Source organism: Chlorocebus sabaeus, chromosome 5 (assembly GCF_047675955.1).
Source record: "Chlorocebus sabaeus isolate Y175 chromosome 5, mChlSab1.0.hap1, whole genome shotgun sequence".
Taxonomy (NCBI): domain Eukaryota; kingdom Metazoa; phylum Chordata; class Mammalia; order Primates; family Cercopithecidae; genus Chlorocebus; species Chlorocebus sabaeus.
The window spans coordinates 41419551-41491639 of NC_132908.1; positions in this window are offsets into that span (position 1 = coordinate 41419551).

A 72089-nucleotide genomic window follows, 5' to 3' on the forward strand; every position below is an offset into this window, starting at 1 on the left:
CAGATTCCACAAACACAGTGTTAACAGACTGATCCATGAAAAGATACGTGTAAAGTGGTGAGATGAAATAACACATCACAAATAAGTTTCTCATAAAACTTCTTTATGGTTTTCATCTGATGATAATTCCTTTGTCACCATAGGCTTCAATTCATGCCCAAACATCCTATTGCAGATTCCACGAAAAAAATGTTATCAAACTGCTCAATGAAAAGAATGGCACAGCTCTGTAGGATGAATTCACACATCACAAAGCAGTTTCTCAGAAAGCTTCTTTTTAATTTTTATCTGAGGATATTGCCTTTTTCAGTTTCAGCCACAATGCACTCCAAATTTCCCTTTACTAGTTCCATGAAAACAGTGTTAGTAAACGTTTGTTCTAGTTTTCACCTGAGTGTTTTTCCTTAGTCACCAAAAGTTTCAATGCGACTGAAAATATTCCTTCTTAGTTTTCTCAAAAACAGTACTACTAAACTGATACATGAAAACAATTGTGTAACTCTGTGAGATGAATTAACACATCACAAAGCGGTTTCTCAGAAAATTTCTTTCTAGTTTTTATATGAAGATATTTTCTTTGTCACTGTAAGCTTCAATGCTCTCTGAAATATCCCATGGCAGATTCCAAGAAAACAGTGTTAGTAGACTGCAAAATGAAAAGTATAGTGTATCACTGTGAGGTGAATTCACACATCACAAAGCAGTCTCTCAGGAAGCTTCTTCTTAGTTTTTATCTGAGTATATTTCGTTTCTTAACATAGACTTCAATTCACTCCCAAATATCCCTTTGCAGGAACAACAAAAGCAGTGTTAGCAAACTGTTATATGAAAAGAAAGGTGTAACACTGTGAAATGAATTCCCATATCACCAGGAAGTTTCTCAGAAAGTTTATTTATAGTTATTATTTCAGGATATTTCCTTTGTCACCACAGGCTTCAATGCGATCAAAAATATCCCTTCTCAGATTCTCCAAAAACAGGGCTACCAAACTCATCCATGAAAAGTATCCTGTAACTCTGTGAGCTGAACTAATGCATCACAAAGCAGCCTCCCAGAAAACTTCCTTCTAGTTTTTTTAATGAGGATATTTGCTTTGTCATGATAAGCTTCAATGCACTCCATAATATCCCATTGCAGGTTCCACAAAAGCAGTGTTAGCAAACTGCTCCATGAAAAGAAAGGCATAATCTGAGAGATGAATTCATACATCACAAAGCAGTTTCTCAGAGGGCTTCTCACAAGTTTTTATATGTGGATATTTCCTTTGTCACCATAATGTTCAATGTGGTCCAAAATATCCCTTCTCAGATTCCCCAAAAACAGTGATACAGAACTGCTCCATGAAAAGAATCGTGTGATGCTGTGAGATAAATTAACACATCTCAAAGCTTTTTCTCAGAAAGCTTCTTTCTAGTTTTCACATGAGGATATTTTCTTTGTCACCAAAGGCCAAAATGCAATTCAAAATATCCCTTCTCAGATTCCCCAACAACAGTGTTAACAAACTGCTGTATGAAAAGGATCGTGTAACTCTGTGGCATGAATTCGCACATCACAAAGCAGTTTCTCCAAAAACTTCTTTCTAGTTTTTGTCTGAAGATATTTCCTTTGTCACCATTAGCTCCAATGCACTCCAAAGTATCCCATTGCAGATTCCAAGAGAACAGTGTTAGCAAACTGCTTAATGAAAAGAACAGTGTAACTCAGTGAGATGAATTCACATATCACTTAGAGTTTCTCAGAACACATCTTTCTAGTTTTTATGAGAGGATATTTCCTTTGTCACCCTAGGCTTCGTTGTGATGCAAAATATCCCTTCTCAGATTCCCCCATAACAGTGCTACCATACCAAAAGCTTCAATGTGCTCTAAAATATTCTATTGCAAATTCCATGGAAACGGAAATAGTGTTAGCAAACTGCTCCTTGAAAAGGGTGTTGTAACTGAGTGTGATGAATTCACATATCACAAAGCAGTTTTCAGAAAGTTTCTTTCTAGTTTTCATCTGAGGATATTTCCTTTTTCACCACAGGTCTCAACTAGCTCACAAATATCACATTGTAGATTCCACGAAAGCAGAGTTAACAAACTGCTCCATGAAAAGAAAGGTGTTACCCTGTGAGATGAATTCACACATCCCAAAGCAGTTTCTCAGAAAGCTGCTTTTCAGTTTTTGTCTGAGGATATTTTCTTTGTCCCCATAGGCTTCAATGCAATCCAAAATGTCCCTTCTCAGATTCCACAAAAAATGTGCCAAGAAAATGATGCTTGAAAAGAATCTGGTAACTCTGAGATGAATTAACACATCATAAAGTGGTTTCTTAGAAAGCTTATTTCTAGTTTTTATCTGAGGATATTTGCTTTTTCACCATGTACCTCATTGCAGTCTGGAAATCCTATTGCAGGTTCCACGAGAAAAGTGTTAGCAAATTTCTCAATGAAAAGATTGGTGTAGCTCTGGTAGGTGAATACACATCACAAATAAATTTCTCAGAAAGCTTCTTTATAGTTTTTACCTGAGGTTATTTCCTTTGTAACTAAAGGCTTCAATGCAATCTAAAATATCTCTTCTCTGATTCCCCAAAACCAGTGCTACAAAATTACTCAATGAAAGAATCATGTAACTCTGTGAGATGAATTCACAAATCACAAAGCAGTTTCTCAGAAAGCTTCTTTGTAGTTTTTGTATGAAGTAATTTCCTTTTTCACTGTAGGCCTCAATGCGCTTGCAAATATCCCTTTGCAGATTACACAAAAGCAGTGTTAGCAAACTGCTCCCTGAAAAGAAAAGTGTAAATATGTGAGATGAATTCACACATTACATGCAGTTTCTCAGAAACTTTTTTAATGGTTTTTGCCTGAGGATATTTCCTTTGTCACCATAGTTTCAAAGCGCTCCCAAATATCCTATTGCAAATTCCACGAAAACAGTGTTAGCAAACTGTTCCACGCAAAGTATCCAGTAACTCTGTGAAATGAATACACACATCACAAAGCAGTTTCTCAGAAAGCTTCTTTCTAGTTTTTAGGTGAGGATATTTCCTTTGTCACCATAGGCTTCAATGGCATCCAAAGTATTCCTTCTCAGATTTCCCAAAAACAGTGCTACCAAAGTGTTCCATGTAAAGAATGGTGTACCTCTGTAGGATGAATTCAGTCCTCATGAAGCTGTTTCTCTGAAAGCTTCTTTCTAGTTTTTATCTGAAGATATTACCTTTTTCACCACATTCCTCAATGCGTTCCAGAATATCCTGTTGCAGATTCCACAAGAAAAGTGTTAGCAGACTTTTCAATGAAAAAGATAGTGTAACTCTGTTAGATGAATTCACACATCACAAAGCAGTTTCTCAGAAAATTTCTCTTTTATTTTTGTCTGAGGATATTTCCTTTGTCACCATAGGCTTCAATGTGATCCAAAATACCCCTTCTCAGATACCCCCAAGCCAGAGCTACCAAACTGTTCCTAGAAAAACATCATGTAGCTCTGTGAGATGAATTGGCACACCACAAAGCAGTTTGTCAAAAAGCTTCTTTCTAGTTTTTGTCTGAGGATATTTCCTTTTTCACCATTGACCTCAATGCACTCTAAATATCCCTTCTCACACACCACAAAAACACTGATGCCAAAGTGCTCTCTCAACAGAAATGTAGAGCTCTACGAGATGAATGCACACATCACAAAGGAGTTTCTCCAAAAGCTTCTCTTCAGTTGTTACCTGAAAAAAATTTCTTTCTTCACCTCAGGCCCCTATGAGCTCCAAATTATCTCTCTGCAGATTACACAAAAACAGTGCTAACAAACAGCTCCATGAAAAGAATGATATAATTCTGTGAGATAAATTGACCCATCACAAAACAATTTCTCAGGAAGCTTCTGTGTAGTTTTCATCTGAGGATATTTCCTTTTCCAACCTAGGCTTCATTGTGCTCCAAAATTTCCTGTCTCTGACACCACAAAAAGAGTGATGCCAAAGTACTATCTCAACAGAAACGTTTAGTTCTAGGAGACAAATGCACACCTCACAAAGGAGTTTCACCAAAAGGTTCTCTCCAATTTTTACCTGATAATTTTCTTTTTTCACATTAGGCCTCTATGTGCTCCCAAATATCCCACTGCAGATTCCACAAAAATAGTGCTATCAACCTGCAAAATTAAAAGAATGGTTTAACTCTGTGAGATGAATTCACCCATCAAAAAGTAGTTTCTCAGGAAAAAAAAAATAGTTTCTAATTTTTTTCTGAGGATATATCCTATTCCACCATATTTTTCAATGCGCTCCCAAATATCTCTTCTAAGACACCACAAAAGAATGAAGCCAATGTGCTCCCTCAACAGAAACGTTTAGCTCTATGAGATTAATGCACATATCACAAAAGAGTTTCTCAGAAAGCTTCTCTGCAGTTTTTACCTGAAGATATTTCCTTTTTTACTATTGGACTCAATGCGTGTTCAAATAACCCTTTGCAGATTCCACAAAACAGTGTTACCAAACTGCTCAATGAAAAGAAAAGTGTAAGTCTCTGAGATGAATTCACCCATCACAAAGCAGTTTCTAAGAAAGGTTCTTTCTAGTTCAAATCTGAGGATATTTCCGTTTTCACTATAGGCTTCAGTGTGATCCCAAAAATGTCTTCTCAGATACCACAAAAACAGTGATGCCAAACTGCTCAATCAACAAGAAGGTTAAACTTCATGAGATGAATGGACCCATCAAAAACTGTTTCTTGTAAAACTTTTCTCCAGTTTTTATCTGAAGTTATTTCATTTTTCACCATAGGCCTCTAAGAGCTCCCAAATATCGCTTTGCAGATTCCATGAAAACAGTGCTACCAAACTGCTCAAAGAAAACAAAGGTGTAACCCTGTGTGATGAATTCACCCATCACAAAGTAATTTCTCAGAAAGCTTCTTTCTAGTTTTTATCTGAGGATATTTCCTTTTCCACCATCTGCTTCTTTCTAGTTTAAATTTGAGGATATATCCTTTTTCAACATCGAAGATTCCATAAAAACAGTGAGATCAGGCCGGGTGTGGCGACTCAAGCCTGTAATCCTAGAACTTTGGGAGGATGAGATGGGTGGATCATGAAGTCAGGAGATCGAGACCATGCTGACTAACCTGGTGAAACCCTGTCTCCACTAAAAAATGCAAAAAACTAGCCAGGTGAGGTGATGGGCACCTATATTCCCAGCTACTCGGGAGGCTGAGGCAGAAGAATTGCATAAACTCGGGAGGCAGAGCTTGTAGTGGGCTGAGATCCAGCAATTGCACTCCAGCCTGGGTGACAAAGCGACACTCTGCCTCAAAACAAAGTAAAGTGAGATCAAAGTGCTCCATGAAAAGAATCATGTAACTCTCTGAGAGCAACTAAAAATCACAAAGCAGTTCCTAAGAAAGCTTCTTTTTAGTTTTTGTCAGAGGATATTTCCTTTGTCACCCTAAGCTTCAATGTGCTCAAAAATATCCCATTGCCGATTCCAAGATAACAATGTTAGCAATCTGCTCAATGAAAACAACAGTGTAACTCTGTGAGATGAATTCAGCCGTCACAAAGCAATTTCTCAGAAAGCTTCTTTTTGGTTTTTATCTAAGGATATTTCAATTTTCACCATAGGCTTCAATGCACTTCCAAATATCCTACTGCAGATTCCAAGAAAACATTGTTAGCAAACTGCTGAATGAAAAAACAGTGTAACTCTGTGAGATGAATTCACACATCAAAAAGCAGTTTCTCAGAAAGCTTCCTTTTAGATTTTATCTGAGGATATTTGCTTTGTCACCATAGGCTTCAATGCGATCAAAAATATCCTTTCTAAGATTCCCCAAAAACTGTGCTACCAAACTGCTCCATGAAAAGAATTGTGTAACTTGGAGAGATGAATTAACACATCACAACGTTGTTTCTCAGAAAGCTTCTTTCTAGTTTTTACGTGAGGATATTTCCTTTTCCACCATAGGCTTCAATGTGCTCCCAATTATCTCTTCTGAGACATCACAAGAAACATTTTTGCCAAAGTGCTCCCTCAAAAGGAACATTTATCTCTATGTAATGAATACACGTAGGACAAAGGTGTTTTGCCCAAAGATTCTCTCCAGTTGTTACCTAAAGAATTTTATTTTATCAACTTAGGCCTTTAAGCACTCCCAAATATCCCTCTGCAGATTCCACAAAAACAGTGCTAGTAAACTGCTCCAAGAAAAGAATGATGTAACTCTGTGAGATCAATTGACCAATCACAAAGCAGTTTCCCAGGAAGCTTCTTTCTAGTTTTTGTCTGAGGATATTTACTTTGTCACCATAAGCTTCAATGTGCTCCGAAATATCCCATTTCACATTCCAAGAAAACAGTGTTCGTAAACTGCTCAATGAAAAGAACAGTGTAACTCTGTGAGATCAATTTACACATCACAAAGCAATCTCTCAGAAAGCTTCTTTTTGGTTTATTATCTGAGGATATTTCCTTTGTCACCATAGGATTCAATGTACTCCCAAATATCCTGTTGCAGATTCCACGAAAACAGGGTTATCAAACTACTCAATTTAAAGGACGGTGTAGGTCTGTTAGATGAATTCACACATCATGAAGAACTTTCTCAGAAAGCTTCTTTCAAGTTTTTATCTGAGGATATTTACTTTGTAATCACAGGCTTCAATGTGATCCGAAGTATCCCTTATCAGATTCCCCAAAAACAATGCAACCAAATGGCTACATGAAAAGAATCGTGTAACTCCATGAGATGAATTAACACATCACGAAGCAATTTCTCAGAAAGCATCTTTCTACTTTTATATGAGGATACTTCGTTTGTCAGCATAAGCTTCTGCGTACTCCAAAATACCCCATTGCATATTCCAAGAAAATAGTGTTAACAAACTGCTAAGTGGAAAGAACAGTGCAACAATGTGAGATGAATTCACACATCACAAAGTAGTTTCTCATAGAGCTTCTTTCTAGTTTTTATCTGAGGATATTTCCTTTTTCACCATAGGCCTCAATGCACTCCCATATATGGCTTTGTAGATTTCACGAAAACAGTGTATGTAGACTGCTCCAGGAAAAGAAATGCATAACTCTGTGAGATGAATTCTCACATCACAAACAAGTTTCTCAGAACATCTCTTTAATTTTTATCTGAGGGTATTTCATTTGTCACCATAGACTTCAATGCGATCCAAAATATCCTTTCTCAGATTAACCAATAACATTGTCACCAAATTGCTAAATGAAAAGAAAGGTGTACCTCTGTGAAATGAATTCAAAAAATCACAAAGAAGTTTCTAGGGAAGCTTCTTTATAGTTTTTTTTTTTTTTTTTTTTTGAGGATATTTACTTTGTCATCATAGGCTTCAATGTGATGTAAAATATTACTTCTGAGATTCCAGAAAAACAGTGCTACCAACCTGCTGCACCAAAAGATCATGTAACTCTGTGAGATGAATTCACAAATCACAGATCGGTTTCTCGGAAAGCTTCATTCTAGTTCTGTTCTGAGGCTATTTCCTTTGTCACCCTAAGCTTCAAATAGTTTGAAAATATCCCATTGCAGATTCCAAATAAAAGGAACAATGTAACTCTGTGAAATGAATTCACACATCACACAGTAGTCCCTCAGAATGGATACTTTTGGTATTTATCTGAGGATATTTCCTTTGACAACATAGGCTTCAAAGCACTCCGAAATATCCTATTGCAGATTACAGGAAAACATTGTTAGCATACTGCTAAATGAAAAGAATACGGTAAATCTGTGAAATGAATTCACACATCACAGAGCATTTCTCAGAAAGTTTATTTCCGGTTTTTATCTGAGGATATTTCCTTTTTCATCACAGGCTTCAAAGTTGTCCCAAATATCCCTTTGCAGATTCCATGAAAACAGTGTTAGCAAACTGCTCCATGAAAAGAAAGGTGTAAATCTGTGAGATGAATTCACACATCACAAAAGACTTTCTCGGAATGTTTCTTTCTAGTTTTTGTCTGATGATATTTCCTATGTCACTGTATGCTTCAATGCAATTCCAAATATCCCTTCTCAGATTCCTCAACAACAGTGCTACAGCACAGCTCCATGAAAAGAAAGCTTTAACTCTGTGAGATGAGTTCACACATCACAAAGCAGTTTCTCAGAAAGCTTCTCTCTACTTTTTATCTGAGGCTATTTCCTTAGTCACCACAGGCTTCATGGAATCCAAAATATCCCTTCTCAGTTTCCCCAAAAACAGTGCTACCAAACTGCTACATGAAAAGAATCATGTGACTCTGTGAGATGAATTAACACATCAGTAAGCAGTTTCTCAGAATGCTTCTTTCTAGTTTTTATTTGTCAATATGTCCTTTGTTAACATAAGCTTCAAGGCACTCTGAAATATCACATTGCATATTCTAAGAAAACAGTCTTAGCAAACTGCTCAATGAAGAGGACAGTGTAACATTGTGAGACAAAGTTACACATCACAAAGCAGTTTCTCAGAAACCTTCTTTTTGCTTTTTATCTGAGGATATTTCCCTATTCACCATATGTGTCACGTGCTCCCAAATATCCGTTTGCAGATTCCATGAAAAGAGTGTAAGCAAGAGTTAACAAATTGCTCCATGAAAAGAAAGGTGTAACTCTCTGAGATGAATTCACACATCACAAAGAAGTTCCTCAGAAAGCTTCTTCCCAGTTATTATCTGAGCATATTTCCTTTGTCACTATAGGCTTCAATGCGATCCAAAATATCCTATCTCAGATTCCCCAAAAACAGTGCTACCAAACAGATCCATGAAAAGAACCGTTTAACTGTGTGAGATGAATTAGTACATAAAAAAGCAGTTTCTCACAAAATCTCTTTCTCATTTTAATCTGAGGATATTTCCTTTTTCACTATAGGCTTCAATGTATTCCCTAACATCCATTAGCAGATTCCACGAAAAGAGTGTTAGGAAACAGTTCCAGGAAGAGAAAGGTGTAACTGTGTGAGATGAATTCAGAGATCACAAAAACTTTTTCAAAAAGCTTCTTTCTAGTGTTTATCTGAGGATATTTCTTTTATCACTGTAGGCTTCAATGCAATTAAAAATATCCTTTTTCAGGTTCACCAAAAACAGTGCTACCACACTGCTTCATGAAAACAGTGGTGTAATTCTGTGAGATGAAAATGCACATTAAAAGTTGTTTCTCAGTAACCTTCTCTCTGTTTTTATGTGAGGATATTTCCTTTTTCACCATAATCCTCAATGCCCTCCTGAATATCCCATTGCAGATTAAACGAAAAAAGTGTTAGCAAACTTCTCATTGAAAAGGCCAGTCTAAACCTGTGAGATGACTTCACACATCAGAAAGCAATTTCACAAAAATCTTCCTTATTGATTTTTATCTGAGGATATTTCCATTGTCACCAAAGGCTTCAATGCATTCCAAAGTATCCTATTACAGATTCCATGAAACCAGTGTTATCAGACTGCTCAATGAAAAGAACACTCTAACTTTGTGAGATGAATTCACACATCACAGAACAGTATCTCCAAAAGCTTCTTTCTATTTATTATTTGAGGATATTTCCTTTTTCACCATAGTCTTCAATACACTCCCAAATACGCCTTTGCAGATTCTATAAAAACAATGTTACCAAACCGCTGAATGAACAGAACGTTATAACTCTGTGAAATGAATTCACACATCACAAATCAGTTTCACAGAAAGCTTCTTTCTCGTTTTTATAGGCGGTTATTTCCTTTGTCACCATAAGATTCAATGCGCTCCAAAATATCTCATTGCAGATTCCAAGAAATCAGTGACAGCAAACTCCTCAATGAGAAGAACAGTGTAACTCTCTGAGATGAATTCACTGATCATAAAGCAGCTTCTCAGAAAGTTTCTTTCTAGTTATTATCTGAGGATATATCCTTAGTTACCATAAGCTTCAATGCAATTCAAAATATCCTTTCCCAGATTCCCCAAAAATAGTGCTGGAAAACTGTCCCATGAAAAGAAAATTATATCTCAATTGGTGAATTCACACATCAAAAATAGTTTCTCAGAAAGCTTCTTGCTAGTTTTCATCTGAGGACATTTCCTTAGTCACTGCAGACATCAATGTGATCCAAAATATCCCTTAACGGATTACTCAAAAACAGTGCTACCAAACTGCTCCATGAAATGAATCATGAAGTCTGTGAGATGAATTAGCACATCAGAAAGCCATTTCTCCAAATGATTCTTTCTAGTTTTTTTTATGAGGATATTTCCTTTGTCACCATAAGCTACAATGCACTCAGAAATATCCCATTGTAGATTTCAAGAAAACAGTGTTAACACACTGCTCAATGAAAAGATCAGTGTAATTCTGTGAGATGAATTGACACATCACAAACAGTTTCTCAGAAAGCTTCTTTCTAGTTTTTATGTGAGGATATTTCCTTTTTCACCATAGGCCTCAAACCGCTCAAAAATATCTCTTTGCAGATTCCAAAAAAAACAGTATTAGCACACTGCTACATGAAAAGAAAGGTACAACTCTGTGAGCTAAATTCACAAATCACAAAGCAGTTTCTCAAAAAGCTTCTTTTTGGTTTTTGTCTGAGGATATTTCCTTTGTCACCATAGGCTTCAATGTGCTCCCAAATATCCTATTGCAGATTCCACGAAAACAGTGTTATCAAACTGCTCAATGAAAACAACAGCGTAACTCTGTGAGATGAATTCACACATGACTTAGTTTCTCAGAAATCTTCTTTCTAGTTTTTAATTGAGGATTATTTCCTTTCTCCCCATAAGATTCAAAGCACACCCAAATATCCTATTGCAGATTCCATGGAAACAGTGTTATCAAACTGCGCAATGAAAACAAAAGTGTAACTCTGTGAGATGAATTCACACATGATGTAGTTTCTCAGAAATCTTCTTTCTAGGTTTTAATTGATGATATTTCCCTTGTCATCATAGGCTTCAATGTGACCCAAATATCGTTTCTCAGATTCCCCCAAAAGAGTGCGACCAAACTGTTTCATGAAAAGAATGATGTAACTCTGTGAGATGAATTCTCATATCATCAAGATGTTTCTCTGGAAACTTCTTTCTAGTTTTTATCTGAGAATATTTTCTTTGCCACCATTTTAATCAATGCATTCCCCAATATCCCATAGCAGATTAAACGCAATAAGTGCTGACAAACTTTTCAATGAAAAGAATGCGATAAATCTGTGAGATGAATTCACACATCACAAAGCAGTTTCACAGAAAGCTTCTTTTTGGACTTTTATCTGCGGATATTTCCTTTGGCTTCAATGCACACTGAAATATACTATTGCGGATTTCACAAAAACAGTGTTATCAAAGTGCTCAATGAAAAGAGTGCTGAAACTCGGTAAGATGACTTCACACACCACAAAGCTGTTTTTCAGAACACTTCTTTCTAGTTTTTTCTGAGGATATTCCCTTTGTCACCATAGGCTTAAACGCAATCCAAAATATCCCTTCTCAGATTCCCCAAAAAGAGTGCTACCAAACTGCTCCATGAAAACAATCCTGTAATCGTGTAACTCTGTGAGATGAATTCACACATCACAAAACTGATTCTCAGAAAGCTTCTTTCTAGTTTTTATATGAGGGTATTTCCTTTGTCACCATAAGCTTCAAAGCACTCTGAAATAGCCCATTGCTGATTCCAAGAAAACAGTGTTAGCAAACTGCTCAATGAATAGAAAGGTATAATTCTGTGTGATGAATTGACACATCACAAAGCAGTTTCTCAGAAAGCTTCTTTCTAGTTTTTAACTGAGGATATGTAGTTTTTCACCATAGGCCTAAAAGTGCTCAAAATACCCCTTTGCAGATTCCACGAAACGAGTGTTTGCCAACTGCTCCAGGAAAAGAAAGGTGTAACTCTGTGAGTTGAATTCACGCATCATAACGAACTTTCTCAGAAATATTCTTTCTAGTGTTCATCTGAGGATATTAGCCTTTCCACCATATTTCTCAATGCGATTCAAACTATCCCTTCTCAGATTTCCTGAAAACAGCGCTACCAAACTGCTCCATGAAAAGAATCATGTAACTGTGTGAGATAGATTAAAACATCACAAAGCAGTTTGTGAGAAAGCTTCTTTCTAGTTTTTATCTGAGGATATTTCCTTTGCCACCATAAGCTACAATGTTCTCTGAAATATCCCATTGCAGATTCTAAGAAAGCATTATTACCCAACTGCTGAATGAAAAGAACACTGTAATTCTGGGAGACAAAATCACACATCACATAGCATTTCACAGAAAGCTTCTTTTTGGTTTTCATCTGAGGATATTTTCTCTGTTACCGTATGCTTCAATGTGCTCCCAAATATACCATTGCAGATTCCATGAAAACAGTGATATCAGACTACTCAATGAAAAGAACAGTGTAACCCTGTGAGATAAATTCACACATCACAAAGAATTTTCTCAGAAAGATTCCTTCTTCTTTTTATCTGAGGATATTTACTGTGTCACCATAGGCTTCAATGTGATAAAAAAATAAATATGCCTCCCAAATACCCATAAACAGTGCTACCAAATTGCTCGATGAAAAGAATATTGTAACTCTGTGAGATGAATTTACACATCAGAAATCATTTCCCCAGATAGATTCTTTCTAGTTTTTATATGAGGGTATTTCCTCTGTCACCTTAAGCTTCAATGCGCTCAGAAATATTCCTTTGCAGATTCCACAAAAACATTTTTAGCAAACTGACCAATGAAAAGAAAGGTGTAGCTCTGTGAGTTGCATTCACAAATCACCAAGCAGTTTCTCAGAAAGCTTCTTTCTAGTTTTTGTCTAAGGATATTTCCTATAAGACTATAAACTTCAATGTGCTCTGAAATATCCCATTGCAGATTCCTCGAACACAGTGTTAGCAAACTGCTCCAAGAAAAGAATCGTGTAACTCTTTGAGATGAATTCACACATCACAAAGTGATTTCCTAGAAAGCTTCTTTCTAGTTTTTATCGGATTATGTTTCCTTTGTCACCATAGTATTCAATGCATATCAAAATATCCTTCTCAGATTCCTCAAAAACACAGCTACCAAAAGTGCTCCATGAAAAGAATCGTGTAAATCTGTGAGATGAATTCACACATCACAAAGTGATTTCCTAGAAAGCTTCTTTCTAGTTTTTATCGGATTATGTTTCCTTTGTCACCATAGGATTCAACGCATTTCAAAATATCTTTCTCAGATTCCTCAAAAACTCTGCTACCAAAAATGCTCCATGAAAAGAATCGTGTAAATCTGTGAGATGAATTCACAAAACACAAAGCAGTTTCTCAGAAATCTTTTTTCTAGTTTTTGTCTGAGGATATTTTGTTTGTCACCATAAGCTTCAATGCACTCTGAAATACCACATTGCAGAATGCAAGAAAACAGTGTTAGCAAACTGTTCAGAGAAATGAACACTGTAAATCTGTGAGATGACTTTACACATCACAAAGCAGTTTCTCAGAAAGCTTCCTTTTGGTTTTTATCTGAGGGTATTTCCTTTTTCACCCTAGGCCTCATTGCACTCCCAAATATCCCATTGGAGGTTCCACAAAAACAGTGTTAGCAAACTGCTCAATGAAAAGTATGGTGTATCTCTGTGAGATGAATTCACACATCACAAAGCAGTTTCTCAGAAAGCTTCTTTCTGGTTTTTATCTGTGGATACTTCCTTTTTCAATGTAGGCCTCAATTTGCTCCCAAATATCCCTTTGCAGATTCTGTGAAAACAGTGTTAGAAAACTGCTCAATGAAAAGAACAGTGTATCTATGTGAGGTGATTTCACACATCACAAAGCAGTTTCTTAGAAAGCTTCTTTATAGTTTTTATCTGAGGATATTTTTTTTCACCATAGGCCTCAAGCACTCTGAAATATCCCTTTGCAGATTCCATGAAAACAGTGTAACAAACTGTGCCATCATAAGAAAGGTGTATCTCTGAGAGATGAATTCACACATCACAAAGAACTTTCTCAGAAAGTTTCTATCTTGCTTTTAGCTGAGAATATTTCCTTTGTCACCATAGACTTCAATGCAATCCAATATATCCCTTCTCAGATTCCCCAAAAACAGTGCTACCAAACTGATCCATGAAAAGAATCATGTAACTCTGTGAGATGAACTTAAAAATCACAACATGGCTTCTCAGAATGCTTCATTCTAGTTTTTATATGAGGATGTTTCCATTGTCACCATAAGCTTCAATACATTCCGAAATATCCCATTGAAGATTCCAAGAAAACTGAGTTATCAAACTAATCAATGAAAAGAAGATTGTAAATCCATGACATGGACTCACACATCACAAAGCAGTTTCTCAGAAAGCTTCTTTGTAGTTTTTTTCTCAGGATATTTCCTTATTCTCCATATTCCTCAAAGTGCTCTCAAGTATCCCTTTGCAGATTCAATGAAAACAGTGTTTCCAAACTTCTCCATGAAAAGAATGGTGTAACTCTGTGAGATGAATTCACGCATCACAAAGAAGTTTCTCAGAAAGCTTCTTTTTAGTTTTTATCTGAGGATATTTCCTTTTTGCATCTAGGAATCATTGCGCTCTGAAATGTCCCATTCCACATTGCACGAAAACAGTGTTTGCAAATTGCTCCATGCAAAGAAAGGTGTAAACTGTCACATAAATTCACATATAACAAAGAACTTTCTCAGAAAGCTTCTTTATATTTTTAAACTAAGGATATTTCCTTTGCCACCATAGGCTTCAATGCACTATTAGATATCACTTCTCAGACACCACAAAGACAGTGATGACAGAGTGCTCCCTCAACAGAATCGTTTACCTCTATGAGATGAATGCACACATCACAAAGGAGTTCCTTTGAAAGCTTCTTTCTCATTTCCATCTGAGGATAATTCCTTTTTCACCATATTCCTCAATGCACTCCTGAATATCCCATTGCAGTTTATACGAAAAAAGTATCAGCAAACTTCTCAATGAAAAGAACAGTGTTACTCTGTGAGATGAATTCCCTTTGTCATGATAGGCTTCAACACGATCCAAAATATCCCTTCTCAAATTCCCCAAAACAGTGCTACCTAACTTCTCCATGTAAAGGATGGTGTAACTCTGTGAGATTAATTCACACATCACACAGCCATTTAACAGAAAGATTCTTTTTGGCTTTCATCTGAAGATATTTCCTTTATCACATGAGGCTTCAATGCAGCCAAAAATATCCCCTCTCAGACTCCACAAAACAGTGCTACTAAACTGCTCCATGAAAAGAATGGTGTATCTCTGTGAGATGAATTCACACATCACAAAGTTGTTTCTCAGAAAGCTTCTTTCTAGTTTTTAATCGAGGATATTTCCTTATTCACCATATTCCTCAATGCGTGCTGCAATATTGCGTCCCAGATTCCAAGACAAAACTGTTAGCAAACTTCCCAATGAAAGAACTGTGTAACTCTGTGAGATGAATTCATGCATCACAAAGAAGTTTCTCAGAAAGTTTCTTTCTAGATTTTATCTGAGGATCATTCCTTTGTCACCACAGGCTTCAATGCAATGTAAAATACCCCTTCTCAGATTCCCCAAGAACAGTGTTACCAAACTGCTCCATTAAAAGAATCATGTAAATCTGTGAGATGAATTCACAAATCACAAAGCAACATCTCAGAAAAGTTTCCTACCAGTTTTTTTCTGAGGATATTTCCTTTTTCATCATTGTGCTTATGAACAGCCCTCTGCAGATTCCACAAAAATAATGTTAGCAAACTGCATCAAGAAAAGAAATGTGTAAATCTGTGAGATGAATTCTCACACACAAAGTAGTTTCTCAGAAAGCTTCTTTTGGCTTATAGGCTGAGGATATTTAATTTGTCACCAGAGGCTTCAATGTGCTCTCAAATATCATATTACAGATTCCACAAAAATAGTGTTATCAAACTGCTCAATGAAAACAACAGTGTAACTCTGTGAGATGAATTCACAGAAACCTTCTTTCTCAAAAAGTGTCTTTCTAGTTTTTATCTGAGAATATTTCCTTTGTCACCATAGGCTTCAATGCGATACAAATTATCCCTTCTCAGATTCCCCAAAGACAGTGCTATGAAACTGATCCATGAAAAGTATCATGTAAAACTGTGAGATGAATTAACACCACAATAAGCAGTTTCTCAATATGCTTCTTTCTGGTTTTTATATAAGAATATTTTCTTTGTCACTGTAAGCTTCAATGCACTCGGAAATATGCCATTACAGAATCAAAGAAAAGAGTGTTAGCAAACTGGTAAATGAAAAGAAGAGTGTAATTCTGTGAGATGAATTCACACATCACAAAGCAGTTTCTCAGAAAGCTTCTTTCTAGTTTTTATCTGAGGATATTTCTTTATTCACGATAGGCCTCAGCGGGCTCAGAAATATCCCTGGGCAGATTACAAGAAGACAGTGCTTGCAAACTGCTTCATGAAAAGAAAGGTGTAACTCTGTGAGATGAATTCAGACATCACAAAGGACTTTTGCAGAAAGTATCTTTCTAGATTTTATCTGAGGATAGTTCCCTGTCACCACAAGTTTCAATGTGATCCAAAATATCCCTTCTCAGATGTACCAAAAACAGTGCTACCAAATGGCTTCATGAAAAGAATCATGTAAATTTTGAGGAGAGTTAACACATCAGAATGCAGCTCTTCAGAAAGCTGCTTTCCAGTTTTTATATGAAGATATTTACTTTGTCACCACAAGCTTCAATGCACTCGGAAATATCAGATTGCAGATTAAAACAAAACAGTGTAAGCAAACTGCTCAATGCAAAGAACACTGTAACTCTGTGAGATGAATTTACACATCACAAAGCAGTTTCTCAGAAATCTTCTTTCTAGTTTTATCTGAGGATATTTCCTTTTTCACCATATTCCTCAATGCGCTTCCGAACATCCCACTTCAGACTAAACGAAAAAAGTGTTAGCAAACTTCTCAATGAAAAGAACAGTGTTACCTGGTGAGATGAAATCACACATCACAAAACAGTTTCACCAAAAGCTTCCTGTAGGTTTTTATCTGAGGATATATCCTTTGTCAAAATAGGCTTCAATTCACTCCTAAATTCCCTATTGCAGATTCCACAAAAACAGTGCTATCAAACTGCTCAATGAAAAGAACAGTGTAACACTGTAAGATGAATTCACACACCACAAAGTTGTTTCTCAGAAAACATCCTTCTAGTTTTTACATGAGGATATTTGCTTTTTCACTGTAGACCTCAATTTGCTCCAGAATATCCCATTGCAGATTCCATGAAAACAGTGTAAGCAAACTGCTCAGTGAAAAGAAAGGTATAACTTTCTGAGGTGAATTCACACATCACAAAGAATTTTCTCAGAAAGCATCTTTCTAGTTTTTATCCGAGGATATTTCCTTTTTCACCTTAGGCCTCAATGTGCTCTGAAATATCCCTTTGCAGTTTCCACGAAAACAGTGTTAGCAAACTGCTCAATGAACAGAAAATTTTAACTGTTTGAAATGAATTCACACATCACAAAGCAGTTTCTCAGAATGTTTCTTTCTAGTTTTTATCTTAGGATATTTCCATGGTCATCATACACTACAATGCAGTTCAAAATATTCCTTCTCAGATTCCCCAAAAAGAGTGCTACAAAATTGTTCCATGAAAGGAAAGGTGTAACACTGTGAGATGAATTCACACATCACAAAGAAGTTTCTCCAAAAGCTTCTTTCCAGTTCTTATCTGAGGATATTTCGTTAGAAAATATAGGTTTCAATGTGATCCAAAATATCCCTTCATGATTCAAAAAAAAAGTGCTACCAAACTGCTCGATGAAAAGAATTGTGAACTCTGTGAGTTGAATTAACACACCACAAAAAAGTTCCTCAGAATGCTTCTTTCTTGTTTTTATATGAGGATATTTCCTTTGTCACCATAAACTTGAATGTGCTGTGAAATGTCCCATTACAGATTTCAAGAATACGGTGTTAGCAAACTGCTCAATGAAAATAACAGTGTTACTCTGTGAGATGAATTCTCACAACAAAAAATGGTTGCTCAGAAACTTTCTTTCTAGTTTTTATCTGAGGATATTTAACTTTTCATTATATGCTTCAATGCACTCCAAAATATCCCTTTGCAGATACCATGAAAACAGTGTTAGCAATGTGCTCCATGAAAAGAAAGGTGTAACTCTGGGAGATGAATTCACACATCACAAAGAACTTTCTCAGAAACCTTCTTTCTAGCTTTTATCTGAGGATATTTCCTTTGTCACCATATTCTCCAATGCCATCCAAAGTATCTCCTTTCAGATTACGCAAAAACAGTGAGACAAAACTGATCTATGAAAACAATCATATAACTCCATGAGATAAATTGACATATCATATAGCAGTTTCTCAGAAACTTCTTTCTCGTTTTTATCTGAGGATATTTCCTTTTCCACCATAGGCCTCAATGCACTCTCAAATATCCCTTTGCAGATTACATGAAAAGATTGACAGAAAACTGCTCCATGAATAGAAAAGCATAACCTTTTGAGTTGAATTCACATATCACAATGAAATTACTCAGAAAACTTTTTTCCAGTTTTTATCTGAAGATAATTCGTTGGTCACAATAGGCTTCAATACAATTCAAAGTATCCCTTCTCAGATCCCCAAAAGCAGTGCTACCAAACTGCTCCATGAAAAGAATGGTGTAACTCTGTGGGTTGAATTCACATATCACAAAGCAGTTTCTCAGAAAGCTTCTTCCTAGTTTTTATCTGAGGATATTGTCTTCTTCACCATAGAGCTCAATGAGCTCCCAAATATCCCTCTGCAGATTCCAGGAAAACAGTGATAGCAAAGTGCTCCAAGAAAAGAAAGGTGTAATTCTGTGACATGAATTAACACATCACAACATGGTTTCTCAGAAAGCTTCTTTCCAGTTTTTATGTGAGGATATTCCCTTTGTCTCCGTAGGCTTCAATGTGATCAAAATTATCACTTCTCAGTGTCCAAAACATAATTCTCAGTGTCCAAAAACACTGCAAGGATACTGATCCCTGAAAAGAATTGTGTAACACTGTGGGATGAATTAACACATCAAAAAGCAGTTTCTCAGAGAGCTTCTTTCTAGTTTTTGTGTGATATTATTTAATTTGTCACCCTAAGCATGAATGCGGTCCGAAATATCCCATTGTAGAGTCCAAGAAAACAGTGTTGGCAATCTGCTCAATGAAAAGAACAGTGTAACTTTGTGAAATGAATTCACACATCAAAAAGGAGTCTCTCAGAAAACGTCTTTCAAGTTTTTATCTGAGGATGTTTCCTTTTTTACTATAGGCCTTAGTGCACTCCCAAATATCCAATTGCAGATTCCACGAAAATGGTGTTAGCAAATTGCTCCATGAAAGTAAAGGTGTAAATCTGTGAAATGAATTCAAACTTCTCAAAGAGCATTCTCAGAAAACTTCTTTCTAGTTTTTAACTGAGGTAATTTACTTTGACATCATAGGCTTCAATGTGATCTAAAATATCTCTTCTCAGATTCCCCAAAAACAGTGCTACTAAACTGAACCATGAAAGGAATCATGTAACTCTGTGAGATGAATTAAAACATCACAACGTGGTTTCACAGAAAGCTTCTTTCTAGTTTTTATCTCAGGATAATTCGTTTGTCACCATAAGTTTCAATGTGCTTCAAAATATCCCACTGCAGATTCCAAGAAAACAGTGTTAGCAAGCTGTTCAATGAAAAGAACAGTGTAACTCTCTAAGATGAATTCACACATCACAAAGCAATTTCTCAGAAAGCTTCTTTCTAGTTTTTATCTGAGGCTATTTCCATTTTTACCATAGGCCTCAATGCGTTCCCAAATATCCCTTCGCAGATTCCATGAAAACAGTGTTAGCAAACTGCTCCATGAAAGAATGGTGTAACTCGGTGAGATTAATTCACACATCACCGAAAACTTTCTCAGAAAACATCTTTCCATTTTTTAAACAAGGATATTTCCTTAGTCACCATACACTTCGATGCAATCCGAAATATCCCTTCTCAGATCCCCCAAAAGCAGTGCTACCAAACTGATCCGTGAAAAGAACTGAGTAACTGTCTCAGATGAATTCACACATCACAAAGCAGTTTCTCAGAAAGCTTCTTTTGCTTTTTGTCTGAGGATATTTCGTTTGTCACCCTTTGATTCAACCCATTGCCAAATATCCTAATGCAGATTCCATGAAAACTGTGTTTGCAAGCTACTCCAAGAAATGAATCTTGTAAATCTGTGAGATGAATTCACAAATCACAAAGCAGTTTCTCAGGAAGCTTCTTTCCAGGTTTAATCTGAGGATATTTAGATTTTCACCATAGGCTTCAGTGGGCTCCCAAATATCCCTTGCAGTTTCACATGAAAAGAGTGCTAGCAAACGGCTCCTTGAAAAGAAAGGTGTAACTCTGTGAGATGAATTCACACATCACAAAGACATTTCTGAGGACACTTCTTTCTAGTTTTTGTCTTAGGGTATTTCCTTTGGAAACATAGGCTTCATGCAATCTCAAATATCCCTCCTCAGATTCCCGAAAAACCGTTTTACAAAACTGCTCCATGAAAAGAATCATGCAACTCTGTGAGATGAATTCATACATCACAAATTAGTTTCTCAGGAAGTTTCTTTCTAGTTTTTATCTGAGGATATTTCCTATTTCATCATAGGGCTCAATGCACTCCCAAATATCCCTTTGCAGATTCCATGAAAAGAGTGTTAGCAAACTGCTCAGTAAAAACAGCAGTGTTACATTGGGGGATGAATTCACACATCACAAAGCAGTTTCAGAAAACTTCTTTCCAGTTTTTAACTGAGGATATTTACTTTTTCACCGTAGGCCTCAATGCACTTCCAAATATCCTTTTGCAGGTTCCAGACAAGCAGTTTTAGCAAACGGCTCCATGAAAAGGAGTTGTAACTCTGTGAGATGAATTCACTCATCACAAAGTGCTTTCTCAGAATGCTTCTTTCTAGTTTTCATCTGAGGGTATTTCCTTTTTCAACATAGATATCACTGTGATCCGAAATATCCCTTCACAGATTCCCGTCAAATAGTTTTACGAAACTGCTCCATGAAAAGAATCGTGCAACTCTGTGAGATGAATTAACACATCACAAAGTGGTTTCTCAGAAAGCCCCCTTTCTAATTTATATCTGAAAATATTTCCTTTTTTACTGTAGGCCTCAATGTACTCCCAAATATTACTTTGCAGATTCTATGAAAACAGTGGTAGCAAACTGTTCAATGAAAAGAACAGTGTATCTCTCTGAGATGAATTTACACATCACAAAGAGGTTTCTAAGAAAGCTTCTTTCCAGTGTTTATCTGAGGATACTTAATTTTTCACCACAGGCTTCAATGCAACCCCAAATATCCCCTTGCAGGTTACACGAAAACAGTGTTAACAAACTGCTCTATTGAAAGAAAGGTGTAACCATTTGAGATGAATTCACACATCACAAAGAGCTTTCTCAGAAAACTTCTTTCTAGTTTTCATCTGAGGAGTTTTCCTTTTTCACCATAGGCCTCAGTGCGCTCCAAACCATCCCTTTATAGGTTCCACAAAACCAGTGTTAGCAAACTGCTCCATGAAAAGGAAGTTGTAACTACGTGAGATGAGTTCACGTATCATGAAGAACTTTCTCAGAAAGCTTCTTTCCAGTTTTTCTCTAAGGATAATTTCTTTTCACCATAGACTTCAATTATATCCCAAATATCCCTTCTTAGATTCCCCCAAAATGTTCTAACAAACTGATATATTAAAAGAATCGGGGGCGGAGCAAGATGGGGGGCGGGGCAAGATGGCCAAAGGAACAGCTCCAGTCTCTAACTCCCAGCGCGAGCGACACAGAATACCGGTGATTTCTGCATTTTCAACTGAGGTACTGGGTTCATCTCACTAGGGAGTGCCGGACAATCGGTGCTGGTCAGCTGCTGCAGCCTGACCAGGTAGAGCTGAAGCAGGGTGAGGCATCACCTCACCTGGGAAGCACAAGGGGAAAGGGAATCCCTTTTCCTAGCCAGGGGAACTGAGACACACAACACTTGGAAAATCGGGTAACTCACACCCCAATACTGCGCTTTAAGCAAACAGGCACAACAGGAGATTATATCCCACACCTGGCTGGGAGGGTCCCACACCCACGGAGTCTCCCTCATTGCTAGCACAGCAGTTTGCGATCTCGCGGCAAGCCAGCAGCAAGGCTGGGGGAGGGGCGCCCGCCATTGTTGAGGCTTCAGTAGGTAAACAAAGCTGCTGGGAAGCTCGAATTGGGTAGAGCATACAGCAGTTCTAGGAAACCTGCCTGTCTCTGTAGACTCCACCTCTGGGGTCAGGGTACAGTAAACAAAAGCAGCAGAAACCTCTGCAGACGCAAACGACTCTGTCTGACAGCTTTGAAGAGAGCAGTGGATCTCCCAACACGGAGGTTGAGATCTGAGAAGGGGCAGACTGCCTGCTCAAGTGGGTCCCTGACCCCTGAGTAGCCTAACTGGGAGACATCCCCCACTAGGGGCAGTCTGACACCCCACACCTCACAGGGTGGAGTACACCCCTGAGAGGAAGCCTCCAAAGCAAGAATCAGACAGGTACACTTGCGGTTCAGCAATATTCTATCTTCTGCAGTATCTGCTGCTGACACCCAGGCAAACAGGGTCTGGAGTGGACTTCAAGCAATCTACAACAGACCTACAGCCGAGGGTCCTGACTGTTAGAAGGAAAACTATAAAACAGGAAGGACACCTACATCAAACCCCATCACTACGTCACCATCATCGTCAAAGACCAGAGGCAGATAAAACCACAAAGATGGGGAAAAAGCAGGGCAGAAAAGCTGGAAATTAAAAAAATAAGAGCACATCTCCCCCGGCAAAGGAGCGCAGCTCATCGCCAGCAACGGATCAAAGCTGGACGGAGAATGACTTTGACGAGATGAGAGATGAAGGCTTCAGTCCATCAAACTTCTCAGAGCTAAAGGAGGAATTACGTACCCAGCGCAAAGAAACTAAAAATCTTGAAAAAAAAGTGGAAGAATTGACGACTAGAGTAATTAATACAGAGAAGGTCATAAACGAAATGAAAGAGATGAAAACCATGACACGAGAAATACGTGACAAATGCACAAGCTTCACTAACTGACTTGATCAACTGGAAGAAAGAATGTCAGCGATTGAAGATCAAATGAACGAAATGAAGTGAGAAGAGAAACCAAAAGAAAAAAGAGGAAAAAGAAATGAACAAAGCCTGCAAGAAGTATGGGATTATGTAAAAAGACCAAATCTACGCCTGATTGGGGTGCCTGAAAGTGAGGGGGAAAATGGAACCAAGTTGGAAAACACTCTTCAGGATATCATCCAGGAGAACTTCCCCAACCTAGTAGGGCAGGCCAACATTCAAATCCAGGAAATACAGAGAATGCCACAAAGATACTCTTCGAGAAGAGCAACCCCAAGACACATAATTGCCAGATTCACCAAAGTTGAAATGAAGGAAAAAATCTTAAGGGCAGCCAGAGAGAAAGGTCGGGTTACTCACAAAGGGAAGCCCATCAGAGTAACAGCAGATCTCTCGGCAGAAACTCCACAAGCCAGAAGAGAGTTGGGGCCAATATTCAACATTCTTAAAGAAAAGAATTTCAAACACAGAATTTCATATCCAGCCCAACTAAGTTTCATAAGTGAAGGAGAAATAAAATCCTTTACAGATAAGCAAATGCTTAGAGATTTTGTCACCACTAGGCCTGCCTTACAAGAGACCCTGAAGGAAGCACTAAACATGGAAAGGAACAACCGGTACCAGCCATTGCAAAAACATGCCAAAATGTAAAGACCATTTAGGCTAGGAAGAAACTGCATCAACTAACGAGCAAAATAACCAGTTAATATCATAATGGCAGGATCAAGTTCACACATAAGAATCTTAACCTTAAATGTAAATGGACTAAATGCTCCAATTAAAAGACACAGACTGGCAAACTGGATAAAGAGTCAAGACCCATCAGTCTGCTGTATTCAGGAGACCCATCTCACAGGCAGAGACACACATAGGCTCAAAATAAAGGGATGGAGGAAGATTTACCAAGAAAATGGAGAACAAAAAAAAGCAGGGGTTGCAATACTAGTCTCTGATAAAACAGACTTTAAACCATCAAAGATCAAAAGAGACAAAGAAGGCCATTACATAATGCTAAAAGGATCAATTCAACAGGAAGAGCTAACTATCCTAAATATATAAGGACCCAATACAGGAGCACCCAGATTCATAAAGCAAGTACTTAGAGTCTTACCAAGAGACTTAGACTCCCATACAATAATAATGGGAGACTTCAACACTCCACTGTCAACATTAGACAGATCAACGAGACAGAAAGTTAACAAGGATATCCAGGAATTGAACTCATCTCTGCAGCAAGCAGACCTAATAGACATCTATAGAACTCTCCACCCCAAATCAACAGAATATACGTTTTTCTCAGCACCACATCGCACTTATTCCAAAATTGACCACGTAATTGGAAGTAAAGCACTCCTCAGCAAATGTACAAGAACAGCAATTATAACAAACTGTCTCTCAGACCACAGTGCAATCAAACTAGAACTCAGGACTAAGAAACTCAATCAAAACCACTCAACTACATGGAAACTGAACAACCTACTCCTGAATGACTACTGGGTACATAACGAAATGAAGGCAGAAATAAAGATGTTCTTTGAAACCAATGAGAACAAAGATACAACATACCAGAATCTCTGGGACACATTTAAAGCAGTGTGTAGAGGGAAATTTATAGCACTAAATGCCCACAAAAGAAAGCAGGAAAGATCTAAAATTGACACTATAACATCACAATTAAAAGAACTAGAGAAGCAAGAGCAAACGCATTCAAAAGCTAGCAGAAGGCAAGAAATAACTAAGATCAGAGCCGCACTGAAGGAGATAGAGACACAAAACACCCTCCAAAAAATCAATGATTCCAGGAGTTGGTTTTTAGAAAAGATCAACAAAATTGATAGACCGCTAGCAAGACTAATAAAGAAGAAAAGAGAGAAGAATCAAATAGACGCAATAAAAAATGATAAAGGGGATATCACCATCGACCCCACAGAAATACAAACTACCATCATAGGATACTATAAACACCTCTACGCAAATAAACTGGAAAATCTAGAAGAAATGGATAATTTCCTGGACACTTACACTCTTCCAAGACTAAACCAGGAAGAAGTTGAATCCCTGAATAGACCAGTAACAGGCTCTGAAATTGAGGCAATAATTAATATCCTACCAACCAAAAAAAGTCCAGGACCAGATTGATACACAGCTGAATTCTACCACAGGTACAAGGAAGAGCTGGTACCATTCATTCTGAAACTATTCCAATCAACAGAAAAAGAGGGAATCCTCCCTAACTCATTTTATGAGGCCAACATCATCCTGATACCAAAGCCTGGCAGAGACAAAACAAAAACAGAGAACTTTAGACCAATATCCCTGATGAACATCGATGCAAAAATCCTCAATAAAATACTAGCAAACCGGATTCAGCAGCATATCAAAAAGCTTATACACCATGATCAAGTGGGCTTCATCCCTGGGATGTAAGGCTGGTTCAACATTCGCAAATCAATAAACATAATCCAGCATATAAACAGAACCAAACACAAGAACCACATCATTATCTCAATAGATGCAGAAAAGGCTTTTGACAAAATTCAACAGCCCTTCATGCTAAAAATGCTCAGTAAATTCGGTATTGATGGAACGTACCTCAAAATCATAAGAGCAATTTATGACAAACCCACAGCCAATATCATACTGAATGGGCAAAAACTGGAAAAATTCCCTTTGAAAACTGGCACAAGACAGGTATGCCCTCTCTCACCACTCCTATTCAACATAGTGTTGGAAGTTCTGGCTAGGGCAATCAGGCAAGAGAAAGAAATCAAGGGGATCACTTAGGAAAAGAAGTAGTCAAATTGTCCCTGTTTGCAGATGACATGATTGTATATTTAGAAAACCCCATTGTCTCAGCCCAAAATCTCCTTAAGCTGATAAGCAACTTCAGCAAAGTCTCAGGATACAAAATTAGCATGCAAAAATCACAAGCATTCGTATACAACAGTAACAGACAGAGAGCCAAATCATGAATGAACTTCCATTCACAATTGCTTCAAAGAGAATAAAATATCTAGGAATCCAACTTACAAGGCATGTAAAGGACCTCTTCAAGGAGAACTACAAACCACTGCTCAGTGAAATCAAAGAGGACACAAACAAATGGAAGAACATACCATGCTCATGGATAGGAAGAATCGATATCATGAAAACGGCCATACTGCCCAAGGTTATTTATAGATTCAATGCCATCCCCATCAAGCTACCAACGAGTTTCTTCACAGAATTGGAAAAAACTGCTTTCAAGTTCATATGGAACCAAAAAAGAGCCCGCATCTCCAAGACAATCCTAAGTCAAAAGAACAAAGCTGGAGGCATCACGCTACCTGACTTCAAACTATACTACAAGGCTACAGTAACCAAAACAGCATGGTTCTGGTACCAAAACAGAGATATAGACCAATGGAACAGAACAGAGTCCTCAGAAATAATACCACACATCTACAGCCATCTGATCTTTGATAAACCTGAGAGAAACAAGAAGTGGGGAAAGGATTCCCTATTTAATAAATGGTGCTGGGAAAATTGGTTAGCCATAAGTAGAAAGCTGAAACTGGATCCTTTCCTTACTCCTTATACAAAAATTAATTCAAGATGGATTAGAGACTTAAATGTTAGACCTAATACCATAAAAATCCTAGAGGAAAACCTAGGTAGTACCATTCAGGACATAGGCATGGGCAAGGACTTCATGTCTAAAACACCAAAAGCAACGGCAGCAAAAGCCAAAATTGACAAATGGGATCTCATTAAACTAAAGAGCTTCTGCACAGCAAAAGAGACTACCATCAGAGTGAACAGGCAACCTACAGAATGGGAGAATATTTTTGCAATCTACTCATCTGACAAAGGCCTAATATCCAGAACCTACAAAGAACTCAAACAAATTTACAAGAAAAAAACAAACAACCCCGTCAAAAAGTGGGCAAAGGATATGAACAGACATTTTTCAAAAGAAGATATTCATACAGCCAACAGACACATGAAAAAATGCTCATCATCACTGGCCATCAGAGAAATGCAAATCAAAACCACAATGAGATACCATCTCACACCAGGTAGAATGGCGATCATTCAAAAGTCAGGAAACAACAGGTGCTGGAGAGGATGTGGAGAAATAGGAACACTTTTACACTGTTGGTGGGATTGTAAACTAGTTCAACCATTATGGAAAACAGTATGGCGATTCCTCAAGGGTCTAGAACTAGATGTACCATATGACCCAGCCATCCCGTTACTGGGTATATTCCCAAAGGATTCTAAATCATGATGCTATAAAGACACATGCACACGTATGTTTATTGCGGCACTATTCACAATAGCAAAGACTTATAATCAACCCAAAAGTCCATCAGTGACAGACTGGATTAAGAAAATGTGGCACATATACACCATGGAATACTATGAAGCCATAAGAAAGGATGAGTTCGTGTCCTTTGTAGGGACATGGATGCAGCTGGAAACCATCATTCTTAGCAAACTATCACAAGAACAGAAAACCAAACACCGCATGTTCTCACTCATAGGTGGGAACTGAACAAGGAGATCACTTGGACTCAGGAAGGAGAACATCACAAACCAGGGCCTATCATGGGAGGGGATACGGGGGAGGGATTGCATTGGGAATTATACCTGATGTAAATGACGAGTTGATGGGTGCTGACGAGTTGATGTGTGCAACACAGCAACATGGCACAAGTATACATATGTAACAAAGCTGCACATTATGCACATGTACCCTAGAACTTAAAGTATAATAATAATGAAAAAAAGAATCGTGTAGCTCTGTGAAATGTATTCACAAATCAGAAAGTAGTTTCTCAGAAAGCTTCTTTCTAGTTTTTATCTAAGGATATTTCCTTTGTCACCATAAGATTCATTGCACACCAGAATATCCCATTGCAGATTTCAAGAAAACAGCATTAACAAACTGTTCAATGAAAAGAACAGTGTAACTCGGTGAGATGAATTCACACATCCCAAAGCAGTTTTTCAAACCTTCATTCTAGTTTGTATCTGAGAATATGCCCTTTTTCACTGTAGGCCTCAATGTGCTCCCAAATATTCCTTTGCAGATTCCATGAAAACAGTGTTAGATAACTGCTCCATGAAAATATAGGTGTAACTCTGTGAGATGAATTCACACATCAGAAAGAACCTTCTCAGAAAGCTTCTTTCTTCTTTTTATCTGAGGATATTTCCTTTGTCACTGTAGATTTCAAAGCGATCCAAAACATCCCTTCTCAGATTGTCAAAAACAGTGTTACCAAACTGCTCCATGAAAAGAATCCAGTAAATCCGTGACAAGAATTTGCACATCAGAAAGCGTTTCCTCAGAAAATGTCTTTCTAGTTTTTATATGCGGGTATTTCCTTTATCACCTTAAGCTTCAATGTGCACTGAAACGTAACATTGCAGATTCCACGAAAACCATGTTAGCAAACTGCTCAAAGAAATGAACTGTGTAACACTGAGTTGAATTTACACATCACAAAGCAGTTCATCAGAAAGCTTCTTTCTAGTTTTTATGTGAGGATATTCCCTTTTTCACTATATGTTTCAATGTGCTCCCAGATATCCCTTTGTAGATTCCATGAAAACAGTGTTAGCAAACTACTCAGTGAAAGGAGCATTGTAACATGGTGAGACGAATTAACACACCACAAAGCAGTTTATCAGAAATTTTCTTTCTAATTTTTATTTGAGGATATGTAGTTTTTCAAAATAGGCCTCAATGCGCTTCTCAATATCCATTTGTTGTTTCCACGAAAACAGTATTAGCAAATGGCTCCATGAAAAGAAAGACTTAAGTCTTTGAGAGAAATTGCACCATCACAAAGAACTTTTTCAGAATGCTTCTTTGTAGTTTTTATCTGATTTTATTTCCTTTATCAAGATAGACTCCAATGAGATCCAAAATATGCCTTCTCAGATTCCCCAAAAACAGTGCTACCAAACTCCTAAATGAAAAGAATCGTTTAACTTTGTGAGATGAATTAACACATCACAAAGTGGTTTCTCAGAAAGAGTCTTTCTAGTTCTTATATGAGGATATTTCCTTTATTACCTAAATTTTCAATGCACTCCAAAATGTCCCTTTGCAGATTTCACGAAAACAATATTAGCAAACTGCTCAATGAAAAGAACAGTGTAACTCTGTGAGATGAATTCACACTTCACATAGGAGCTTCTCAGGAAGCTTCTTTCTACTTATTATTTGAGGATATTTCCTTTATGTGCTCCCATATATCCCTTTGCAGATACCACAAAAACAGTGTTAGCAAACTGCTCAATGAAAAGAATAGTGCAACTGTGTTCAAAGAATTCACACATCACAAAGCAGTTTCTCAGAAAGTTTCTAGTTTTTAACTGAGGACATTTCCTTTTTAACTATAGACCTCAATGTGCTCCCAAATATCATTTTGCAGATTCCATGAAAGCAGTGTTAGCAAACTGCTCAATGAAAATAACAGTGTAACACTGTGAGATGAATTCACACATCACAAAGCAATTTATCCAAAAGCTTCTCTCTAGTTTTTATCTGAGGATATTTCCTTTTCAACTATAGGCCTCAATGTGCTCCCATATGTCCCTTTGCAGATTACATGAAAACAGTGTTAGCAAACTGCTCAATGGAAAGAAAGGTATAACTCTGTGTGATGAATTCATACTTCACAAAGAACTTTCTCAGCAAGCTATCACAAGAACAAAGAACCAAACAACACATGTTCTCACTCATAGGTGAAAATTGAACTATGAGGTCACTTGCACACTGGAAGGGGAACATCACTGACTGGGGCCTATAATGGGGAGGGTGGAGGGGGGAGGAATGGCATTGGGAGTTATACCTGATGCAAATGGTTAGTTGAAGTATGCTGACGAGTTGATAGGTGCAGTACACCAACATGGCACAAATATACATATGTAACAAACCTGCACATTGTGGCATATGTACCCTAGAACTTAAAGTATAATAAAAATAAATAAATAAATAAAAAGTAATAATCTTCAAAAAGAAAAAAAGGAAACAGTTCCATGAATGACTAAAATACTATGGTTCAGGTACACTTCTTTCTAATGGTTTCATTGAATTAGAAAGAAAAGTTTAAAGTAAATATTAAAAAAAGAATTACATTTCATCCTTATTCTGGAAAGGGGTCAGCACACATTACCTGTCAACACTCAGCTCTTAATTTTCAAAATGAATGGAAGGGAAAAGAATGAATGAATCCAGAGCAAGAGGGTAGTTTTTTAAAATCATGCTTGATTTTGGAAATCAGTAAGAGGCAATGAACCATAGATGTTCATCACCCATCCCAGGACCAATTTCCTTTTCAGCAGCCCAAGTGGGACCATAAATGAAATGGGTAAAATAAGGCTACGCTGGTATTGCCCTATTAAATTTCCATAGTTAACTTTATATATTCTGCTTGATATTTTAAAATCAGAAAAGCTTCTGGTAGAAGTCAGTTTATAGACAAAAACTTTTAAAATGGATGTCTCATTCAGTCTGTAACCATAGCTGTGTTCCCATAGATTTGTCTTCCTGTTTCCCATCCTCTAACCCTAAAAATTTCTTATTCATTTCCTGGACTCTCATGTTCCATCCTCTGTGAAGATCTGCTCCACAGTTTTAGACAAAGTGAATTCCTCTTAATGAAATTTCTTTGACAAGCAAAGTCAAAGTTTATGGCTTAGTAATTATTCTATGAAAATCTCTTACCTCTTTAATTGGTCTGGAAGCTCCCTGAGTATGGATATTCTATATTCATGTTACTTATTTTGTGGAAGCCAAAGCATTCCCAGTCCAGTCTGGGCTAATGGCAGGTGTTAAAGCTGGATGGCACAGGTTATTTGAGTCCAATTCACATACCTTTATTCAAAATGGACAACCTACCTGAACCCTCTAGGATGAATCTTTCTCCATATAAATCATTAATGGCATTTTATTTTGTATTTCTCCAGATTAATTAAAAGAGCACTGGGAAAATCATTTTTTATTTGCACATGAAATTAAGTACTGCTTTTCAGAATGAAAAATAAAATAAAATAAAATATCCACATCACAAAGCCGTTTTTCAGAAAGCCTTTTCCTAGATTCTATCTGAGAATATTTCCTTTTTAACTATAAGCCTCAATGCGCTCCCAAATATCCCTTTGCAGATTCCATGAAAACAGTGTTAGGAAACTGCTCCATGAAAACAAAGGTGATCCTCTGTGAGACGAATTCACAGATCACAAAGAACTTCCTCAGAAGGCTTCTTTCTAGTTTTTATCTGAGGATATTTTCTTTGTCACCAAAGGTTTCAAAGTGATCCAAAATATCCCTTCTCAGATTTCCCAAAAACAGTGCTACCAAATGCTCCATGAAAAGTATCGTGTGACTCTGTGAGATGAAATCACAAATCACAAAGATGTTTCTCAGTAAGCTTTTTTCCAGTTTTGGTCTGAGGATATTTCCTTTGTCATCATAATCTTCAATGTCCTCTGAAATATCCCATTGCAAACCCCAAGAAAACCATGTTAGCAAACTGCCCCATGAAAAGAAAGATGGAACTCTGTGAGATGAAGTCACACATCACAAAGCAGTTTCTCAGAAAGCTTCTTTCTAGTTTTTATCTGAGGATATTTCCTTTGTCAACACTAGCTTCAATGCACTCTCGAATATCCTATTGCAGATTTCAAAGGAACAGTGTGATCAAACTGATCTATGAAAAGAATGATGTAACTCTGTGAGATGAATTCACACATCACAAAGGACTTTCTCAGAATGTTTCTTTCTAGTTTTTTTCTGTGGATATTTCCTTTGTCAACACAGGCTTCAATGCATTCCAAAATATGCCTTCTCAGATTCCCCAACAGCAGTGTTACCAAAGGATCCATTAAAAGACTCGTTTAAGTCTGTTAGAGGTATTAACACATCACAAAACAATTTCTCAGAATGTCTCTTTCTCTTTTTTATCTGACGATATTTCCTATTTCACTATAGGCCTCAATGCACTCCCAAATATCCCTTTACAGATTCCACAAAAACAGTGTTAGAAAACTGCTCCATGAAATGAAAAGTGTAGCTCTGTCAGATGGATTCACACATCATACAGAACTTTCTCACAATACTTCTTTCTAGTTGTTGTCTCAGGATATTTCCTTTGTCACCATAGGCTTCAATGCAATCGAAAATATTTCTTCTCAGATTCCCCAAAAACAGTGCTACCAAACTGATCCACGAAATCAGAGGTGTGTCTCTGTGAGAGGAATGCACACATCACAAAACAGTATCTCAGAAAACTTCTTTTTGGTGTTTGTCTGAGGATATTTCCTTCAACACCATGGATTTCAATGCACACTGAAATATCCTATTGCAGATTTCATGAGAACAGTGTTATCAACTGCTCAATGAAAAGAGTGCTGAAACTCTGTAAAATGAATTCACACATCACAAACAAGTTTCTCAGAAATTTTCTTTCTAGATTTTATCTGAGGATAGTTCCTTTGTCACCACAGGCTTCAATGCGATCCAATATATCCCCTCTCAGATTCCACAAAAACAGTACTACCAAACTGTTCCATGAAAATAATGGTTTAACCCTGTGTGATGAATTCACACATCACAATGCAGTTTCTTAGAAAACTTCTTTCTAGTTTTTATCTGAGGATATTTACTTTTTCACCCTATTCCTCAATGTGCTCTCAAATATCCCATTGCAGAATAAATGAAAAAAGTTTTAGCAAACTTCTCAATGAAAAGAATGGTGTAACATTGTGAAGTGAATTCACACATCACAAACCGTTTCACAGAAAGCTTCTTTTTAGTTTTCATCTGAGGATAGTCCCTTCGTTACCATAAGATTCAATAATCTCCCAAATATCCTACTGCAGATTCTGGAAAACAGTGTTATCAAACTGGTCCATGAGAAGAAAGGTTTAAGTCTGTGAGATGAATTCACACATCACAAAGAACTTTCTCAGAAAGATTCTTTATACTTTTTATCTGAAGTTATTTCCTTTGTCACCATAGGCTTCAATGAGATCCAAAATATCCCTTCTCAGATACCCCCGAAACACTGCTGTAATCTGACACATGAAAATGTTTGTGTACCTCTGTGAGATGAAATAGCTCATCACACAGTGGTATCTCAGAAAGTTTCTTTTGAATTTTAACATGAGGATATTTCCTTTCTCACTATAGTCCTCAATGCACTCTGGACTATCCTATTGCAGATTCCATGAAGATAGTGTTAACAAACTGCTCCATGAAAAGAGGGGTGTAACTCCATGAGATAAATTCACACATCACAAAGACGTTTCTCAGAAAGCTTCTTCGTCATTTTTGTCTGATGATATTTCCTTTCTCAGCATTGGCTTCAATGCGATCCAAAATACCCCTTCTCAGATTCCCCAAAAACAGTGCTACCAAACCGTGTAACTCTGTGAGCAGAAATAACACATCACAAAGTAGTTTCTCACAATGCTTTTCTTTAGTTTTTTTTTTTTTTTCTGAGGATATTTCCTTTGTCACCAAAAACTTCAATGTGCTCCAAAATATCCCATTACAGATTCCAGAATACGGTGTTAGCAAATTTATCAATGAAAAGAACGGTATAACTCTGTGAGATAAATTGACACATCACAAAGTAGTTTCACAGAAAGTTTCTTTTCGGTTTTAATCTGAGGATATTTAATTTGCCACCATAGACTTCAATGTGCTCCCAAATATCCTAGAGCAGATTCCATGAATATAGTGTTATAAAACTACTCTATGAAAAGAACGGTGTAACTCTCTGAGATGAATTCACACATCACAAAGCAGTTTCTCAGAAAACTTATTTCTAGTTTTTGTCTGAGGATATTTCCTTTGTCACCGTAGGCTACAATGGAATTCAAAATATCTCTTCTCAAATTCCCCAAAAACAGTGCTACCAAACTGCTTCATGAAAAGTGTGGTGTAACTCTGCAAGATGAATTCTCACATCAAAAAACTGTTTCTCAGAAAGCTTCTTTCTAGTTTTTATCTGAGAATATTTCTTTTTTCACTATATTCCTCAATATGCTCCCAAATATCCGTTTGCAGATCCCACAAAAACAGTTTTAGCAACCTGCTCCAAGAAAACAATTGTGCTACTCTGGGATATGAATACACACATGACAAAGCAGTTTCTCAGAAAGCTTCTGTCTAGTTTTTATCTGAAAATGTTCCCTTTCTCACCATAGGCTTCAATGTAATCCAAAATAGCCCTTCCCATATTCTCCATAAACAGTGCTACCAAAATACTCCATGAAAAGAATTGTGTAAATCTGTGACATAAATTCACAGATCAGAAAGCTTTTTCATAGAAAGCTTCTTTCTAGTTTTTGTCTGAGGATATTACCTTTTTCACCATAGGCCTCAGCGCTCGTGAATATCCCTTTGCAGATTCCACGAAAATAGTGTTAGCAAACTGCTCTACAAAAAGAAAGGTGTAAATCTGTGAGATGAATTCACACATCACAAAATACTTTCTCAGAATGGTTCTTTTTGTTTTTTTGTCTGAGGATGTGTCCTTGGTCACCATATGCTTCACTGCACTCCCAAATATCCTATTGCAGATTCCACAAAAGAAGTTTTACCAAACTGCTCCAAAAAAAGAAACATGTTACTCTGTGAGATGAATTCACACATCACAAAGAAGTTTCTCAGAAAACTGCTTTCCAGTTTTTATATTAGAATATTTCCTTTTTCACCATAGGCTTCCATGCATGCCAAAACATCCCATTGCAGATTCCAAGAAAACAATGTTAACAAACTGCTCTCTGAAAAGAATTGGATAACACTGTGAGATGAATTCACAAATCACAAAGGCGTTTCTCAGAAAGCTTCTTTCTAGGTTTTGTCTGAGGATATTTCCTTTTTCACCACAGGTCTCATTGCACTCACGAATACCCCTTTGCAGATTCCACAAAAATAGTGTTAGCAAACTGTTCCATGAAAAGAAAGGTGTGAATCTGTGAGATGAATTCAGACATTACAAAACAGTTTCTCATATAGGTTCATTTTGTTTTTTTGTCTGAGGATATTTCCTTGGTCATCATAGGCTTCAATGCACTCCCAAATATCCTTTTGCAGATTCCACAAAAACAGTTTTATCAAACTGCTCCAAAAAAAATAACTGTGCTACTCTGTGAGATGAATTCACACATCACAAAGAAGTTACTCAGAAAGCTACTTTCCCGTTTTCATCTGAGGATATTTCCTTTTTCACAATAGGCTTCCTTGCAATCCAAAGTATCCCTTCTCGATTCCCAAAAACAGAGCTACTAAACCTATTGGAGATTCCATGAAAACAGTGTTATCAAATTTCTCCATTAAACGAATGGTGTAACTCTGTATGATGAATTCCCACATCATGGAGCTGTTTCTCAGAAAGCTTCCTTCTAGTTTTTATCTGAGGATATTTCCTTTGTCACCATAGGCTTCAAAGCGATCCAAAATATCCCTTCTCAGATTCCCATAAAACAGTTCTACTAAACTGATCCATGAAAAGAATCGTGTAACTCTGTGAGATGAATTAACACATCACAAAGTGGTTTCTCAGAAAGTTTCTTTCTAATTTTTATATGAGGATATTTCCTTTGTCACCATAAGCTTCAAAGTGATCTGAACTATCCGATTGCAGATTCCAAGAAAATAGTGTTAGGAAACTGCTCAATGAAACGAAGAGTGTAACTCTGTGAGATGAATTCACACGTCACAAAACAGTCTCTCAGAAAGCTTCTTTCTAGTTTCTACCTGAGGATGTTTCCTTTGTCATCATAGGCTTCAATGCGATCAAAAATATCCCTTCTCAGATTCCTCAAAAAATGTGCAACAAAACTGCTCTATAAAAAGAATCATGTAACTCTGTGAGATGAATCAAACAATCACAAACGTTTTTATATGAGAATATTTCCGTTGTGTTTTGGAGGATATTTCTCTAGTTGTATATGAGCATATTTCCTTTGATACCAGAGACTTCAGTGCGCTCTGAAATTGCCCATTGCAGATTTCCCAAAAAGAGTGCTACGAAACTGCTCAATGAAAAGAACAATGTAACTCTGTGAAATGAATTCACACAGAAAATGCTTCTTCAGAAAGTTTTTTCTAGTTTTTATAGAGGGGATTTTCCTTCTCAGATTCCACAAGTACAATCCTAGCAACGTGTTCCACGAAAGAGGAGTGTAACACTGATGAATTCTGACATCACAAAACAGTTTCTCAGCAAGCTTCTTTCTTCTTTTCATCCAAAGATATTTCCTTTTTAAACACGGACATCAAAGCGCTTCCATATATCTCATTGCAGATTCTGCAAAAACAGTATTAACAAATTTCTCAATGAAATAAATGGTGTAAATCTTTGAGATGAATTCACACACCACAAAGCAGTTTCTGAGAAGGCTTCTCTCCAGTTTTTATCTGAGGATATTTCATTTCTCACCATAGGATTCTATGCTATCCAAAATATCACTTCTGTGATTCCACACAAACCATACTAGAAAATTGCTCCATGAAACAGTGGTGTAACTCTGTGAAATGAATTCACATATCACAAAGCAGTTTCTCAAAGTTTCTTTCTACTTTTTATTTGAAGATATTTCCTTTGTCACCATAGGCTTAGAAGCAATCCAAAATATCCCTTCTCAGATTCCACAAAAATAATGCTAGCAAACGGTTCCATGAAAGATTTGTGTAACACTGTGTGATGAATTCACACATCACAAAGCAGTTTCTCAGAAAGCTGCTTCCTGACTTTTGTCTGAGGATGTTTATTCTGTCACCATAGGTTTAAAAGCAATCAAAAATACCCCTTCTCAGATTCCACAAAAACAGTGCTAGCAAACGGCTCCATGAAAGAGTAGTGTACCTCTGTGAGATGAATTTACACATCACAAAGCACTTTTTCAGAAAGGTTCTTTCTAGTTTTCATCTGAGGATATTTCAGGCCTTAATGCACCCCTGTGTGTATCATTGCAGATTTGCAACAAAAGTGATTGCAAACTTCTCGATGAAAGCGATGATGTAAGTATGTGAGATGAATTCACACACGACAAAGTAGTTTCGGAGAAGGCTTCTCTCCAGTTTTTACCTGAGGATATTTCATTTTTCACCATTGAATTCAATGCTATCCAAAATGTCACATCTGTGATTCCACAAAAATACTGCTAGCAAACTCCTCCAAGAAAGAGTGGTGTAACACTGTGAGATGAATTCACAACTCACAAAGCAGTTTCTCAGAGATCTTCTTTCTAGTTTATAGCTGAGGATATTTCCTTTGTTACCATGGGCATAAAAGTGATCTAAAATATCACTTCTCAGATTCCACAAAAACAGTGCTAGTCAACGGCTCCATGAAAGAGTGATATCATTCTCAGATGAATTCAGAAATCACACAGAAGTTTCTCAGAAAGCTTCTTTCTGGTTTTTATCTGAGGATATTTGTTTGTCACCATAGGCTTCAAAGGGATCCAAAATATCCCTTCTCAGATTCCAAAAAACAGTGGTAGCAAACAGATACATGAAAGAGTAGTGTAACTCTGTGAGATGAATTCACACATCACAAAGCAGATTCTCAGAAAGCTTCTTTCTTGTTTTTATCTGAGGATATTTCAGGCCTCAATGCCCTCCCGTATATCTCATTGCAGATTCTGCGAAAACTATGTTAGCAAACTTCTCAATGAAAGCAGTGTTGTAACTCTGTAAGAAGAATTCACACACCACAAAGCAGTTTCTGAGAAGGCTTCTCTCCAGTTTTTATCTGAGTATATTTCATTTTTCACCATGGGATTCAATGCTATCCAAGATATCACTTCTGTGATTCCACAAAAACAGTGCTGCTAAAATCTTCCATGAAAGAGTGTTGTTAATTTTTTAGATGAATTCACACATCCAAAAGCAGTTTCTTAGAAAGTTTCTTTCTAGTTTTTCTCAGAGGATACTTCTTTGGAATCATAGGCTTCAAAGCAGTAAAAAGTATCCCTTCTCAGACTCTACAAAAACAGTGCTAGCCAATGGCTGCATGAAAGAGTGGTGTAACTCTGTGAGATGAATTCACAAGTCGTGAAGCTATTTCTCAGAAAGCTTGCTTCTGATTTTTATCTGAGGATATTTCCTTTGTCAGTATATGCTTCTAAGTGATCAAAAATATCCCATCTCAGATTCCACAAAAACAGTGCTAGCAAACGGCTCCAAGAAAGAGTTGTGTAACACTTTGAGATGAATTCACACATTACAAAGCAGTTTCTCAGAAAGCCTCTTTTTGGATTTTATCTGTGCATATTTCCTTTGTCACCATAGGCTTCAAAGTGATCATAATTATGCCTTCTCAGATTCCACAAAAACAGTGCTAGCAAATGGCTCCATGAAAGAGTATTGTAACTCTGTGAGATGAATTCACACGTCACAAAGCAGTTTCTCAGAAAGCTTCTTTCTGGTCTTCATCTGAGGTTATTTCCTTTGTCACCATAGACTTCAAAGCGATCCAAATTATCTGTTCTCAGATTCCACAAAAACAGTGCTAGCCAAGGGCCCAAAGAAAGAGTGGTGTAACTCAGTGAGATGAATTCAGAAATCACACAGCTGTTTCTCAGAAAACTTCTTTCTGGTTTTTATCTGAGGATATTTCCTTTGTCACCAAAGGTTTCAAAGAGATGCAAAATATCCTTTCTCAGATTCCACAAAAACAGTGCCAGCAAATGACTCCATGAAGGAGTTATGTAACACTGTGAGATGAATTAACACATCACAAACAAGTTTCCCAGAAAGCTTCTTTCTATTTTTTATGAGGATAGTTTCTTTGTCAATATAGGCTTCAAAGTGATCCAAAATTTCACTTCTCAGATTCCCCAAAAACAGTGCTCAAATACGACTCCATGAAAGAGTAGTGTAATTCTGTGTGATAAATTCTCACATCACAGAACAGTTTCTCAGGAAGCTTCTTTCTTCTTTTTATCCGAAGGTATTTCCTTTTTTAACACGTGCCTCAATACGCTCACATATATCTTGTTGCAGATTCCACGAAAAGAGTATTAGCAAACTTCTCAATGAAAGTAATGGTCTCATTGTTCAGTTCCCACCTACGAGTGAGAACATGCGGTGTTTGGTTTTCTGTTCTTGTGATAGTTTGCTAAGAATGATGGTTTCCAGCTGCATCGGGGCCTATCATGGGGAGGGGGGAGGGGGGAGGGATTGCATTGGGAGTTATACCTGATGTAAATGACGAGTTGATGGGTGCAGCACACCAACATGGCACAAGTATACATATGTAGCAAACCTGCACGTTGTGCACATGTACCCTACAACTTGAAGTTTAATAATAATAAATAAATTTAAAAAAAAAAGAAAGTAATGGTGTAACTCTGTGAGATGAATTCACACACCACAAAGCAGTTTCTAAGAAGGCTTCTGTCCAGTTTTTATTTGAGGGTATTTCGTTTCTCACCATAGGATTCTAAGCTTTTGAAAATATCACTTCTGTGATTCCACAAAAACAGTGCTAGAAAATTTCTTCATGAAAGAGTGGTGTAACTCTGTGAGATGAATTCACACATCACAATGCAGTTTCTCAGAAAGCTTCTTTCTAGGTTTTATCTGAGAATAATTCCTTTGTCACCATAGGCTTCAAAGCAATCAAAAATATCCCTTCTCAGGTCCCATAAAAACAGTGCTAACAAACTGCTCCATGTAAGAGTTGTATAACATTGTGAGATGAATTCACACATCACAAAGCAGTTTCTCGGAGAGCCTCTTTCTGGTTTTTGTCTGAGGATATTTCCTTTGTCAACATAGGTTTCAAAGTGATCTAAAATATCAGTTCTCAGATTCCACAAAAACAGTGCCAGCAAACGGCTCCATGAAAAAGTAGTGTAACTCTGTAAGATGAATTCACACATCACAAAGCAGTTTCTCAGAAGGTCTCTATCTACCTTTTATCTGAGTATATTTCGTTTGTCAACATAGGCTTCAAAGCATTACAAAACATCACTTCTCAGATTCCAGAAAACCAGTGCTAGACAACGGCTCCAAGAAAGTGGTGTAACTCTGTGAGATGAACTCACACATCACAAAGTTGTTTCTCAGAAACCTTATTTCTTGATTTTATCTGAGGATATTTCAGGCCTCAGTGTGCTCCCATATATCTCATTACAGATTCTGCAAAAACAGTGTTAGCAATCTTCTCAATGAAAGCAGTGTAGTAACTCTGTGAGATGAATTCACACACCACAAAGCTGTTTGTGAGAAGGCTTCTCTCCAGTTTTCATCTGAGGATATATCTTTTTTCACCATGAGATTCAATGCTATCCATGATATCACTTCTGTGGTTCCACAAAAACAGTGTCAGCAAACTCTTGCATGAAAGAGTGTTTTTTATTTGTGAGATGAATTCACACATCACAAAGCAGTTTCTCAGAAAGTTTTTTTTTTAGTTTTTATCAGAGGATACTTCCATCGTCACCATAGGTTTCAAAACGTCCCTTCTCAAATTCCACAAATACAATGCTACCAAACTGCTCCATGAAAGAGTAGTGCAACTCTGTGTGATGAATTGTCACATCACAAAACAGCTTCTCAGAAATCTTCTTTCTTCTTTTTATCAGAAGATATTTCCTTTTTAAAAAAGGGCCTCAATGCACTCCCGTATATCTCATTGCAGATTCTGCAAAAAAAAGTGTTAGCAAACCTCTCAATGAAAGCAATGGTGTAACTCTGTAAGACGAATTCACACACCAAAAAGCTGTTTCTGAGAAGGCTTCTCTCCAGTTTTTATCTGAGGATATTTCATTTGTGACCCTAGGATTCTATGATATCAAAAATACCACTTCTGTGATTGTACAAAAACAGTGCTAGCAAATTCTTCCATGAAAGAGTGGTGTAACCCTATGAGAGGCATTCACACAGCACAAAGCAGTTTCTTAGAAAACTTCTTTCTACTTTTTATCTGAGGATATTTCCTTTGTCACCATAGGCTTCAAAGCAATCCAAAGTAGATAAAAACTAGAGAGAAGCCTTCTCAGAAAGTTTCTTTCTAGTTTTTATCTGAGGATATTTCCTTCGTCAACATAGGTTTCAAAGTGATCTAAAATATCAGTTCTCAGATTCCACTAAAACAGTGCTTGGCAATGGCTCCATGAAAGAGGGATGTAACTCTGTGTGATGAATGCACAAATCACAAAGCAGTTTCTCAGAAATCTTCTTTCTGGTTTTTATCTGAGGATATTTCCTTTGTCACCATAAGCTTCAAAGTGATCCAAAATATCCCTTCTCAGATTCCACAAAAACAGTGCTAGCAATTGGCTCCATGAAACAGTAGTGTAACTCTGTGAGATGAATTCACAAATCACAAAGCTGTTTCTCGGAAAGCTTCTTTCTGATTTTGTTCTGAGGATATTTCCTTTGTCACTATAGGCTTCAAATTAATCAAGCTATCCCTTCTCAGAGTCCACAAAAACAGTGCTCCATGAAAGAGTAGTATAACTCTGTAAGATGAGTTCACACATCACAGAGCAGTTTCTCAGAAGGCTCTTTTTACTTTTTATCTGAGGATACTTCTTTTGTCAGCATAGGCTTCAAAGTGATCCAAAATATCGCATCTCAGATTCCACAAAAACAGTGCTAGCAAATGGCTCCATGAAAGAGCTGTGTAACACTGTGAATTCACACATTAATAAGTAGTTTCTCAGAAGCTTCTATCTGGATTTTATCTGAGGTTGTTTCCTTTTCAAACATGAGCCTCAATGCACTATCACTTCTCAGATTCCAAAAAAACAGTGCTAGACAATGGCTCAATGGAATAGTGGTGTAAATCTGTGAGATGAATTCACAAATCACAAAGTGGTTTCTCAGAGAGTTCTTTCTTGTTTTAATCTGAGGATAGTTCCTTTGTCACCATAGGCTTCAAAGTGATCAAAAATATCCCTTTTCAGATTCCAAGAAAACAGTGCTAGCCAATGGCTACATGAAAGAGTGGTGTAACTCTGTGAGATGAATTCACAAATTGCAAAGCTATTTCTCACAAAGCTTGCTTCTGATTTTTATCTGAGGATATTTCCTTTGTCAGTATAGGCTTCAGGTGATGCAAAATACCTCATCTCAGATTCCACAAAAGCAGTGCTGGCAAACGGATCCATGAAAGATTTGTGTAACACTTTGAGATGAATTCACATCACAAAGCAGTTTCTCAGAAACCTTCTTTCTGGTTTTTATCTGAATATATGTCCTTTGTCACAGTAGGCTTCAAAGCAATCAAAAACATTCCTTCTCATATTCCACAAAAACAGTGCTAGCATATGGCTCCATGAAAGGGCATTGTAACCCTGTGAGATGAATTCACATATCACAAAGCAGTTTCTCAGAAGGCTTCTTTCAAGATTTTATTTGAGGATATTTCCTTTGTCAACGTATGCTTCAAAGGGATCCAAAACATCACTACTCAGATTTCACAAAAACAGTGCTGGCCAACAGATCCAAGAAAGAGTGATGTCTCTGTGAGATGAATTCACACATCACAAAGCTGTTTCTCAGAAAGCTTCTTTCTTGATTTTATCTGAGAATATTTCAGGCCTCGATGCACTCCCGTATATCTCATTTCAGAATCTGTGACAATATTGCTTGGAAACTTCTCAAGGAAAAGATTGGTGTAGTTCTGTGAGATGAATTCACATATCACAAAGCAGTTTCTCAGAAGGCCTCCCTCCAGTACTTATCTATGGATATTTAATTTTTCACCATAGGATTCAATGGCCTCAGAATATCCCATGGCAGTTTCCACAAAAACAGTCTTAGCAAACTGCTCAATGTAATGAAAGGTGTATCTCTGTGAGATGAATACACTGATCACAAAGCAGTTTCTCTAAAGCTTTTTCAAGTTTTATCTGAGGATACTTCCTTTATACCACAGGCTACAAAGCAATCCAAAATATCCCTTCTCAGATTCCACAAATACAGTTCTACCACACTGCTTCTTGAAAGAGCAGTGTAACTTTGTGTGATGAATTCACACATTACAAAGCAGTTTCTCAGAAACTTTCTTTCTACTTTTTGCCAGAGAATATTTCCTTTGTCAACATAGGCTTCAAAGCAATCCAAAATATCACTTCTCAGATTCCACAAAATCAGCGCTAGCAAATGGATCTATGAAAGTGTCGTGTAACACTCTGAGATAAATTCACACATTACAAAGCAGTTTTTCAGAAAGCTTTTTGCTGTATTTTATCTGTGGATATTTCCTTTGTCACCATAGTCTTCAAAGTGATTAAAAATATACCTTCTCAGATTCCACAAAAACAGTGCTAACAAACGGCTCCATGAAAAAGTAATGTAATTCACACATCACAAAGCTGTTTCTCCTAAACCTTATTTCTGGTTTATATCTGAGGATATTTCAGGCCTCAGTGTGCTCCCGTATATCTCACTGCAGATTCTGTGAAAACAGTGTTAGCAAACTTCTCAATGAAAGCAGTGTTGTAACTCTGTGAGATAAATTCACACACCACAAAGCAGTTTCTGAGAAGGCTTCTCTCAGTTTTTAATTGAGGATATTTGATTATTCACCAAGGGATTCAATGCTATCCAAGATATCACTTCTGTGATTCCACAAAAACGTGCTACCAAACTCTACCATGAAAGAGTGTTGTTAATTTGTGAGATGAATTTACACATCCCAAAGCAGTTTCTCAGAAAGCTTCCTTTTAGTTTTTATCAGAGGATACTTCCATTGCCACCACAGGCTTCAAAGCAATCCAAAATAACCCTTCTCAGATTACACAAAAACAGTGCTAGCTATCGACTCTGTGAAACAGTAATATAACACTGTGAGATGAATTCACATATAACAAAGCAGTTTCTCGAAAAGTTTCTTTCTAGTTTTTATCAGAGGACATTTCCATAGTCAACATAGGCTTCAAAGCAATCAAAAATATCCCCTCTCAGATTCCACAAAAACAGTGGTAGCAAACGGCTCCATGAAACAGTAGTGTAACTCTGTGAGGTGAATACACACATCACAAAGCAGTTACTGAGAAAGCTTCTTTCTGGTTTTCATTTGAGGTTATTTCCTTTGTCACCATAGCCTTCAAAGGGATCAAAAATATCCCTTTTCAGATTCAATGAAAACAGTGCTAGCAAACTGCTCCATGGAAGGGTTGTGTAACACTGTGAGATGAATTCATACATCACAAAGTAGTTTCTCTGAAAGCTTTTTTCTTCTTTTTATCCAAAGATATTTCCTTTTTAAACACGGGCCTCAATGCACTCCCGTATATCTCATTGCAGATTCTGTGAAAACAGTGTTAGCAAATTTCTCTGTGAAAGCAATGGTATAACTCTCTGAGATGACTTCACAAACCACAAAGCAGTTTCTGAGAATGCTTCTCTCCAGTTTTCATCTGAGGAATTTCATTTCTCACCATAGGATTCTATGCTATCGAAAATATCACTTCTATGCTTCCACAAAAGCAGTGCTAGCAAACTCCTCCATTTAAGAGTGGTGTAACTCTGTGAGATGAATTCACACATCACAATGCAGTTTCTCAGAAAAATTTTTATACCAGAGAATATTTCCTTTTTCACAATAGGCTTCAAAGTGATCCAAAATATCACTTCTCAGATTCGACAAAAACAGTGCTAGCAAACGGATCCATGAAATAGTTGTGTAACACTGCGAGATGAATTCATACATCACAATGCTGTTACTCAGAAAGTTACTTTCTGGTTTTTATCTGAGGTTATTTCCTTTGTCATCTTAGGCTCCATGCTATCCAAACTATCCATCCTCGGATTCCACAAAAACAGTTGTAGCCAATGGCTCCACGAAAGAGTGGTATAACTCTGTGAGATGAATTCACAAATCACACAGCTGTTTCTCAGAAAACTTCTTTCTGGTTTTTACCTGAGAATATTTCCCTTGTCACCATAGCTTCAAAATGATTCAAAATATCACCTCTCATATTACACAAAAATAATACTAGCCCACGACTCCATGAAGGAGTGGTTCAACTCTGTGAGATGAATTCAAACATCAAAAAGCAGTTTCTCAGAACTCTTCTTTCTGATTTTTATCTGAGGATATTTCCTCTGTCACCATAGGCTTCAAAGCGATCAAAAAATTTCCTTCTCAGATTCCACAAAAACAGTTCCAGCAAATGGCTCCATGAAAGGGTGTAACTCTGTAAGATGAATTCACACATCACAAAGCAGTTTCTCAGAAAGCTTCTTTCTTCTTTTTATCCGAAGATATTTCCTTATTAAACACAGATCTCAAGGCACTCCCTTATATCTCATTGCTGATTCTGCGACAGCAGTGTTAGCAAACTTCACAATGAAAGCAATGGTGTAACTCTGTGAGATGAATTCACACACCACAATGCAGTTCCTGAGAAGCCTTTGTCCAGTTTTCATCTGAGGATATTTCATTTCTCATCATAGCTATCCAAAATATCCCTTCTGTGATTCCACAAAAATATGGCTAACAAACTCCTCCATGAAAGAGTTGTGTAACACTGAGATGAATTCACACATCACAAAGCACTTTCTCAGAAAGGTTCTTTCTAGTTTTTATCTGAGGATATTTCTTTTGTCACCACAGGCTTCAAAGCAATCAAAATTTCCCTTCTCAGATTCCATAAAAATAGTGCTAGCAAATTGCTCCATAAAAGAGTTGTGTAATATTGTGAGATGAATTCACACATCACAAAACAGTTTCTCAGAAAGCTGCATCCTGATTTTTGTCTGAGGATGTTTACTCTGTCACCGTAAGATTCAAAGAGATCCAAATTATCCCTTCTCAGATTCCACAGAAACAGTGCTAGCAAACGTCTGCATGAAAGAGTTGTGTAACACTGTGAGATGAATTCACAAATCACAAAGCAGTGTCTCAGAAACCTTCTTTCTGGTTTTTATCTGAGGATATTTCCTTTGTCACCGTATGCTTCAAAGCAACCAAAGATATCCCTTCTCAGATTCCATAAAAACAGTGCTAGCAAACTGCTCCATTAAAGAGTGGTGTACCAATGTGAGATAAATTCACACATCACAAAGCAGTTTCTCAGAAAGCATCATTCTGGTTTTTGTCTGAGGATGTTTCCTCTGTCACCATAGGCTTCAAAGTGATCCAAAATATCCCCTCTCAGGTTCCACAAATACAGTGCTAGCAAACTGCTCCATGAAAGAGTAGTGTAACTCTGTGTGAAGATTCACAAATCACAAAGTGGTTTCTCAGAAAGCTTGCTTCTTGTTTTTATTGGAGGATATTTCCTATTTAAACACAGGCCTCAATGCGTTACTGTATATCTCATAACAGATTCCCCGAAAATATTGTTAGAAAACTTCTCAATGAAAAGTGTGGTGTAGCTCTGTGAGATGAATGTACACATCACAAAATTTTTCAGAAAGCTTCTCTCCACTTTTTATCTAAAGATATTTAATTTTTCTCCATAGAACTCAATGCCCTTGAAAAACCCATGACAGATTCCTCGAAAACAGTGTTATCAAACTGCTCAATGAAGCGAAAAGTGTATCTCTGTGACATGAATTCACACATCACAAAGCAGTTTCTCAGAAAACTTCTTTCTTGTTTTTATCTGAGGATATTTCAGGCCTCAATGTGCTCCCATATATCTCATTTCAGATTCTGCAAAAACAGTGTTAGCAATCTTCTCAATGAAAGCAGCGTAGTAACTCTGTGAGATGAATTCACACACCACAAAGCTGTTTTTGAGAAGGCTTCCCTCCAGTTTTCATCTGAAGATATTTCTTTTTCCACCATGGGATTCAATGCTATCCAAGATGCCAGTTCTGTGATTCCACAAAAACTGTGCTAGCAAACTCTTGCATGAAAGAGCGTTGTTAAATTGTGAGATAAATTCACACATCACAAAGCAGTTTCTCAGAAAGCTTTTTTTTTTTTAGTTTTTATCAGAGGATACTTCCATTGTCCCCATAGGCTTCAAAGCAATACAAAATATCCCTTCTCAGATTCCACAAAAACAGTGCTAGGAAATGGATTCATGAAAAAGTTGTGTAACACTTTAAGATGAATTCACAAATCACAAAGCAGTTTCTCAGAAAGCTTCTTTCTGGAATTTATCTGCGGATATTTCCTTTGTCACCATAGACTTCAAAGCAATCAAAAATATCCCTTTTCAGATTCCACAAAAACAGTGCGAGCTAATGGCCCCATGAAAGAGTAGTGTAACACTGTGAGATGAATTCAGCATCACAAAGCAGTTTCTCAGAAAGCTTCTTTCTAGTTTATATCTGAGGATATTTCCTTACTCACCGTAGGCTTCATAGCAATCCAAAATACCCCTTCTCAGCTTCCACAAAATCAGTGCTAGCCAATGGCTACCTGAAAGGGTGGTGTATCTCTGTGAGATGAATTCACACATCACAAAGCTGTTTCTCAGAAAGCTTCTTTCTCGATTTTATCTGAGGATATTTCAGGCCTCGATGCACTCCCACATATCTCATTGCAGATTCCCCAAAAATATTGTTTGGAAACTTTTCAAGGGAAAGAGTGGCGCAGCATTGTGAAATGAATTTACATATCACAAAGAAGTTTCTCAGAAGGCCTCACTGGAGTATTTATCTATGGATATTTAATTTTTCACCATACGAGTCCATGCCCTCAGAGTATCCATGTCAGATTCCATGAAAACAATGTTTGCAAACTGCTCAATGTAATGAAAGGTGAATCTCTGTGAGATGAATAAACCTAACACAAAGCATTTTCTCACAAAGCTTTTTCCAGTTTTATCTGAGGATATTTCCTTTGTTACCATAGGCTTAAAGTGATCCAAAATATCCCTTCTCAGATTGAAAAAATAGAGTTCTAGCAAATTGTTCCTTGAAAGAGCAGTGTAACTTTGTGTGACGAATTCACACCTCACAAAGCAGTTTTTCAGAAAGCTTCTTTCTTCTTTTTATCTGAGGATATTTCCTTTATAAACATGGGTCTCAATGTGCTCCCATATATCTTATTGCAGATTCTGTGAAAATAGTGTTAGCAGACTTCTCAATGAAAGCAATGGTGTAACTCTCTGATATGAATTCACACACCACAAAGCAGTTTCTGGAAGGGTTCCCTCCAGTTTTTACCTGAGGATATTTCAATTTTTACCATAGGATTCTACGCTAACCAAGATATCACTTCTCACATTCCACGAAGACAGTGCTTGCAAACATCTCCATGAAAGAGTGGTGTACCTCTGTGAGATGAATTCACACATCACAAAGCAGTTTCTCAGAAAGCTTCTTTCTAGTTTTTTTCTGAGGATATTTCCTTTGTTAACATACATTTCAAAGTGATCTAAAATATCAGTTCTCAGATTCCACTAAAACAGTGCTAGCCAATGGCTACATGAAAGAGGGATGTAACTCTGTGAGATGAATGTACAAATCACAAAGCAGTTTCTCAGAAAACTTCTTTCTGGTTTTTATCTGAGTATATTTACTTTGTCACCATAGGCTTCAAAGCGATCCAAAGTATCCCTTCTCAGATTCCACAAAACAGTGCCAGCAAACGGCTCAATGAAATACTAGTGTAATTCTGTGAGAGGAATTCACACATCACAAAGCAGTTTCTCAGAAAGCTTCTTTCTTGTTTTTATCTGAGGATATTTCAGGCCTCAATGTGCTCCCGTATATCTCATTGCAGATTCTACGAAAGTAGTGTTAGCAAACTTCTCAATGAAAGCAGTGTTGTAACTCTATGAGATGAATTCATACACCACAAAGCAGTTTCTGAAAAGGCTTCTCTTCATTTTTTATCTGATGATTTTTTATTTTTCACCATGGGATTCAATGTTTTCCAATATATCACTTCTGTGATTCCACAAAAACAGTGCTAGCAAACTCTTCCATGAAAGACTGTTGTTAATTTGTGAGATGAATTCACACGTCACAAAGCAGTTTCACAGAAAGTGCCTTTCTGGTTTTTATCAGAGGATGCTTCCTTTGTCACCATAGGCTTCAAAGCGATCAAAAATATCCCTTGTCAGATTCCTAAAAAGCAGTGCTAGAAAACGGATGAAAGAAAGAGTTGTGTAACACTGTGAGACGAATTCACATATCACAAAACAGTTTCTCAGAAAGCTTGTTTCTGGTTTTTATCTGAGGATATTTCCTTTCTCACCATAGGCTTTGAATTGATCAAAAATATTCCTCAGATTCTACAAAAACAGTGTTAGCAATTCACTCCATGAAGTAGTGTAACTCAGTGAGATGAATTCACATATCACAAAGCAGTTTCTCAGAAAGCTTCTTTCTGATTTTTATCAGAGTATATTTCCCTTGTCCCCATAGGTCTCAAAGTGCTCCCAAATATCCCTTTGCAGATTCCATGAAAAGGGTGTTAGCAAACTGCTTCATGAAAAGTACAGTATAACTCTCTGTGATGAATTCACACATCACAAAACAGTTTCTTAGAAACCTTCTTTCTAGTTTTTATCTGAGGATATTTCCTTGTCATCCTAGGGCTCAATGCAATCCCCAATATCCCTTCTCAGATTCCCCAAAAGAGTGCTAACAAAGTGAATCATGAAAAGAATCATGTATCTCTGTGAGATGAATTCACACATCCAAAGCAGTCTCTCAGAAAGCTTCTTTTTGGTTTTTATCTGAGGATATTTCCTTTGCCCCATAGGCTTCAGTGCACTCCAAAATATCCTAATGCAGATTCCTCGAAAACAGTGTTAGCAGACTGCTCAGTGAAAAAATGGTGTAACTCTGTGAGATGAATTAACTCAACACAAAGCAGTTTCTCACAAAGCTTCCTTCCAGTTTTTATCTGAGGATATTTTCTTTTTCACCATAGCCCTCTATGGGCTTCCAAATATCACTTTGCAAATTCCACAAGGACAGTCTTAGTGAACAGCTTCTTGAGGGGAAAGCTGTAACTCTGTGAGATGAATTCACAGATAACAAAGATGTTTCTCAGAAAGCTTCTTTCTCATTTTTATCTGAGGATATTTTCTTTGGCCCTATAGTCTTCAAAGGGATCCGAAATATGAGTTCTCAGAATCCACAGAAATAATATGAGTTCTCAGAATCCACAGAAATTGTCACCATAAGTTTCATTGCGCTAAGAAATATCCCATTGCAGATTCATAGAAAACAGTGTTAGCCAAGTGCTCAATGAAAAGAACAGTTAAAGTCTGTGAGACGCAATCACACATCATAAAGCAGTATCTCAGAAAGTTTCTTTCTAGTGTTTACCTGAGGATATTTCCTTTTTCACCATGCTTCTGAAAACACTCCCAAATATCACTTTGCAGATTCAATGAAAATAGTGTTAGCAAACTGCTTCATGAAGAGAAAGGTGTTACTCTGTGAGATGAATTAACCCATCACAAAAAAGTTTCCCAAAAAGCTTCTGTCCACTTTTTATCTGAGGTTATTTCCTAATCACCATAGGCTTCAATGTGATCCAAAATATTCCTTCTCAGATTCTCCAAAAACAGTGTTAATAGAGTGATCCATGAAAAGAATCCTGTAACTATGTGAGATGAATTCATACATCCAAAAAATTTGTCAGAAAGCATCTTTTCGGTTTTTAACTGAGGATATTTCCTTTGTTACCATAGGCTGCAATGCGCTCCGAAATATCCTAATGCAGATTCCATGAAAACAGTGTTACCAGACTGCTGTATGAAAAGAATGGTGTAACTCTGTGAGGTGAATTAACCCATCAAAAAGCAGTTTCTCAGAAAGCTTCTTTCTAGTTTTATCTGAGGATATTTTCTTTTTCACTATAGGCCACAAAGTGCTTACAAATATCCCTTGGCTGATTCCACGAAAACAGTGTTAGGAAACTGCTCCATGAAAAGAAAGGTGGAACACCGTGATACTAATTCACACATCACAAAGAACTTTCTTAGAAAGCTTCTTTCCAGTTTTTATGTGAGAATAATTCCTTTTTCCTCATCGGCCTCAATATACTCCCCAATATCACTTTGCAGAATCCACGAATACAGTGTTAGCAAACTGCTTCGTGAAGAGAAAGGTGTAACTCTGTGAGATGAATTCACACATCACAAAGAAGTTTCTCAGAAACCTTCTAGTTTTATTTGAGGATATTTCCTTTATCAGCGTAGGCTTCAATGCGATCCAAAATATCCCTTCTCAGATTCCCCAAAAACAGTAGTAACAGACTGCTTTATGAAAGGAAAGTGTAACTCTGCGAGATGAATTCACACATACAATGTAGTTTCTCAGAAAGTTTCTTTTTGGTTATTATCTGAGGATATTTCCTTTGTCACCACAGGCTTCAATGTGCTCCCAAATATCCTAACGCAGATTCCACAGAAAGAGTAATAGCAGACTGCTCAATGAAAAGAATGGTGTAATTCTGTGGGATGAATTAAACCATCACAAAGCAGTCTCTCAGAAAGCTTCTTTCTAGTTTGTCTCTGCGGATATGTCCTTTGTCACCATAAGCTTCAATGTGCTTCAAAATATCCTAATGCAGATTCCACGAAAAGAGTGTCAACAGACTGCTCAATGAAAAGAACGGTGTAATTATGTGAGTTGAATTAACCCATCACAATACAGTTTCTCAGAATGTTTCTTTCAAGTTTTTATCTGAGGATATTTCCTTTTTCACCATAGGCCTCAATGCACTCCGAAATATCACTTTGCAGATTCCACAAAAACGGTGTTAGCAAACTGTTTAATGAATAGAAAGGTGTAACTCTGTGAGGCGAATTCACACATCTGAAAGAAGTTTCTCAGAAAACTTCTTTCTAGTTTTTATTTGAGGATATTGCCTTTGTCAGCATAGGCTTCAATTTGATCCAAAATATCCCATCTCAGGTTCCCCAAAAAGAGTGCTAATAAGGTGACCCATGAAAAGAATCATGTAACTCTGTGAGATGAATTAACACATCCAAAACAGTTTCTCAGAAAGTTTCTCTCTAGTTTTTATCTGAGGATATCTCCGTGTCACCATAGGCTTCACTATGTTCCCAATATCCTAAAGCTGATTCCAGGTAAACAGTGTTAGCAGACCACTCAATGAAAAGAATGGTGTAACTCTGTGAGGTGAATTAACCCATCACAAAGCAGTCTCAGAAAGCTTCCTTCTAGTTTTTATCTGAGGATATTTCCTTTTTCACCATAAGCTTCATTGCCCTAAGAAATATCCCGTTGCAGATTCCAAGAAAACAGTGTTAGTAAACTGCTAAATGAAAAGTGTAACTCTGTGAGATACATTTACACATAACAATGCAGTTTCTCAGAAAGCTTCTTTCTAGTTTTTATCTGAGTATATTTCCTTTTACACTGTAGGTTTCAATGCATTACAAAATATCACTTAGCAGATTCCAAGAAAACAGTGTTAGCAAACCGCTTCCTGAAGAGAAAAGTGTTACTCTGTGAGATGAATTCACAAAACACAAAGAAGTTCCTCAGAAAGCTTCCTTCTTGTTTTTATTTGCGGATATTTCCATTGTCAGCGTAGGCTTCAATGCAATCCAAAATATCCCTTCTCAGATTCCCCAAAAACAGTGTTAACAGACTGCTTCATGAAGAGAGAGGTGTAACTCTGTGAGGTGAATTCACATGTCCAAAATCATTTCCTCAGAAAGCTCCTTTCTAATTTTTATCTGAGGATGTTTCCTTTTTCACCATAGGCCTCAATGCATTACCAAATGTCACTTTGCAGATTCCACAAAAACACTGTAGCACCATGATTCATGAAGATAAAGGTGTATCTCTGTGAGATGAATTCACATATCACAAAGAAGTTTCTCAGAAATCTTCTAGTTTTATTTGAGGATATTTCCTTTGTCAGTGTAGGCTTCAATGTGATCCAAAATATCCCTTCTCAGATTTCCCAAAAACAGTGGTAACAGTCTGTTCATGAAAAGAATGTGTAACTCTGTGAGATGAACTCACACATCAAAAAGCAGTTTCTCAGAAACCTTTTTTCTAGTTTTATCTGAGGATATTTCCATTGTCACCATAAGCTTCAATTTGCTGCAAAATATCCCTTTATGATTCCAAGAAAACAGTGTTGGCAGACTGCTCAATGAAAATAACATTGTAACTCTGTGACATGTATTCACACATCACAGGTCAATTTCTCAGAAGGCGTCTTTTGTTTTTTATCTGAGGATATTTCTGTTGTCACCATAGGTTTCAATGTGCTCCTAAACATCCTAATGCATTTTCCACGAAAACAATGTTAGCAAACTGCTGTATGAAAAGAATGGTGTAACTCTGTGTGATGAATTCACACATCACAAAGCAGTTTCTCAGAAAGTTTCTTTCCAGTTTTTATGTGATGATATTTCCTTTTTCACTATAGCCCTCAAAGTGCTCCCAAATATCCCTTTGCAGATTTCACAAAAAGAGTGTTAGCAAACTGCATCTTGAAAAGAAAGGTGTAACACTGTGAGATGAATTCACTAATCACAAAGAACTTTCTCAGAAATCTTCTTTACAGTTTTTGTCTGAGGATATTTCCTTGTCACCATAGGCTTCACTGCCACCCAAAATATCCCTTCTCAGATTCCCCAAAGAGAATGCTAACAAAGTGATCCATGAATACAATCGTGTAACTCTGTGAGATGAATTCACAAATCCAAAGCAGTCTCTCAGAAAGCTTCTTTTTGGTTTTTATCTGAGGATATTTCCTTTTTCATCATAGGTCTCAATGCGCTACGATATATCACTTTGTAGATTCCAAGAAAACAGTGATAGCAGACTGCTTCATGAAGAGAAAGGTGTAACTCTGTGAGGTGAATTGACACATCACAAAGAAGTTTCTCAGAAAGCTTATTTCCAGTTTTTATTTGAGGATATTTCCTCTGTCAGCATAGGCACCATTGCCATCCAAAAGATACCTGGTCAGATTCCCCAAAAATAGTGGTAACAGACTGCTCCATGAAAGGAATGTGTCACTAACTCTGTGAGATGAATTCACACATCAGAAAGTAGTTTCTCAGAAACCTTCTTTCTAATTTGTCTCTGAGGATATTTTCTTTGTCACCATAAGCTTCTATGTGTTGTGAAATATCCCCTTTCAGATTGAAAGAAAACATTGTTAGTAGACCACGCAATGAAAATAACATTGAAACTCTGTGAGATGTATTCACACATCAGAAAGTGGTTTTTCGGAAGGCTTCTTTTTGGTTTTTATCAGAGGATATTTTTTGTCACCATAGGCTTCAGTGCGTTCCCAAACACCCAGTTACTTTTTCCATGAAAACAGTGTTAGCAAATTACTCTATAAAAAGAATGCTGTAACTCTTTGTGATGAATTCATACATCACAATGCAGTTTCTCAGAAAGCTTCTTTCTAGTTTTTATCTGAGGATATTTCCTTGTCACCATAGGCAGCAATATGCCCCCAAATATTGTAATGCAGATTCTAGAAAAACAGTGTTAGCAGACTGCTCAATGAAAGGAACGGTGTAACCCAGTGAGATGAATTAACCCATCACGAACCAGTTTCTCAGAAAGCTTCTTTCCAGTTTTTATCTGAGGATATTTCCTTTGTCACTGTAATTTCCATTGCACTAAGAAATATTATATTCACACATCACAATGCACTTTCTCAGAAAGCCTCTTTCTAGTTTTTATCTGAGGATATTTCCTTTTTCACCATAGTCCTCAATACGGTCCGAAATATCACTTTGCAGATATCACGAAAACAGTGTTAGCAAACTGCTTCATGAATAGAAAGGTGTGACTCTGTGAAATGAATGCATACATCTGAAAGAAGTTTCTCAGAAAATTTCTTTTAGTTTTTATTTGTGGATATTTCCTTTGTCAGCGTAGGCTTCAATGCAATCCAAGATATCCCTTCTCAGATTCCCCAAAAACAGTGGTAACAGACTACTCCAAGAAACGGAAGTGTAAGTCTGTGAGATGAATTCACACATCAGAAAGTAGTTTCTCAGAAGGCTTCTTTCTAATTTTTATCTGAGATTATTTCCTTTTTCACCATGTCTCAATATGCTCCCAAATATCACTTTGCAGATTCCACGAAAACAGTGTTAGCAAAGTGTTTCATGAAGAGATAGGTAAAACCCTGTGAGATGAATTCACACATCACAAAGAAGTTTCTCAGAAAGCTTCTTTCTAGTTTTTATTTGATGATATTCCCTTTGTCAGCATAAGCTTCAATGCGATCCAAAAATATCCCTTCTCAGTTTCCCCAAAAACAGTGGTAAGAGACTGCTCCATGAAAGGAAAGTGTAACTCTGTGAGATGAATTCCCACATCAGAAAGCAGTTTCTCAAAAACCTTCTTTCTAATTTTTCTCTGAAGATATTTCCTTTGTCACCATAAACTTCAATGTGCTGCAAAATATCCCTTTACAGATTCCAAGAAAACAGTGTTAGCAGACTGCTCAATGAAAATAACATTGTAACACTGTGAGATGTATTCGTACATCTCAAAGCAGTTTCTCAGAAGGCTTCTTTCCAGTTTTTATCTGATGACATTTCCTTGTCACCATAGGCTTCAATGTGATCCAAAATGTCCCTTTTCAAATTCCCCAAAAAGAGTGCTAACAAAATGATCCATGGAAAGAGTTGCATAACACTGAGATGAAATCACATATCCAAAGCAGTCTCTCAGAAAACTTCTTTTTTGGTTTTTATCTGAGGATAATTCCCTTGTCCACATAGGTTTCAATGTTCTCTGAAATATCCTAACGCAGTTTTCACGAAAACAGCCTTAGCAAACTGTTGTATGAAAAGAACGGTGTAACTCTGTGTGATGAATTCATACATCACAAAGTAGTTTCTCAGAAAACTTTCTAGTTTTTATCTGAGGATATCTCCTTGTCACCATAGGCTTCAATGCTTTCCCAAATATCCTAACGCTGATTCCAGGAAAACAGTGTTAGCACACAGTTCAATGAAAAGAATGGTGTAACCCTGTAAGATGATTTAATCTATCAGCAAGAAGTTTCTCAGAAAGCTCTGTAACTCTGTGAGATATATTCACACATCGAAAAGCAGTTTCTCAGAAGACTTCTTTTTGGTTGTTATCTCAGTATATTTCCTTTGTCACCATAGGCCTCCAAGTGTTCCCAAATATCCCTTTACAGATTCCACGAAAAGAGTGTTACCAAACTGCTGTATGAAAAGAATGGTGTAGCTCTGTGTGATGAATTCACACATCACAAAGCACTTTCTCAGAAAGTTTCTTTCTAGTTTTTATCTGAGGCTATTGCCTTGTCATCCTAGGCATCAATGCGATCCAAAAAATCCCTTCTCAGATTCCCCAAAAACAGAGCTAACAAAGTGATCCATGAAAGAATCGTGTAGCACAGTGAGATGAATTCACACATCCAAAGCGGTCTCTCAGAAAGGTTCTTTTTGGTTTTTATCTGAGGGTATTTCCTTTATCCCCTTAGACTTGAAAATGCTCCCAAATATCCTAATGCAGATTCCACAAAAACAGTGTTAGCAGACTGCTCAATGAAAAGAAGGGTGGAAGTCTGAGAGATGTATTAACCCATCACAAAACAGTTTCTCAGAATGCCTCTTTATAGTTTTTATCTGAGGATATTTCATTTGTCACTGTAAGCTTCATTGCACTAAGAAATATCCCATTGCAGATTCCAAGAAAACAGTGTTAGGTTCTGCACAATGAAAAGAAAACTGTAACTCTGAGAGAGATATTCGCACATCACAATGCAGCTTCTCAGAATGTTTCTTTCTAGTTTTTGACTGATGATATTTCGTTTGTCACCATAGGCTTCATTGCGATCCAAAATATCCTTCTCAGATTCCCCAAAAAGTGCTACCAAGCTACGCCATGAAAATAAAGGTGTAACTTCTTTTTCTTTCTTTTTTTTTTTTTTTGATGCTATTTCTTTTGTCACCAAAGGCTTCAATGCACTCCGAAATATCCTATTGCAGATTCCCCGAAAACAGTGTTAGCAAACTTCTCCATGAAAAGAGTGGTGTAACTCTGTGGGATGAATTTACACATCACAAAGAAGTTTCTCAGAAAGTTTCATTCTAGCATTTATCTGAGGATATTTCCTTTTTCACCATAGGTCTCAACTCGCTCCCAAATATCATTTTGTAGATTCCACAAAAACAGTGTTAGCAAACAACTACGTGAAAAGAATGGTGTTACTTTATGAGACGAATACACACATTACAAAGAAGTTTCTCAGAAATTTTCTTGCTAGTTTTTATCTGATTATATTTCCATTGTCACCCTAGGCTTCAATGCGATCCAAAATATCCCTTCTCTGATTCCCCATAAACAGTGCTATCAAACTTCCATGAAAAGAATGGTGTAACTCTGTGAGATGAATTCACACATCACAAAACTGTTTCTCAGACCGCTTCCTTCTAGATTTTAACTGTGCATATTTCCATTTTCTCCATATTCCTCAATGCTCTCCAGAATATCCCATTGCAGATTCCATGAAAAAAGTGTTAGCAACCTTCTCAATGAAAAGAACTTGGTAAATCTGTGAGATGAATTCACACACCGCAAAGCAATTTCACAGAAAGCTTCTTTTTGATTTTTGTCTGAAGATATTTCCTCTTTCACCACAGGTCTCAATGCACTTCCAAATAACCCTTGACAGATTCCACGAAACAGTTTGAGCAAACGGCTCCATAAAAAGAAAGGTGTAACTCTGTGAAATGAATTCACACATCACAACTTTCTCAGCAACATTCTTTGTAGTTTTTATCTGAGGATATTTCCTTTGTAACGACAGGCTTCTATGCAATTAAAAATATCCCTTCTCAGATCCCCAAAAACAGTGCTACCAAACTGATCCATGAAAAGAATGGTGTACCTCTGTGAGATGAATTCACACAACACAAAGCAGTTTCTCAGAAACCTTCTTTCTGGTTTTTTTCTAGGATACTTCTTTTATCACCATAGGCCTCAACTCATTACCAAATATCCCTTTGTAGGTTCCACAAAAACAGTGTTAGCTAACTGCTCAGTGAAAAGTAATGTGTAACTCCATAAGATAAATTCACACATCACAAACAACTTCCTCAGAAAGCTTCCTTCTAGTTTTTATTTGAGGATATTTCCTTTTCCAACACAGGCTTCATGTGCTCCCAAATATCCCTTCTCAGACTCCACAAAAACAGTGATGCCAAACTCCTCCCTCAACAGAAACGTTTAGCTCTATGAGATGAATGCACACATTAGAAAGGAATTTCTCAGAAAGCCTCTCTTCTGTTTTTGCCTGAAGATATTTCCTTTTTCACCATTGGACTGTATGCACTCCCAAATATCCCTTTGCAGGTACGACAAAAACAGTGTTACCAAACTGCTCAATGAAAAGAAAGGTGTAACTCTGTGAGATGAATTCACCTATCACAAAGCAGTTTCTCGAAAATCTTCTTTCTAGTTTAAATCTGAGGATATTTCCTTTTTTATCATAGGCTTCAATGTTCTAAATAATAACTCCTCTCAGATACCACAAAAATAGTGATGTTGAACTGTTCAATCAACAAAAACGTTCAATTCTTTGAGATGAATATACACATCACTAAACCTTTTCTCGAAAAGCTGCTTTTTAGTTTTTATCTGAAGTTATTTCCATTTTCACCCTAGGCCTCTAGAAACTCCCAAATATCCCTTTGCAGGTTCCATAAAACAGTGCTACCAAACTACTCAAGGAAAATAAAGGTATAACTCTGCATGATGAATTCACCCATCATAAAAAAATTCTCAGAAAGCTTCTTTCTGCTTTTTTTCTCAGGATATGTCCTTTTCCATTGGCTTCCATGCTTTCCCAATTATCCATTCTCAGATACCACAAAAACCATGATGCCAAACTGTTCTCTCAATAGAAAACTTTACATCTATTATGTGAATGTACACATCACAAAGGAGTTTTCAGAAACTTTCTCTCCAGTTTTTACCTGGAGATATTTCCTTCTTCAACATTGGCCTCTCTCTGCTCCCAAATATCTCTTTGCAGATTCCACAAAAACAGTGTTAGCAAACTGCTCCATGAAAATAAAGGTGTAACTCTGTGAGATGAATTCAGAGATCACAAAGAAATTTCTCAGAAAGCTCTTTCAAGTTTTTATCTGAGGATCTTCCCTTTGTCAACTTAGTCCTCAATGGGATCCAAAACATCCCTTCTCAGATAACAAAACAACAGTGCTACCAAACTGCTCCATGAAAAGAATGGTGTAACACTGTGAGATGAATTTACACATCCCAAAGCTGTTTCTCAGAAAGTTTCTTTCTAGTTTTCATCTGAGGATATTTCCATTTTCACCGTATTCCTCAATGCGCTCGTGCATATCCAATTGCAGATTAAACGACAAAAATGCTAGCATATTTCTCAAAGAAAAGAACTTTGTAACTCTGTGAGATGATTTCACACATCACAAAGCAGTTTCACAGTAAGTTTCTTTTTGGTTTTTACCTGAGGATATTTCCTTTGTCAACAAAGACTTCAATGTGCTCCCAAAGATCCAATACAGATTCCACGAAAACAGTGTTAGCAAACTGCTGAATAAAAAGAACAATGTAACTCTGTTAGATGAATTCAGACATTATAAAGCAGTTTCTCAGAAAGCTTCTTTCTAGTTTTTATCTGAGGATATTTCCTTATTCGCTATAGACTTCAATGTGTTCCCAAATATTCCTTTGCAGATTCCATGAAAAGAGTGTTAGCAAACTGCTCCATGAAAAATAAGGTGTAACTCTGTAAGATGAATTCACACATCACAAACAATTTCCTCTGAAAGCTTTCTAGTTTTTATCTGAGAATATTTCCTTTTCCACTATAGACTTCATGTGCTCCCAAATATCCCTTCTCAGACACCACAAAAAGAGTGATGCCAATTGCTCCCTCAATAGAAACGTTAAGATCTGTGAGATGAATGCACACATCACAAACAACTTCCTCAGAAAGCTTTTTTCTAGTTTTTATCTGAGGATATTTCCTTTTCCACCATAGACTTCATGTGCTCCCAAATATCCCTTCTCAGACACCACAAAACAGTGATGCCACAGTCACAGCACTCCTTCAACAGAAATGTTTAGATTTATGAGATGAATGCTCACATCACAAAAGAGTTTCTCAGTAAGCTTCTCTCCAGTTTATACCTGAAGATATTTCCTTTTTTGCCATTACACCCTATGCACCCCAAAATATGCCTTTGCAGATTCCACAAAAACAGTATTACCAAACTGCTCCATGAAAAGAAAGAGGTAACTCTGCGAGATGAATTCACATATCATAAAGAAGTTTCTCAGAAAGCTTATTTCTAGTTTTTATTTGAGAATATTTCCTTTGACTCCATAGGCTTCAACTCACTCTGAAATATCAGATTGCAGATTCCAAAAAAACAGTGTAAGCAAACAGTTCAATGCAAAGAACTGTGTAACTCTGTGGAATGAATTCACCCATCACAAAGCAGTTTATCAGAAAGCTTCTTTCTGGTTTTTATCTGAGGATATTTTCTTTTTCTATTTAGGCCTCAGGGTGCTCCTAAATATCCCTTGCAGATTCCAGGAAAACAGTGTTAGAAAACTTCTCCATGAAAAGAAAGGTGTATCTCTGTGACATCAATTCACAAATCACAAAGAAGTTTCTCAGAAATCTTCTTTATATCTTTTATCTGGAGATACTTCCTTTGTCACCATAGGCTTCCATGTGATCCAAATTATCACTTCTCAGATTCCCCAAAAGCAGTGCTACCAAACTGCTCCATGAAAAGAATTGTATAACTTCATGAGGTGAATACACAAAACACAAAACAGTTTCTCAGAAAGCTTCTTTTCAGTTTTTGTCTGAGGATATTTCCTTTATCACCAGAGGCCTCAATGTGCTCCTGAATAGCCATTTGCAGATTCCACGAAAACAGTGCTAGCAAACTGCTCAATGAAAACAATGGTGTTAATCTGTAAGATGAATTAACACGTCACATAGCAGTTTCTCAGAAAGCTTCTTTGTAGTTTTTATCTGAGGTTATTTCCTTTGTCACAGAAGTCTTCAATGCAACCCAAAATATCCATTCTCAGACTCCCCAAACACAGTGCTGCCAAACCGTTCCATGAAAACAATGGTGTAACTCTGTGAGATGAATTCACATATCCCAAAGATGTTTCTCAGAATTTTTCTTTCTAGTTTTTATCTGAGGATAATTTCTTTTACACAACAGGCCTCAATGCACTCCCAAATATCCTATTGCAGTTGCACAAAAACTGTGTTAGCAAACTCTTCCATGAAAAAGTCATGTATCTTTGTGAAATAAATTCACACATGACAAGGAAGTTTCTCAGAAAGTTTCTTTCTAGTTTTTATCTGAGGATAATACCTTTGTCAACCTAGGCTTCAATGCAATTCAAAATATCCCTTCTGACATTAACCAAAAACAGTGCTACCAATATGTTACATGAAAAGAAATGTGTAAGTCTGTTGGATGAATTTGCACATCACAAAGCAGTTTCTCAGAAAGCTTCTTTTTGGTTTTTGTCTGAGCATATTTCCTTTGTCACCATAAGCTTCAATGTACTCCAAAATATCCCATTCCAGATTCCAAGAAAACAGTCTTAACAAACTGGTCAATCAAAAGAACAGTGTAACTCTGTGAGTTGAATGCACACATCACAAAGGAATTTCTCAGAAACCTTCTCTCTAGTTTTTACCTGAAGACATTTCCTTTTCTGCCATTGGACTCTATGGGTTCCCAAATATCCCTTTGCAGATTCCACAAAAACAGTTTTACCGAACTACTCAATGAAAAGAAAGTTGTAACTCTGTGAGACAAGTTCACCCATCACAAAGCACTTTCTCAGAAAGCCTCTTTCTAGTTTAAATCTGAGGATATTTCCTTTTTCACCATAGGCTTCAAAGTGCTCCCGAATATCTCCTCTCAGCTAACACAAAAACAATGATGCTGAAATGCTAAATCAACAAATAGTTCAAACTCTATGAGATGAATACACACATCACAAAACCATTTCACTAAAAGCATCTCTCCAGTTTTTATCTGAAGTTTTTTCATTTTCACGGTAGGCATCTAGGAGCTCCAGAATGTCCCTTTGCAGATTCCACAAAAACAGTACTATAAAACTACTCAAAGAAAACAAAGGTGTACCTCGGTGTGATGAATTCAACCATCACAAAGAAACGTTTCAGAAGAATTCTTTCTAGTTTTTTTCTCAGGAGATTTATTTTTCCACCATCGGCGTCCATGCAGTCCCAAATATTCCTTCTAAGACACTACCAAAACAGGACTACCAAACTAATCCATGAAAAGAATCATGTAACACTGTGAGATGAATTTACATATGACAAAGCAGTTTCTCAGAAAGCTTCTTTCTAGTTTTTATGTGAAGATATGTCCTTTTTCACTGTAGGCCTCAATGTGCTCTGGAATACAATGTTGCAGATTCCATGAAAACAGTGTCAGTAAACTGCTCCATGAAAAGAGAGGCATAACTCTGTGGAGATGAATTCACATATCACAAAGCAGTTTCTCAGAAAGTTTCTTTCTAGTTTAAATCTGAGGATATTTCCTATGTCACTATAAGCTTCAATTCAATCCAAAATATCCCATTTCAGATTCCAAGAAAACAGCATTGGCAATCTGCTCAATGAAAAAAACAGTGTAACACTGTGTGATGAATTCTTTTTTTTTAATTTAATTTTTTATTATTATACTTTGAGTTCTAGGGTACATGTGCATAACGTGCAGGTTTGTTAAATATGTATACTTGTGCCATGTTGGTGTGCTGCAACCATCAACTCATCAGTACCCATCAACTCGTCGTTTACATAACGTATAACTCCCAATGCAATCCCTCCCTCCTCCCCCACTCCCCATGATAGGCCCCGGTGTGTGATGTTCCCCTTCCCGAGTCCAAGTGATCTCATTGTTCAGTTCCCACCTATGAGTGAGAACATGCGGTGTTTGGTTTTCTGTTCTTGTGATAGTTTGCTAAGAATCATGGTTTCCAGCTACATCCATGTCCCTGCAAAGGACACAATCTCATCCTTTTTTATGGCTGCATAGTATTCCATGGTGTATATGTGTCACATTTTCTTAATCCAATCTGTCACTGATGGACATTTGGGTTGATTCCAAGTCTTTGCTATTGTGAATAGTGCCAAAATAAACAACGTGTGCATGTGTCTTTATAGCAGCATGATTTATAATCGTTTGGGTATATACCCAGTAATGGGATGGCTGGGTCATATGGTACATCTAGTTCTAGACCCTTGAGGAATCGCCATACTGTTTTCCATAATGGTTGAACTAGTTTACAATCCCACCAACAGTGTAAAAGTGCTCCTATTTCTCCACATCCTCTCCAGCACCTGTTGTTTCCTGACTTTTTAATGATTGCCATTCTAACTGGTGTGAGATGGTATCTCATTGTGGTTTTGATTTGCATTTCTCTGATGGCCAGTGATGATGAGCATTTTTTCATGTGTCTGTTGGCTGTATGAATGTCTTCTTTTGAGAAATGTCTGTTATATCCTTTGCCCACTTTTGGATGGGGTTGTTTGTTTTTTTCTTGTAAATTTGTTTGAGTTCTTTGTAGGTTCTGGATATTAGGCCTTTGTCAGATGAGTAGATTGCAAAAATATTCTCCCATTCTGTAGGTTGCCTGTTCACTCTGATGGTAGTTTCTTTTGCTGTGCAGAAGCTCTTTAGTTTAATGAGATCCCATTTGTCAATTTTGGCTTTTGCTGCCATTGCTTTTGGTGTTTTAGACATGAAGTCCTTGCCCATGCCTATGTCCTGAATGGTACTACCTAGGTTTTCCTCTAGGATTTTTATGGTATTAGGTCTAAGATTTAAGTCTCTAATCCATCTTGAATTAATTTTCGTATAAGGAGTAAGGAAAGGATCCAGTTTCAGCTTTCTACTTATGGCTAGCCAATTTTCCCAGCACCATTTATTAAATAGGGAATCCTTTCCCCATTTCTTGTTTCTCTCAGGTTTGTCAAAGATCAGATGGCTGTAGATGTGTGGTATTATTTCTGAGGACTCTGTTCTGTTCCATTGGTCTATATCTCTGTTTTGGTACCAGTACCATGCTGTTTTGGTTACTGTAGCCTTGTAGTATAGTTTTAAGTCAGGTAACGTGATGCCTCTAGCTTTGTTCTTTTGACTTAGGATTGTCTTGGAGATGCGGGCTCTTTTTTGGTTCCATATGAACTTGAAAGCAGTTTTTTCCAATTCTGTGTAGAAACTCATTGGTAGCTTGATGGGGATGGCATTGAATCTATAAATAACCTTGGGCAGTATGGCCATTTTCACGATATTGATTCTTCCTATCCATGAGCATGGTATGTTCTTCCATTTGTTTGTGTCCTCTTTGATTTCACTGAGCAGTGGTTTGTAGTTCTCCTTGAAGAGGTCCTTTACATGCCTTGTAAGTTGGATTCCTAGGTATTTTATTCTCTTTGAAGCAATTGTGAATGGAAGTTCATTCATGATTTGGCTCTCTGTTTGTCTGGTACTGGTGTATAAGAATGCTTGTGATTTATGCACATTAATTTTGTATCCTGAGACTTTGCTGAAGTTGCTTATCAGCTTAAGGAGATTTTTGGCTAAGACAATGGGGTTTTCTAAATATACAATCATGTCATCTGCAAAGAGGGACAATTTGACTTCTTCTTTTCCTAACTGAATCCCCTTGATTTCTTTCTCTTGCCTGATTGCCCTAGCCAGAACTTCCAACACTATGTTGAATAGGAGTGGTGAGAGAGGGCATCCTTGTCTTGTGCCCGTTTTCAAGGGAATTTTTCCAGTTTTTGTCTATACAAAACAGTTTCTCAGAAAGCTTGTTTTGGTTTCTGTCTGAGGATATTTCGTTTGTCACCATAGGCTTCAATTTGCACCAAAATATCCAATTGCAGATTCCACGTAAACAGTGTTATCCAACAGCTCAGGGAAAAGAATGGTGTAACTCTCTGAGATAAAATCACACATCAGAAAGCAGTTTCTCAGAAAGCCTCTTTCTAGTTTTTATCTAAGGATATTCCCTTTTTCACTATAGGCCTCAATGCACTCCAAATATCCCTTTGCAGATTACATGAAAACAATGTTAGCAAACTGCTCAATGAAAAGAACAGTGTAGCTCTGTGAGATGAATTCACACATCTCAAAAAAGTTTCTCAGAAAGTTTCTTTCTAGTTTTTATCTGAGTATATTCCCTTTTTCACCCTAAGCATCCATGTGCTACCAAATAATCTTTTGCTGATTCCCCGAAAACGCTGTTAGAAAACAGCTCCATGAAAAGAAAGGGGTAACACTGTGAGATGAATTCAACCATTCCAAAGAACTTTCTTAGAAACCTAATATTTAATTTTTATCTTGGGATATTTCCTTTGTCACCATGGGCTACAACACAATCCAGAATTTCCCTTCTCAGATTCCCCAAAAACAGTGTTACCAAACTGCTCCATGTAACTGTATGAGATGTATTCAGAAATCATATAGCAGTTTCCCACAAAGCTTCTTCCTCGTTTTTGTCTGAGGATATTTCTGTTGTCACCATAAGCTTCAATTCTCTCCAAAATATTCCATTGCAGATTCCACAAAAAAAAGTGTCAGCAAACTTCTCAATTAAAAGAACAGTGTAACCCTGAGATGAATTCACACATCACAAAGCAGTTTCACAGAAAGTTTCTTTTCAGTTTTTATCTGAGGATATTTATTTGTTACCACAGGCTTCAATGTGCTCCAAAATATCCTATTGCAGATTCCAATAAACAGTGTTATCAAACTGCTCAATGAAAAGAACGGTGTAACTCTGTAAGATGAATTCACACATCAGAACGCAGTTTCTCAGAAAGCCTCTTTCCAGTTTTTATCTGAGGATATTTCCTATTTCACCATAGGCTTCAATTCACTCCCAAAATATCCCTTTACAGATTCCAAGAAAACAGTGTTATGTAACTGCTCCATGAAGGGAAGTTGTATCTCTGTGAGATGAATTATCACATCACAAAGCAGTTTCTCAGAAATCTTCTTACTAGTTTTCATATCAGGGTATTTCCTTTGTCATCAAAAGCTTCAATGTACTCTGAAATATCCCATTACAGATTCCAAGAAAACAGTGTTAGCAAAAGGCTCAAAGAAAAAAACAGTGTAACTGTGTGAGATGAATTCATACATCACAAATCAGTTTCTCAGAAAGTACTTTACGGTTTCTCTTTGAGGATACTTCTTTTGTCACCAGAGGCTTCAATGTGATCCAAAATATCCCTTCTCATATTCCCTAAAAACAGTCCTATGAAACTGATCCATGAAAAGATTCGTGTAACTCTGTGAGATGAGTTAACACATCACAAAATGATTTCTGAGAAAGATTCTTTCTAGTTTTTATATGAGGGTATTTCCTTTGTCACCATAAGCTTAAAATGCACTCTGAAATATTCTATTGTGGATTCCAAGAAAACAATATTATCAAGCTGCTCAATGCAAAGAACACTGTAACTCTGTGAGATGAATTCACACATCACAAAGAATTTTCTTAGAAAGCTTCATCTATTTTTTATCTGAGGGTATTTCCTTTGTCACCATAGGCTGCAATGTGATCAAAAATATCCCTTCCGAGATTCCACAAAAACAGTGCTAACAAACTGCTTCCTGAAAAGAAAGGTATAACTCTGTGAGATGAACTCAGAAATCAGAAAGCAGTTTCTCAGAAAGCTTCTTTATACTTTTGGTCCAAGGATATTTCCTTTGTAAGGGTCAATGAGCTCCAAAACATCTCATTGCAGATTCCAAGAAAACAGTATTAACAAACTGGACAATGAAAAGAAGAGTGTAACTCTGTGAGGTGAATTCATACATCACAAAGCAGTTTCCCACAAGGCTTCTTGTTGGTTTTTATTTGAGTATATATCCTTTGTCACCATCGGCTTCAATATGCTCCCAAATATCTATCCTATTGCAGATGCCACGAAAACAGTGTTATCAAACTACTCAATGAAAAGAATGGTGTAACTCTGTGAGATGAATTTACACATCACAAAGCAGCTTTTCAGAAAGCTTTTTTCTAGTTTTTATCTTAGGATATTTCCTTTTTCACTAAAGGAATCAAGGTGCTTTGAACTATCCCTTTGCAGATTCCATGAAAAGAGTGTTAGTAAATTGCTCCATGAAAGAAAGGTGTAGTTCTGTGAGATGAATTGACACAACACAAAGAACTTTCTCAGAAATCTTCTTTCTAGTATTTATCTGAGGATATTTACTTTTTCACTACAGGCCTGAAAGCACTCGGAAATATCGGTTTGCCATTTGCACGAAAACAGTGTTAGCAACCTGCTCCATGAAAAGAAAGGTGCAACTCTGTGAGATAAATTCACACATCATGAAGCTCTTTCTCAGAAAGTTGCTTCAAAGTTTTTATCTGAGGATATATCCTTTGTCACCATAGGCTTCAATGCAATCCAAAGTATCCCTTCTCAGATTTCCCAAAAACAGTGCCACAAAACTGATCCATGAAAAGTATAGCATAACGCTGTGAGATGAATTAATTCTTCACAAAATGGTTTCTCAGAAAGTTTCTTTCTAGTTTTTATATGAGGATATTTCCTTTGTCACCATAAGCTAAAATTGCGCTCTGAAATATCCCATTATGGATTCCAAGAAAACAGTGTTAGCAAACTGATCAATGAAAAGAACAGTGTAACTCTGTGAGATGAATTCTCACATCACCAAGAATTTCCTTAGAAAGCTTCCTTCTAGTATTTATCTGAGGATATTTCCTTTGTCACCCTAGGCTTAAATGCAATGCAAAATATCCCTTCTCAGATTCCCCAAAAACAGTGCTATCAGACTCCTCCATGAAAAGAAAGTTGTAATTTTGTGAGATAAATTCACACATCATAAAGCAGTTTCTCAGAAAGCTTCTTTCTAGTTTTTGTCTGAGGATATTTCCTTTGTCACCATTTTCTACAATTCTCTCTGAAACATCCCATTGTGGATACCAAGAAAAGCGTGTTAGAAAACTGCTCAATGAAAAGAAGAGTGTAATTCTGTGAAATTAATTTACACATCACAAATCACAAAGCAGTTTCTCAGAAAGCTTCTTTCTAGTTTTTATCTGAGGATAATTCCATTTTCACTATAGGCCTCAATGTTCTTCCAAATATTCCTTTGCAGATTCCACGAAAACAGTGTTATCAAACTGCTTCATGAAAGAAAGTTGTAGCTCTGTTAGATGAATTGACAGAACACAAGAAACTTTCTCACAAAGCTTCTTTCTAGTTTTTATCTGAGGATATTTCCTTTTTCACTCTAGGCCTGAAGGCGCTCACAAATACCAGTTGGCAGTTTCTATCAAAACAGTGTTAGCAAACTGGTCAATGAAAAGTACAGTGTAACTCTGTCAGATGAATTCATACATCACAAAGAACTTTCTCAGAAAGTTTCTTTCTAGCTTTTATCTGAGGATATTTCCTTTGTCACCATAGACTTCAATGTGATCCATAATATCCCTTCTAAGATTCCCCAAAAGAGGTGCTACCAACTACTTCATGAAGAGAATCTTGTTAATCTGTGAGATGAATTCACAGATCAAAAAAAAGATCCTCAGGAACCTTCTTTTTCCGTTGTCTGTGGACATTTCATTTTTACCCTAAGCATCAATCTGCTATGTAATAACCCATTTCAGATTCCACAATGACAGAGTTAGACAACTGCTCAATGAAAAGAACAGTGTAGCCATCTGTTACATGAAAAGGATCTGGTAACTATGTCAGATGAATTAACACAACACAAAGCAATTTCTCAGAAACCTTCTTTCTAGTTTTTATATGAGGGCATTTCCTTTGTCATCATTAGCTTCAATGTGCTCTGAAATATCCATGAATATAGTGCTAGCAAACTGCTCAATAAGTAGAACAGTGTAACTCTGTGAGATGAATTCACTCATCACAAAGAAGTCTCTCGGAATGTTTCTTTCTAGTTTTTCTCTGAGAATATTACCTTGTCACCATAGGCTTCAATGTGATCCAAAGTATCCCTTCTCAGATACCCCAAAACAGTGCTACCAAACTAATCCATGCAAAGAATCATGAAACTCTGTGAGAAGAATTCACAAATCCAAAAGCAGTTTCTCAGAAAACTTATTTCCAGTTTTTATATGTGGATATTTCCTTTGTTACCATATGCTTCAATGTGCTCCAAAATATCCCAGTGCAAATTCAAGAAAATAGCGTTAGCAAACTGCTCAATGAAAAGTATGGTGTAACTTTGTGAGATGAATTCTCACGCCACAAAGCAGTTTCTCAGAAGGTTTCCTTCTAGTTTTTATCTGGGGATATTTTCTTTATTACTATAGGTCTCAATGCACTCCCAAATATCCTTTTGTGGAATCCACGAAAACAGTGTTAGCAAATTTCTCAATGAAAGGAACAGTGTAACTCTGTGAGACTAATTCACACATCACAAAGGAGTTTCTCAGAGAGCTTCTTTCTAGTTTTAATCTGAGGGTATTTCCTTTGTCACCAAATGCCACAATGCACTCCCAAATATCCCTTTGCAGATTCCAAAAAAAGAATGTGAGTAAACTTCTCCATAAAAAGAAAGGTTTAACTCTGTAAGATGAATTCACACATCACAAGAGGTTCCTCAGAAACCTTGTTTCTAGTTTTTATCTGAGGATATTTATTTGTCACCATAGACTTCAATGCAATACAAATATCCCTTCTCAGATTCCCCAAAAACAGTGCTACCAAACTGTTCCATGAAAAGAATCCTGAAATTCTGTGAGAAGAGTTCACAAATCACACAGCAGTTTCTCAGAAAGCTTCTTTCTCGTTACTATCTGAGGATATTTCCTTTGTCACTGTAAGCTACAATGTGCCCCAAAATATCCCAGTGCAGATTCCAAGAAAACAGTGTTAGCAAACTGCTCAATGAAAAGAACAGTGTAGCTCTGTGAGATGAATTCACACATCACAAACAAGTTTCCCAGAAAGCTTCTTTCTAGTTTATATCTGATGATATTTCCTTTCCAACATAGGCCTCAATGCACGCCCAAATATCCCTTTGCTGCTTCCATGTTAACAGTGTTACCAAATCACTCCATGGAAAGAAAGGTGTAAATCTGTGAGATGAATTGACAAATCACAAAGAAATTTCTCAGAAAACTTCTTTCTAGTTTTTATCTCAGGGTATTTCCTATGTCACCATAGGCTTCAATGTGATCCAAAACATCCCTTCTGAGATTCACCAAAAACAGTGCTACCAAACGAGTCCATGAAAGGTAAGGTGTAACACTGTGAGATGAACTCACAGATCAAAAAGAAGTTTCTGAGAAAACTTGCTTTTGGTTTTTATCTGAGGATATGTCCTTTGTTGCCATATGCTTCAAAGCGCTTCAAAATATCCTATTGCATATTCCATGAAAACAGTGTTATCAAACAGATCCATGAAAAGAACAGCGTAACTCTGAGGTGAATTCCCACATCACAAAGAAGTTTCTCATAAAGCTTTTTTCTAGTATTTATCTGAGGATAATTAAGTTTTCACTATTGGCCTCAAGGTGCTCCCAAATATCCCTTTGCAGATTCCACAAATATAGTGTTAGCAAAGGGCTCCATGAAAAGAAAGGTGAAACTCTGTGAGATGAATTCACACAGCATAAAGAACTTTCTGAGAGAGTTTCCTTCTAGCTTTAATCTGAGGATATTTACTTTGTCAACGTAGGCTTCAATTTGATCCAAAATATCCCTTCTCAGATTCCACAAAAACAGTGCTACCAAATTGCTCCAAGAAAGAAATCGAGTAACACTGTGAAATGAATTAACACATCAGAGACCGTTTCCTCAGAAAGATTCTTCTAGTTTTTATATGAGGATATGTCCTTTGTCACCAAAAGCTTCAATGTGTTCCAAAATATTCCTTTGCAGATCAGACAAAACTGATTTCCCAACTGCTCAATCAGAAGAACTCTGTAACTCGTTAAGATGAATTAACATATGAGAAAACCGTTTCTCAGAAAGCTTCTTTCTAGCTTTTATATTTGGATGTTTCCTTTTTCACCATAGGCCTCAATGTGCTCCGAAATATCCCTTTAGAGATTCCACGAAAACAGTGTTAGCAAACTGCAACATGGAAGGAAAGGTGTAACTCTGTGAAAAGAATTCACACATCACAAAGAAGTTTCTCAGAAAGCTTCTCTCTAGTTTTTATCTGAGGAAATATCCTTTGTCACTGTATGCTACAAAGACATTCAAAATATCCCTTCTCAGATTCCCCCAAACAGTGCTACAAAACTACTCCATGAAAAAAAAAGGTGTAACTCTGTGAGATGAATTCAAAAATCACATAGCAGATTCTCAGGAAGTTTCTTCTACTTTTTGTCTGAGGATATATCCTTTGTCACCATAAGCTTCAATGCACTCCGAAATATCCCATTGCGGTTACCAAGAAAACAGTATTAGCAAACTGCTCTATGAAAAGAACACTATAACTCTGTGAGATCAATTCACACATCACAAAGCCGTCTGTCAGAAATCTTCCTTTTGGTTTTTATCTGACGATATTCACTTTGTCACCATAGGCTTCAATGAGCTCCCAAATATCCAGTTGCAGTTTCCAGGAAGACATTATTATCAAATTGCTCAATGAAAAGAACCATGTACATCTGTTATATGAATTCACAGATCACAAAGAACTTTCTCAGAAAGCTTCTTTCTAGTTTTTATATGAGGATATTTCCTTTGTAACCATTGGCTTCCACGCCATCCCAAATATCCATTCTCAGATTCCCCAAAAACAGTGCTAACAAAATGATCCATGAAAATAATAGTGTAATTCTATGAGATGAATTTGCAAATCACAAAGTAGTTTTAAGAAAGGCTCTTTCTAGCTTTTATTTGAGGATTTTTCCTTTGTCATCACAGGCTTCAATGCGCTCCCATATATCATTTTACAGATTCCACAACAATAGTGTTATCAAATTGTTCAATGAAAAG